The 69,528-nt window shown below is 36.7% G+C and overlaps 5 protein-coding genes across 7 annotated transcripts; all 5 read right to left on the bottom strand.

Moving 5' to 3' along the window:
* Positions 1 to 16,185: 16,185 nt before the first annotated feature.
* LOC133286383 (uncharacterized) lies at positions 16,186 to 17,180 on the bottom strand. Its single transcript, XM_061483788.1, has 2 exons — positions 16,934 to 17,180; positions 16,186 to 16,828 (listed from the first exon to the last, which is right to left on the bottom strand). The coding sequence occupies exons 1-2, from the start codon at positions 16,939 to 16,941 to the stop codon at positions 16,243 to 16,245; spliced, it is 594 nt and encodes a 197-aa protein (XP_061339772.1). The 5' UTR covers positions 16,942 to 17,180; the 3' UTR covers positions 16,186 to 16,242.
* Positions 17,181 to 22,279: 5,099 nt separating this feature from the next.
* LOC133286381 (uncharacterized) lies at positions 22,280 to 23,284 on the bottom strand. Its single transcript, XM_061483786.1, has one exon. The coding sequence runs from the start codon at positions 23,282 to 23,284 to the stop codon at positions 22,280 to 22,282; it is 1,005 nt and encodes a 334-aa protein (XP_061339770.1).
* Positions 23,285 to 29,175: 5,891 nt separating this feature from the next.
* LOC133286382 (uncharacterized) lies at positions 29,176 to 29,936 on the bottom strand. Its single transcript, XM_061483787.1, has one exon. It carries the CDS (start codon positions 29,866 to 29,868, stop codon positions 29,359 to 29,361), a length of 510 nt encoding a protein of 169 aa, XP_061339771.1. The 5' UTR covers positions 29,869 to 29,936; the 3' UTR covers positions 29,176 to 29,358.
* A 1,500-nt stretch (positions 29,937 to 31,436) lies between these two features.
* On the bottom strand, positions 31,437 to 48,491 carry LOC133286379 (uncharacterized). Of its 3 annotated transcripts, XM_061483784.1 has the most exons (10): positions 48,405 to 48,491; positions 42,958 to 43,084; positions 41,969 to 42,118; positions 40,801 to 41,015; positions 40,479 to 40,549; positions 40,215 to 40,377; positions 33,095 to 33,266; positions 32,433 to 32,591; positions 31,896 to 31,984; positions 31,437 to 31,711 (listed from the first exon to the last, which is right to left on the bottom strand). In XM_061483784.1, exons 1-10 carry the CDS (start codon positions 48,426 to 48,428, stop codon positions 31,616 to 31,618), a joined length of 1,266 nt encoding a protein of 421 aa, XP_061339768.1. In that variant the 5' UTR covers positions 48,429 to 48,491; the 3' UTR covers positions 31,437 to 31,615. The 3 variants fall into 3 exon arrangements, 2 of the variants coding, with proteins under 2 accessions (XP_061339768.1, XP_061339766.1); XM_061483782.1 differs by lacking the exon at positions 48,405 to 48,491 and having other exon boundaries at positions 42,958 to 43,409; XR_009748120.1 differs by lacking the exons at positions 31,437 to 31,711; positions 48,405 to 48,491 and having other exon boundaries at positions 31,906 to 31,984; positions 32,433 to 32,536; positions 42,958 to 43,409.
* Positions 46,410 to 47,274, bottom strand: LOC133286380 (poly(A)-specific ribonuclease PARN-like). Its single transcript, XM_061483785.1, has one exon. The coding sequence runs from the start codon at positions 47,113 to 47,115 to the stop codon at positions 46,420 to 46,422; it is 696 nt and encodes a 231-aa protein (XP_061339769.1). The 5' UTR covers positions 47,116 to 47,274; the 3' UTR covers positions 46,410 to 46,419.
* Positions 48,492 to 69,528: the final 21,037 nt, after the last annotated feature.

The following is a 69,528-nucleotide window of genomic DNA, read 5'->3' as shown; positions in this document are numbered from 1 at the left end:
CTCGAGCACTTGTCGACGCTCTGAGCTGAGCTTCCTCTTCTTCTGCGCTACCGGCTTTGAGCCGGGATATACAGCTAACCTGTGACAGCAGAACTTTGGATCCACCCCTGGAATATCTGAAGATTTCCAAGCAAAGATGTCATTATAACTCCTCAAACAAGAGGCCAGCTCAGCTTTCTCCTCATCCGTCAACCCCTTTCCTATCTTCGCTGTTTGTCTTGGCGCTCCCACAGTTACCTCCTCTAACTCGCCGTCAGGTTCCGGCCTTGGCATCTGTGTTTCATCTCTCATATCTAATTCCACCATATTAACCGAGCTCCGCTTCGAAGGTTGGTAACCACCTTGTTTAGCTGTAGCTACGTCTTTAGGATCTTGGTCCACCATCTGTACAGATCTGAAATAACAATCCCGAGACTCCTTTTGGTCCCCAGCAAGTACCGTCCCCTGTTTACCAATCATTTTCAACTTTTGATGCTTGGTTGAGACTAGCATGTCCCACGCATGAATTATAGGTCTTCCTAAAATCACGTTGTATTCGGATGGAAAGTCGGCTACAATGAACCTCACCCTCTCGGACTTGTATGCCTCCTTAGTCCCCAACGTTAATCGAAGATCGATATACCCCTTGGGAGTAGTGTTATGGCCATTAAACGCAATTAAAGTCGTGTTGCAAGCCTTCAAATCTTCTTCATCTAAGTTCATCTTCTTAAATGCGTGCCACAGAATTATATCGGCACAACTTCCATTGTCCAGGAAAATCTTCCTAACTCTGCAATTTACCAATGTTCCTGTAATCACCAACCCATCAACATGCCCTGGCACTACATCCTCGAGTTCCTTCTTCGTGAAGTATAGCAGCGGCTGTTCTGGTTCTTCTTCCTGCTTGAACTAGGGCGCTCTCGAATCGAAAGCAACTCACGCAAATATTTACGTCGTGCGTTCATGGTGTCGCCACCACCGCCAAAAGCTCCACTAATCACGTTGCATTCGAACTCCGGCTCTTGGAACTCGTCGTCTTCTTTAATCGGCTTCTTACCTCGTCCCTTTTCTTTAAACTTCCTTTCCTTGGGCGGGCTTCCTAGCCGTCCTCCTCTTCTCTTCCTATTCCTCCATCCCTACGTACGGATCAAATACTGCCGCAACTTCCCCTCTCTAATGTATTTCTCAATTGCATCTCTGAGATCCCAACATTCATCTGTTGTATGACCCGGACCGTCGTGAAATGCGCAGTACCGGGTTCGATCTAAACCAGCCTGGTTTTGTAATGGCCGAGGTCGCTCGACTTTCTTCATATCGGTGAACGCGACTTCGCGCCATATTTGCGACCGAGGAGAATTCAGGAGGGTATATTTATCAAACCTTCCCTTGGCTTGCTGCCTATCGTCCTGCCGTTTTCCTCGAAGGTCATTTATCCATCGGCCCCCGAGCTTTTCTCCCTGACCAGGCTGTTGCCTTTGGTCCACATTTTCCCACTCCATCTGCTCGAGCTCCAGGTATTTTTTGGAACGTGTATTGAACTCAACTAAGGTCCGAGGCGGATCCTTATATATTGATTTAGCTAACCGGGATGTTCCGTGTAGCCCGGCTATCACCAGGTGCAAATGAACGTTTTCTGGAAACCCGGGTACTTGGAGCGCGGCTAACTTGAACCGATCCAAGTACTTCTGTAATGTCTCCCCTGGCTGCTGCTTAATTTTTCCCAATGCGAATTCTGATTTCGGCTGCTTCTTACTGGTGGCAAAATTTAGTAAGAAGCGCCCACCAAACTCCTCAAAGGATTTGATAGATCCCGCCGGTAATGACGAGAACCACGCCTGGGCCGCACCAGTTAATGTAGTTGCAAAAAGCCTTGTGATCAAGGGTTCCTCTATCCATTTGATGTACATAGCTGTATCAAAGGCATCCAGGTGTACCTGCGGATCCTGTGTTCCGTCATACTTAATCAACTCGGATAAATTTAGATTTTCCGAGTTTGGGGCTTCCACGATCTCATCAGCGAAGGGACTGTCATTGTATTGCCCCCTGTTGTATTTTCTTCGGTACAAACCGGTTACATCATCTGGAGCCCGAGCGATTGGCCCCTGACGGTGGGTCTCGGCAAGTTGCTGTGGGTCTGGCGCGCGCCGGGGTTGCTGATTGTGTCCATCGTGTCCCGGGCCCATAGGGTTCCGTGGCTGTTGGCGTGAACCGGGGTGAACTAGGGTTTGCGGCATGCACCCGGGTCCAGCACTAGCCCTTGCAGGACGCTGGGAGCGTTCCTGAGTACCCTGCTAAAGGTTCGCAGTTTGCAGATCTGTCACCACCTGCGCGATGGCCCGCTCGGGATCTGGGTTTGTTGCGCGCCATAGCCGATCCTCTAAATCTTGGATTTGTCTTGCATCCGCTTGCCGTTGCAGCTCATTACGCTGTTCCAATTCCTCCATCCTTCGAAGTACGGCCTCTATAGCTAAATTTGTCACCTGTGGATCCGGGGCTTCTACCATTGCGTCCTCAATTGGTTGCAACCCTGAGAGGTACGGGGCATTTGGGTTGACCGCAGGAGTTGATGCTGAATCTGAATGCACGTCACTAACGTGCACCGCATCTGAATCTGGGATTTGCGGCATCTGCTGCCTTGACTCCGCGGGACCCTCCCTAACAGAAGGAGGAACCTGGAGGTTTGATACGGTGGGCTGACGGAGACCACTCCTCGTAGTTCTCACCATCGATTTTGCTGACTCTCACAACGTTTGCCGTGGAAAAGTTCCCACAGACGGCGCCAATGTTCTGCCTTAAGCAGATGTGTCCAATTGGGATTGGATGATTGATCTATGATCCAGGTGTCTTCTCTGGATATCTATGAGTTAAGTATCTTGAGGACAGCAGATCACACATTATCTAATGGTCTTAGCCTTGGAAGAGGTGTGTGTGTGTGCGTACTGTCTAGTTGTGCGTATTAGTCAAAAAGAGATTAGGTCTTACCTGTATCGTCCAACTCCTATTTATAATGCTTACTTGTGGGCCTGCGCTGATTGTGGGCCTTACTGATCATGGGCCTATTCCTGGTCCATAACAGTAACTTGAAAGAAAATAGACAACACTTATTAGGAATTTAGGTTGGTAACCAAAATTGTCTTATTATACAAGTCTTTAAAGGTTTTAACTTTCTTAACCTATCTTAATTTCTATTGGTCCTTTCTTATCAATTTTCCACAACATTCATCAATCATCTAATGAAAGAAAAGAACTTACGTAACCATGTAACAAAGAAGAGACAAAATCGTTTATGACTAAGCAATATCACTAAGTGTATTTTTTTACACTAATTTGACTTTTATAAAATCAAAACTCATCTTATTGGTTAGTAATTAACCAAGTTTGACTCTCTCCTTTTGTAATTAATTTAAGCCCCATTTAATTAAATTAAAGATACTTTGAACCCACTAATTTCTTTTTTTAAACTATTTAATTATACATTCTAATCCATATTTAGGCTTATTTTGTCTAATCACCGAAATAACCCTAACTTACACCTTAATGACATTCATATTTTTAATCATATCAAATAATTATATTTGAATCCTATTACACTTGTATGATTGTAACATCTTATTAATTATTATTTCAATCTAATAATTTATCTCGCATAATTTTCTTGAATAAGTGTTTAATTTAATTAAACACCTAATTAATTTCTTTTCTCTTAATTTACTGATGAGGGTTGTTATATACCCTATTCTTAGTGTATACATGAATTGTTATTTTACCCTCTGTCACGAACTAGAATTTCAATATTCCTATTGAAAACCCTAACTCTCGCAATCCCAAAAGAGTGATCAATTCCAGAAGAATTTTAAGATGAAGAACAGGATAAAATAAATGCAATTGAAATAATTAAATATAAAAATTAACCAAACTATAAGGGGTTCACATCAAGGGTTGTGACCCTTACCACAATAATAAAAATTAGCCAGCCATAGACATGGCTGACATAAAATTATAAAAGATAAAGATGAAGAGTGTAATTACAAAGAGAAGCTAAGAACGATCCTATGCTCTTCTCCTCCTTCTGGAATCCTTGTTTTCTTCTCTGTCGTCAAAAAGTGAATCCTTTTTCTGTCAGAAAACGTCATTTTTATATCTCTTCTTCATTCTTCCAAAATTTCCCTTCAGAAAACACGATGTAATTTTTTCCGTAAACCGGCGCAGGTTGGCGCCGGTGTGGCGCCAACTGGCGCCATGCTTCTGGAAATTTGTAAAAGACGGACTGGAAATGTGAAGGGTTATAAAAAAATGTGAAGGGTTATAAAAAAATCGGGTGGTTAAGGGAACTTTCCCTCTACATTTGTCACATGTTTCAATACTGCCCAAGAATAACCCATATTGAACCAAAAGGATTTGGGTACCAAAAGTTAATGGAATTAACTTGTTATGTAGGTATAAGTGTGCTTGAAAGCAAAAAGCGCAAATTATACCTTGATAGTGGATGCTTCGAGCATATGACCAATGATGTAACTAAATTATCTTCAATCATCATGAAGCAACATGGACATGTTATCTATGAAGACAATAACCAAGGAAAAATCCTTGGAATTGGCAAAATTGATAATTCTTCAACTACTTATATTGAAGATGTGCTACTAGATGAAGGTTTGAAACACAACTTACTTAGCATTAGTCAACTGTGTGATAACTATTTTAAAATCACTTTTGATTCTATGACATGCCACGTTACTAGCTTACTTAATGATTAAGTTAAGTTCATAGGTCATAGTCACCAGCATTTGTGGTCGATGTGGCAATTGTTGTAGAACAATTTCCTCGTTGTCCAGGTTCAAATGCCGGTAGAAGAACATTGAAAACAAACGAGTTCATATGTCATAGGATTGATAATATTTATACGTTTGACCTTTATTCATATTATTCTAAATACTTGTTGAGTAAGGATGATGAGTCATGGTAATGGCATATGAAAATTTCTTATATAGGAATGAATCATCTAAATAAACTAGTGAAAAAATAATTAGTAATTGACTTACCTAAACTTAAATTTCAAAAAGATTATATACAAAAAAAATTTGAAAAAGATAAGATGTGTGATGTTTGCTAAAAAGGGAAACAAGTTAAGATATCATTTAAAAGTAAAATATGTTTCCCCTTATAGGTCACTTGAGCTATTGTATATGTATTTGTTTGTTCATACAAGGACAATGAGTTTTTATGGCAATTACTATACATTTGTAATCATTGATGATTATTCTAGGTTCACATTGGCATAAGCTGTTATGTGTAGGGATGGCAAAGCGGGTTGCCCGCCCCGCCCCGCCCCGCCCCAGCCCGCCATAAGCCCGCCAAAAAATGGGTTGGCCCGTCCCGTCCTGCCTTTGAAGGTAGGTAAGAAAACTCATCCTACCCCGCCCCGCCCCGTTTGGGCGGGCAAGGCGAGCTGCCCGCCAAGCCCGTGACATTTTACACTAAAAAATTAAAAAAAAAATAAAAAATCCAGCTCGGGCGGGCTGACGGGCTTGGCAGGGCGGGCTTGGCGAGCGGCAGGTTTGACAAACTCGGCCCGCCCCGGCGAGCTTAGCCTGTTTTGCCATCTCTAGTTATGTGCATTGTGGGCACGCTTCCCCAAAAACCATAATTTCAATCAATTTTCATCCGAAATCACAATTCCTAGTCCTATGTACCATTTACAACTTATTTCCAAATCTATAGCTCAAAATCCATTCGGCACACTTTACGGTGTAACTGTACCGCTGTATTTTTACCCTGTAAAACACTATTCATCAAATTTCTAGAAACTTGCCTAATCACTCAGTTTTTCATTCTGAATCCATTTCCAAATTTAGTTTTCCTATTTGAGACCTTCTACTCACATTTCATTTCCTAGGGTTACGTGTTTGGCAAATTACCGTTTTATTCTTTTTACGTATTTTGACTCCGAAGTCAGGATTTTCACTAATTCTACCCTTTGAACCATATTTTAAATATAATTACATGATTTAGAATTACGAGGTGTTATAATGTGGATCCAAGCCCAACTTAAAGGAGGGAAGCTTCTTAGCGCACAGGCAAGTGATATGATCAGAATAATCACTCATAGATCTTCAACAAATCTTAATCAAGTCTTCAATAAATCGAATTCCACAAATCCAAATCAGATCTGAAGTATATTTGGAAAGATTTGGAGAAGATATGCAGCAGCGCCATGCTCTTTCTTAGGACCATATCTTCAGCAAAACAGAGTTGTATCTTCAACCATATCTTTAGCAAATAAGGAAAGAATCTTCAGCCAGATCACGATCAGAGCTATATCTTCGACAGATATGGGCAGAATCTTCAAGCAAGCTATATCTTCAGCAAAACAGAGTAGTATCTTCAGTCATACCTAGAACATATTTGAACATGATTTGTAATGGATTTGAAGAGCTAATTGGAGCCCAATTCATCAAAGTCTATAAAAAGAAGAAGCCTACACATACCAAACAGGCTGGGGAATCTCTGTTTTAGGCTGGTCAGCCTCTCTTTTAGAGAGAAGGTGGGCTTTTGGAGAAAATCCAAGCCGTGAAACACTTAGAGAGATTTTGAGGATTTGTTGAGAGAGATCCAACAGATCAAAGGGTGAGGCTAGGGTTTGATAGAAAGATCATTGAATCCGGTGGATCCCTACACTATTTCGGCTGCTGAGATATGGTGGAGCTCACGGTTGCTGCGAGAGCAGAGCTACAACAATGCGCCTGTTTGGTATATATTATTACAGACAAATCTGTATATGGCTATATTATTACCTACAAATTAGCGAAAGTGCCACCGTGAACCATGTAAAATTTAAAGTATTGTAAATTAAAATGTCACAGAACCATAATAGACAAGTATTTGTGAAGGATCGAGGAATAATGTGTACCACAAAAAGGAGATCATACCTATGATAAAAGTAAAATTATAAAGATACACACCTGAGGAGGCTACTTGGGAACGGGAGAATGAGATTCTCCGACTGTATTCTGAGTTAGCGGACAAGTATGAGTTAATTTTGCAGAAAAAATTCAAAAAGGTGGGGTGAATATAACACCTCGCAATTCTAAATTAAGTATTAAAATATTATGAGTAATTAAGTGAAGGATTAATGAAAATCCTGAAGATTAGGCCAAAATACAAAGAAAGGGCAAAACGGTAATTAGCCAACACGCAACCCTAGGAAGATAAAAATTGAGTATAAGGTCTCAGATGGTAAAAATAACCCTGGAAATGGATTCAGAACAAAAAATTGAGTGGTTAGGCGAGTTTCAAAAAATTCAGTGAATAGTGTTTTACCGGGTCAAAATATCGCGGTACGATTGCACCGTAAAACGTGCCGAGTGAGTTTCGAGCTCTAGGTTTTAAATATGAGTTATAAATGGTTTATAGAACTAGGAAATATGATTTCTGGTAAAAATTGACGGAAATAAGTTAGTTTGGGGAAGCGTGCCAACAGCGCGCGCAACAGCTTTAAACAGCGTTTTCTCCGAACAACCAGAAAACTCAGGATTCATCTGATCAAGTATAATTAAAGAAGAATGGTTAATGTTAAAAATTAAAGTTTCTAAATAGGTTTTAAATTTATGGACGTTTAGTGGAATCGGAGGGAAATTAAAATAAGTTTGAAACGCATGAGGTGGCGGTGGGCCCCACCCCACTCAAATCCACTTACATCACCTCCCCTCACTATTCATCATCTTCTCTTCCCTTCTCCCTCATGAAAACCGCACAAACAGCCCTCCACCACCATCTTTGTGCAAAATTTTCAATTCACCATAACTTGGTCATTTCTCCATCGAATCCATCGATTTTTGTGTTGAAACTTGATGGAAAACACCTCCTAAAGCCATTGGTAATACTCTTGGGCCTTGAAACCGTCTCATTGGTGAGATCCAAGCCAAAATCAGTTGCGAATTTGTTGAAGAAAAGTGATGTTCATGGAGTCATTTGGTCTTCCATTGCTTTGATAAGTCTTGGAGGAGTATCAAGCCTTGGTTGTGAGTATGTTTCCACCCCATTTCCATGGTTTATTTGTAGATCACATTTATGAACCCTAAACCTTGAATTGTTGATGTGTGATGTTAGAGAGCTCAAATGGAAAATGTGTATTAGATGATAATGTCTTAGAATGATGTGTTAGAGCTAGAAATGCCATGAAAATTTTAGGTGAAAAATATGATTTTGTAACTTAGAATATTTTGAGGTGTCATGACTTGAATTTTGAAAATGTGTTAGGATTTCATTGGTGAGTAGTTGGATGATTATATGTTGATATAATGATATTGTGTGAAGTGTGGAAGGGTTGAAAATTGAATGAAAATCCCTTGGGATTACATACGTAACAAATCGGCCATTTTGAGAGTTTTAGGAAATTGATGTTGTTTGTATTGATTGGATGATGTTTCAAGTGTTAAATGGTATTTAATTGGGTTGTGTGGTGGTTGGAAAGTGGAAGAATCAATGAAAAATGATAAATGGTGTTAAGGGTCATAAAGGATCCTAGTGTGAAATATTAAGTAAAACGGCGCTTAAAAGACGTAAAGTGGAAAAACGGCACTTGGTATAGCCTTGTAGCAACCTAAGAATGTATAATAAAATGAGAAAGAAAGTTTAGAAAAATAAATTGTCAAATAAGCCTAAGAAGGCCGAACCTACAAGGGTGTAGAGGGTGATTTTGACGTTTTTCGCGTTTTGATAGAATTGTCGTGTACTGACGATTCGTACATGGTTATTGTAGGTTGTCGTACGTTGATTTAGACCCCGAACCGTGAGTCGGTGGATTGCCCTTGGTCCTGGATCAAGTGGATTGAGGTAAGTGGTTAGATCAATGCATGTATAATTGTAAATTGGCATGTGTTGTATGATTTTTTGAGTAATTGAAAATGTCCTCTGTGTAGGCATTCTGTTGAGTAACAAGTTTGAAAAATAAGCTGTTGTGGAGCTAAGTGGAGGAACATATTGAGGTAACCTCTTGGTACTGGGGCTTGTTCCCCTTGTGTGTTCCACCATACCCGTTGAGGGTGATGGTAGGAAATGTATATGAGTAATGTAGAATAATATGAGCATGCATGTAGTATTTATGAGGGTACTTATGTACCGAGTCTATAGCCAGTAGACAGTGTAGCCTTCAGGCAGTTCCGGACTTCCACTGGATAGGTCTCCGAGAGGGAGTTCCAGTTGACCCAGGGTCGTGATGTGTGATCCGGATAGGAGCACACTAGGAAGTCTCGGGTGTAAGCGGATGGGAGGGGTACCTTGGTTGTGGTTCTAGGAACACACCTTGGATGAGACCCGTAGGCTTATACGCCGAGGACGTTGCGTGGTATTGGTAGCTACCATTCCGGCTTCGTCGTATTTTGTATTCCTATATTCCCCAGTTTCTCTAAATCCCTTGCTTTATCCCGTTTTGAAAAGTGGTTATTTTATATTATTTATATGCATCAAAGTGAGCCATTGGGCGGAGTTTTCTCCAAAACCTCTGGGTTACTGAGATATATTCGTGTATCTCACCACGTCTTGGGGGCTTTATTTCAGGAGGTAGCAGTGGCACTGGAGCGGCGGGTAAGAAGCCTGTAGGATGAGTCATTGGAGGATTAGCATCTTTTTGCATTTTGATGGCCATGTGGCCTAGGCTAGACTTAGGGCATAAACATTCCATATGTATGTAGGATGAGTTTCATAGTCATATTTGTTCATGTCATTTTGCCTAAGTCTAGTTGTTTATGTCTTTTAAGCTTTATGTATCAATTTGTAAATTAAAGTTATGAAGTTTCAAGTTGTAATACTTAAGTGGAATGTTGTAATTGTACAATGGTTATATGATGTAATATGATGGAAGGGCTTTAGGCCTATTTTAAATTTATGATTAATGGTATGTTGAGAAATTGCATGTAAATGGACTTTGGTGATTGAAACAAGTTAAGGATTTATAAAGTGAGCTATATAGTATGAATTGTGTAATAACTATAAATTGAGTTGGGTTGTAAGTGCCCCAAGGCATTGTTGGTCCTTGTGTGTGCCACCCATTGGTTATTAGGCACATTTGAGGTATTAGAAAGCAATTGCAAATTTGGGGATTTTAAGAAAAACAAAAGAAACTCTGGCGAAATTTCTGTAGAATTGGCAGAATTTAGGTGAACTTCGGGAGAGCATATCTCCCTCCACAGAGGTCCGATAGGAACGTGTCATACGTAATTTTAAAGCTTGAGATGTCCCCTACATTGTGTTAAAATCTGAGAAATTTCTGGGTTGCACAGAGCCCTGTAGAAACCTGTGAACACGGACTGTCCAGAACGCACCAGTACAGGGGCTGTTTCTGGCAGTTTTTGGAAATTTTATTCCCGCTTCGTTTCTTGGTAAAATTAAGTTTATGATATATAAAATTGAAGCTTGAGGTGTATAGTTTATGTTATAAAAATTTGAGAGCAATTGAGTGAGTGGTTTTTCTGCAGTAATTCGTGGAGTGAAGGATGTTTGGAGCTGTTTTGGGGTTGGTTGGCAGTTTTGCTTGTCCAACTTCAAACGGCGATATCCGGAGCAAACGAGATCGAAATGACTCGTGTGATGGCTCATTGGAAAGGTATTTACGTAATAAAAAAGGATAGTTAAATATGAAGAACTGGTTTTGTGAAGTGTGTCCGCAGAAAAATAATGACCGAACCATGTTCGGATAGGTAGAAAACATAAGATTGAGAAATTGACTAAGTGGGTTTATGGGAACCCCTTAGTGTCTTGTATTGAGTAGAATAAGATATAAAAATAGCTTAAACAAGTATTCCGCAAGAGTTTACAGTTATGGTCACAACTTTTATTTATTACGCTTTTTACGATTTTAAATGCTCGCGTAATAAACGGAAAAAGTTTACTCGCATTTTTATAAATGAATTGTTGTGATTGTAACTGCGTTTAATATCATAATTAATGTTAATAATACCGGTGTACAATGGGCTATTACACATACCTAGAACATATTTGAACATGATTTGTAATGGATTTGAAGAGCTAATTGGAGCTCAATTCATCAAAGTCTATAAAAAGAAGAAGCCTACACATACCAAACAGGCTGGGGAATCTCTGTTTTAGGCTGGTCAACCTCTCTTTTAGAGAGAAGGTGGGCTTTTGGAGGAGATCAAAGCCGTGAAACACTTAGAGAGATTTTGAGGATTAGTTGAGAGAGATCCAACAGATCAAAGGGTGAGGCTAGGGTTTGATAGAGAGATCATTGAATCCGGTGGATCCCTACACTATTTCGGCTGCTAAGATATGGTGGATGGTGGTGGAGCTCACGGTTGCTGCGAGAGCGGAGCTACAACAATGCGCCTGTTTATTTTATTTTAGCTTTATAGAATCTTTATCCCTCTTTGTTGTTTCTTTTTATTCAAGTATGACCTAAATTGTTAGGATCAGTTGATAGAGTACCCTTATTGTGATGTAATCAGCTTGCCTAAACTTTGCTATATTATTGTCCTTTTAGTTGTTAAATAAATTGCTTATTTTGTCTCTATTCTTGTTGACTTATCGAGAGAGAGTTGCAAGATACTTAGGGTTTGGGTTATAGATATATAGGTGAACTCAGAAATTTATTAAGCATTGTGATTTAACTAATTTAATTGGTTAATTATGGGTAGAGAGATCATTCTCACCACAAATTCATATGGAACTTAAACTTAATGGATTCATAACTATGTTGGTCATAGAGATATGGGAACTAGTATACATGTATTGTTGGTGAGAGCTCTTGCATGCATTAGTTTTCTGATTACTGATTAGATAATTGCTATAGCATTGCTACTGCATTCTGATGAAATTGCAATATTGGGAAAATTGATCACAATCTACTTTGTTACTTGACTTCTTTGTTCTTAAGTGCACTCTTAGTTTATTTTTACTTTGCTTTTAGTTATTAGTGAGTAGTTAGTATTACTTTAGTCCTTAGTTCTTAATTCATAAAACTTTCATAAATATTGTTACTTTTGTTGCTTCACATTGATCCCAACTTTATAGTTTTGTTTGTGGAAACAATATCTGGACTCACACATCCACTCTATTACTTATTGACACGTGCACTTGCGTTAATGTGTGATTGATAAAAGGGTTACACAATTGCACAACATAAACCATATACATAATAGATTTCGTTTTGTATTATATGCACTTTGAGAGTACATACATCTTTCTAAGAACCTTTCCAAATTGTATTTTCATATTGAAGGTAGTGAAACCCAAAGAAAGTGAGAGGTAGCTCATTACCTAGGAAATTTGGGAAGACCGCAAGGTGACTAAATACCAAAAACTTAGGGGTTTTAGTGGTTTGTTCAAGAACCCTATAAGTTTGACAAATAGTGGAGGATCTTGAGTGGTTTACCCAAAGAGTGGACATAGGTCACAAAGAGTGGTAGCCAAAAAGTTTTGTTTGCATTTTTTCTATCTGTTAACCTCTTTATTTAAGCAAGTTGATATTTTTGTAGCATTTTTGGTCACTGTTTTATATTGCTTTTTATTTGTTGCATTTAATTCATATTTAGCTAAATTGCAACTCTTCAATTAAAAATTAAAAAAAAATTGATTTTTACATAGAAAAAGAGGTCATTTATGAAAGTTTTTGAAAACTCAATTCATATCCATCTTGAGTTTGTGAGGTCACTTGTCCAATAAATAATTGATCATCACATTAATACTATATTGTTAGCAATCTCATTTTGAGACAGAAAAAAGTTTAGAGAGAAATGAAAACGATGAAAAAATCTTGAAGATTTAAGTTGAATGAAAAAGTGTTGGGAAGGGTATGAATAAATAAATAACTAAAAAAGTTTTAAGGTGAGTGGAGTTTACCTATTCTCATAGCACTTGGATAATACAAGATGACATAGTTTACAAGTGAGTAGGGTTGTAGATAAATAAAATATTATTTTAACTAACAAATATTGTTCATGTCATAAAAACCTTGCTTCCCCTCCTCTTCATTAGATGTTTTAATTTCGAGCGATAAGAATAGAGAAAATGAAGTGCCCCTATGTGGTCCAACACTTTGTGCCTAGTTAGTTGTTTTTTCTATCTTGGGCTTTTTCCACCATATTTAATCAATCAATCTATAATAATAATTATGATAATACATTTATCAGATTTAATTGGGAGAACCATCTTTTATAATGGTCCGACAATACTTGAATCCAACTAATTGGATAATTAATGAACCGGTAAATAAGAAACAAAAAAACTATTTCATTTAGTGAGACATTTTTGTTGATTGCCAGGGCTATAACGACCATTATGAACGTTGTCCATGATCTCAAGCACTACCAGCATCTAGAAGTTAAAATTGAAGTCGCAGACGTGTGAATTAAAGTTATAAGTTAACTAAATTACTTGGCTAAAGAAAGAAAAATCGCAAGTGAATTTGAATCCATTAAATTGTCCCAAAAAAAAATAGAAGCCATGATCCTCGTTTTAACTGCGTTATTATTCATTAAAAGAAATAATTTTTCATAAAAAATAAATTAAAGCCAAGGCTCTGCCCCCCAACAAATACAAAATCCTAGGAAATTTAGTAAGAAACTTCATTTCCTAAACCTCAGACAAGGCTCTGCCCACAGGTTGTATTGACGTACAAACAATTCTTTGCCTTCCTTCTCATTTTGTTACCAAAAGTTATCCACCTTGGACCCACTTAACCAGCCCTTATAAAGAATTGTTGTAATCTTGCATAATTATAGGACTGTATCTTCAAACACCAAGTTAGTTTAGTAGCATCTTGGAGAAATCATTCCTGAGATTATGATTTATTGCTTTGATTTTCAGCTTGCGCAGAGTAGCTTATTCGACCCTGAAATTCTCACAGCAGGCGCCAACCAAATGAAAAGCAACTTTTTCCAGCACTTCAAGCAAAATATTGTTGCTACTGGGATGTGCAGGTGACTTTTAAATACTAAAATTTTCATGACATAACAAATGATCAAGAAACTTGTTAGAAGTGTTATATAGAACCTGTTCCGGGTTTAACCAACTTCGGACTCTGCCCTTGAGTCCGGATCGTAGGTTTATACTCATGATCTCACTCTTTTCCATAACTACTATGATCCCACTAAAAGAACTGCTCCATATCCATGATTCTCTTCCTTAACCACTCTTTAGAACCACTAAGTCATTGGGAAAAACCACTCATTATGTGCACAACTTCTCCAACTGCTAAGGCACTTCATCTATATATAGCTCCCTATAGCAAAGAATCAGGGGAGGTTCTTCAGTCATCTCTACCATATGCTTTGTATATACAATTACTAGCAATCATACTAGACCTTGATGTTCACTTCCGAACAGAACCCATTTCAACATATGCCATAAATGCCTCATGGTACAAACTACTATACCCATTAGTTTAAAAAGCCTCTGTATAATAAAGCATTCAAAAAAAAGTGAAGTTTTTTGGTTGATTTTTTAGCTACTGTTGGATGCTGTAAGCCAAGCCATTATTTTTTAGCATAAACTGGATGGAATACAAGCAAATTAAGTTTATTTCACATAACAAACAACCCTTAAAATTAGCCAACCAGTCAAAAGCAAAAATAGATGTCCAGAAGGAACCAGGACCTAAGTTTGTTAATTCTAACCCCCAATCTCCTCAACTTCAAGAATTCATGTTGATTGAGCTTTAACTTCTCAGCCATCAAGCTACTTAAAAAGTATATTAATTAAAAACCAGAACCAGTGCTTTGAACACATGCAAAAGGACCGTTTCTCAATTGCAGATTCAGTAGCTTTCTTGAAGTCCTGCAACTGCAGTTTAGACTAGAAGCTCAATTCAGTCAAAGTAAGTCCCATTCAGGATTATCCATTTTTCCTCATGCGGCTTCCTAAAGAAAACCATTCTATCACTGCAGTACCAAGTCTAACTTCTCATGCCACCTTAACTAATACGAATTAAGATATTTAGGCACACTGGATGTAACGTAAGACAATGCTCTTACACTGAATGCGTATTATATTAGCTTAATCCAGAGAAAACAACTAACAAAACCACACCACAATAGACTAGGCTTGACCAATAAAAAGCAGCCAAATCAATAGCATAACACCCAAGGAATTGAGCATAACCCTAGCACTTAACCCAATCCACTTCCTACAAAATCATAATACAATCACATTGAGGTGGACTACAAGCAACACACTACTTACTAAATATTGAACCAAAAAAATTATGCCCATTCATTAAAAATGATCTACATACTTTGAACTTTAAATTCTCTGCCATCAAGCTACTTTAAAAGTTCACTAATAGCAAACCAGAACCATACATCTCTGATCATGCAAAGAACCATTACTCAATTGCTGACTCAGCATACTAAAGCAGCCTTCTAACTTACTAGAGAAAAACTTTCATGAAATACTGAAATGGCAGTTTAGACCAGAAGCTCAGTTCAGACAAATTAAGTACTATCCATATATAGGAGTACCAAATTTTCCCTCTTGCCGCTTCCACAAGAAAACCATATACCACCAACCACAGTACGCAGTCAAAACTTCTCACGCCACCTTAACTAATATGAATTAATCTAAGAAATCGAATCCAAACCACACCAAATTAGACTAGTCTTGACCAATAATATGCAGCCAAACCAAATAGCACATCATCAAAGCAATTGACCATAATCCAAACACTTGACCCAATCGACCTCATTCCAGTCACACTGAAGTGGATTCTGCCAAGCACCTCCACTCACCAAATACCAAAGCAAAACCAAACAAATTTCTGCCATTAAAAAATAAAATAAAATAGAAACAGAGCCTTGGCACAACTCTTGGTGTTGTCGCTATGTGACTTAAGAGGTCAGAAATCATATAATAAACTTCTAGAAACGCAAGCCATACAATGAGTATGGCCCTTCCTTAACACAAATACGCCCTTTAAGAAAAAATAGACAGAAATAAGCTAAATTATGCCTCTCTACTTACTTGCTACAAGACTTACATCAGAAACACTTGACTTAGTTAATTGTATTTACTCCAACTACTTCTCAATTTTTAATGGCAAGTAAGTCCATATCTTTCTAATTTGAGTAGAGAAGTATTTACTACAAGAGTGGTGAAAATTTTCTCAATATCCCATTTGGGCAAACACTTCTCTCCAAGCAGATAGAACAAAAGATCCATCACAATACCATAATAAAAAAGAACCGTTTCATACCTCATTGAAACACAAACTTGCAAAACTAAATAAAACATTCCTGGGTAATTTTTTTATTTATTTCAACGGGTAAAAGCATAGATCGCAGTAGAAATATAAACCAAAAGAGCAGAAGTAACCAACACAACCATGGCGGCAACAGCATGAGTAGCAGATTTACTACCACAAGACAACATCCCCAAGCGAATCTCAATAACATTAACCATAGAAAGCATCAAGAAAACGCAACCCATGACAGATCCAATTGCGGATCCCAACATTCCAAACCTAAGAGCCTTGATATTGATGTGTGCCCTGAAAGCCTCATCCACGTCCTTGCTGTTAAGCAAATTGAGCGCGAGCTTCAACCCTTGCGCCACCAACGAAGAGAAGAGGAAGAAGCTGAAGGAAACAACCTCGAATACGAGGAGCTTCTTCGCGATGTCCACGCCGGCGTCGCAGGATGTTCGGTTCTCGAGGCTGCGCTGACCCGGCGTCGTCAATGACAGCCCGACGAACACGGCGATGGTGAATAACGAGTTCACGTTCACGAGGCCGTCGAGAGCGGTGACGTGCACGCTCGTGGTTGTGGTGATGGAGGAAGAAGGTAACCTTCTTTGGCTATTGTTGTTGCTGTTGGGGTAATAATCCTTTGGGTATTCTTCTGATCTGTAACAACAAGAATGGGTTTAGTTTCATTTGAAGCAATATTGATGTGTAAAACATATGCAGAGAAAAGTTTTAAAGAGAAAATTAAAGAGAAAGAGAAGATACTCGTCCATGGGGAATGAATGCAGATGAAGCTGAAGTTGAAGGTTTTGGGTTTTTTTTTAGGGTTTGTTAAGAATTGCTTAGGGGAGAGGGAGATGCTTTGGTTTTTTGTTGTGTGTTGCTTCTTAGATGGTTTCTTTTGCTTTTCGGAGCGTTTTGAGTTCAAAAGGTTTAAGGCACATGCAAGGAAAGTAAATAGGGACAGGAACACGGACATCAGAACATAGGTAGGAAACTAGGAACAGATCAAATGTCTTCAACACGCTGCTAACAATTATTTTTTGTTTCTTATTTTTATTTTTATTTTATGGATTTTCTTCTCTTATTTTAAGCTGTTGCCGGCTGCAGCCAAACCCGTTTCGTACTCTCTCTACCTACTAACGTCACGAAGTACCTAACGCGTCCCCACCATTACTATTCTTGTTTTTAATTTTTTTTATCAATATAATAATTTTTTTTTTTTTATATAAATGGAGGGCCTAGTCCAGAAATATTGAAAAGAGAGCTGGTGCATGTTTAAAGACACATGCTTCACCAGCAACTTTGTACAAAAAGAATTCTAAAAAAACTCAATACTATCAGGGGGAGAAGAGAACATCCTCAACTCTCCACCCTTGAGGTTAAAACCTACCTTAGCTAAACTATCTCCACAAACATTAAATTCTCTAGGAACATACTCCAGATGAACATGATCAAAAGCCTCGGCTGATTTCTTGATTCTAGCAATTAAGGAAGAAACGCCACAAGGATTATCCTTAGCTTCTGTGCAATGAATGGCCTCTTTGCTGTCGCCGCCAATCCAGACAGAAGGGAGATTCAGCTCTCCAGCAAGCTTAAAACCTTGCAGAATACCCCAAAGTTCAGCTTCCAAAGGGGAGCAAGTCCCTATGTTATAGGAGAAGCCTCTAATCCAATCTGCATTTGGGGAGCAGACTAGACCTCCACAAGCTCCAATGTGTGAAGACATATTAACAGCCCCATCCACAAAAATTTTAATTTCTTTTTTGTCACAAATCTGATCTGGACTACCAGCTGGATTAGGATGGCTAGGAAACAGAGAAAAAGGATCAACACTGCCACTATTCTTCATGTCAGCAAGATAACTAAGAATCTTGTGTATTGGATCTTGAGACCTGGAAAAAGTAGCATCATGAATTGTGGAATTCCTCCAATGCCAAAGGAACTAGCATGTCACAAAAAAGATTTCTATCCATGAATGCCAGAGGTGCGAAGTGAAAGGCTTAAATAAATTAAGCCTGAACCAATTTTTTCCTTCTTCTGTTAGGAAATTACTAGGGATTTTGCCAGCAAACCATATCTCCCAAACTCCCCTAGCAACTTTGCAATCTTTCAAAGTGTGGATTAAAGTTTCTTGGTCTTTGGAGCAGGTGGGACAGTACACCTCCACTCCAGTGACAGGTTATGCTTCTAACAGGGAGCTTATTGAGGCAAGCCAGCCAAAGAAAAACAGCTATTCTGTAAGGACCTTTCCACTTCCAAATTGCTGCCTATATTCTGTCCTTTACATAGTTGGATTTCATCAGATGGCAGTAGGCATTCCTCACAATGGATTTACCTGGACTGCTTTCCTTCCAATTGAGCCAGTCATCAGAATTGCTGACATTAGGAGGAGGGATATTTCTCAACAAACTACAAGTAGAGGTATCAAGGAAATTTACCAGGTAATTCCAGTTCCAATCCTCTGTTTTATGGTATATTACACCACACACATTGAGACCCAGGTCAGATGTAGGAGGTTTGATTGGAGCAAGCTCAAGGAGAGTGCATTGCCATCCTCCCCAAAGATCTTTCCAGAAACAGGCTGTACTGCCATTCTCTATCACCCACTCAAGTTGATTAGACATCTTTTTTCTTGCTATGCAAATATTCTTCCACAGATTCGAGTCATGCATTTTGGCTAGTAAGCTACGGTTAGGATCCTGATTCCTACCATATTTTGCAAGTGGAACTTTAGCCCATAGACTATCCTGGTTACTAATAATCTGCCAAGCTAGCTTCTGCATAAAAGCTTCATTTTGGATCCTGAGATTAATGATGCCAAGTCCACCACAATCCTTGGGCTGACACATATGCTCCCAAGCTACATAATGAGCTTTCCTTTTGGACCCCAGATCTCCCCAAATGAAGTTTCTTTGCATCCTCTCAATATCATGACATACATGCACTGGGAGAGAGTTGTTCTGCATGTGGTAACAAGGTATGGCTGAGATTACACTTTTTGCTAGAGTTATTCTTCCAGCCAGAGAAAGGCATTTAGATTTCCATCCTTGTAGCCTATCCTGAACTCTGGAAATGACAGCAGCATAACGGTTCTTATTTATTCTTCCATGTCTCATCATAGTTCCCAAGTAGCAGCCAAGGTTATCAACCTTTTTGAAACCACTGATTTCAGTAATAGACTTCACAACCTCCTAAGAAGCATTCGTAGAGAAGTAGATGCAAGATTTTTCTATACTCACACTTTGACCTGACATCTTTGAGAACTTTTCCAGACAGAACTATACAATTAAGTTGGCTTAAAGAAGCTTCTGCAAAGATAATGATGTCATCAGCAAACATAAGATGAGAAATGGGTGGCCCAGATCTGCCAGCTCTTATTGGTTGCCAGTTTTTCACCTCCACTTCATCCATGATTAAGTGAGTTAACTTCTCCATACAGAGAACAAAAAGGTAAGGGGATAGAGGGTCCCCTTACCTAATTCCCCTCTGAGATTGAAAATTGGAGGTTCTAGCACCATTCCATAGAACCTCTAAAACAGGGCTAGACACACATCCCATTATTGCTTCAACCAAATCCTTAGGAAACATCAAATCATCCAACACTGATCTGATAAATTTCCAATTTAGCTTGTCATAAGCCTTTTCTAAATCAATCTTAATAGACAAGAATGACTTCTTACCTTTCATCCTATGCATTGAGTGGATGAGCTCTTGAACAATTATGATATTGTCTTGGATATGTCTCTTGGGAACAAAGCTAACCTGATTAGGAGATATAAGCTCCCCAAGGAGAGGTTTGATTCTATTAGCAATAATCTTGCTAAAGCCCTTATACACAGAATTGCAAAGGGCTATAGGCCTGAATTGCTTCATCAAGCAAGGTCTTTCAACTTTAGGAATTAGAACAATTAATGTGTGGTTCATCTCTCCAATCTGATTAGGATGCTGCATATAAGACTGCATACTATTGTAGATTTGAGTCTTAAGAATCTCCCAATTTCTGTGGTAAAACAAAGCTGGAAACCCATCTGATCCCGGGACTTTCAAAGGAGGCATTTGGAAAAAAGCCCTCTTTACTTCCTCCATAGAGATATCCAAAGACATATTCCCTAATTGGTCCTCACTGATAGCAGGCCAGGAGTTATTAGTTTGAAACCAAGCTGGTTCTTCAGAAACCTCCTTAAAAAGGTTTTGATAGAAACTCCTAGCTAGAGCAATTAGATCCTCTTCTTCAGTTACCCAATGCCCATTATCATCCTGAAGCTTTATTATTTTGTTATTTTTCCTTCGGATAACAGTACTAGTACGGTAGAACCTAGTATTTCTGTCACCCCCTCTTATCCAATCACCCCTAGACTTTTGATACCATATCTGCTCCTTTTGATCAAGGATCTCAGATAGCTCTTTTTTTAGCTTAGCTTCCAAATCTTCCAGCTGGGAACTGTTAGTGGAGCTGAGCTATCTTTGAATGCCTTCCATTCTAGCTATAACTCTATTTTTCCTTTGCAAAGTAAACCCAAAAACATTCTTATTCCAATCCTTTAGAAGAGGAACCAGAGCATTTAAACTGTCAAGGAAATCAGAAGAGGAATTCCAATTGTCTTTAAGGAAGGAACTGAACCTAGCATCATTCAGCCAAGTGGCCAAGAACCTGAAAGGCCTCTCCTTCCACACTTTATCTTCCTTTTCCATTCTAATCAGAATTGGGCAATGATCCGAGAAGAGCCTAGGCATTACTACCACATCAGCATCTTCAAAAGTGGCTCTCCAATCATCATTAGCAACAACTCTGTCTAATCTTTTATACACTCTATCTAGGTGGAGGAATTTTGGACCCTTCCATGTAAACCTATTACAACTTCCTCCCAAATCCATCACCCCACAAACACTCAGAGTATTGGCAAATTGATTGCATTTGTTCACATCCACAGGCCCACCTCCTCTTTTTTCTGAAGTCTGAGCAATTTCATTAAAATCCCCAGATAAAATTCAAGGATCATTCATGTTTCTTCCAATATGCTTTAACTCCTCCCAAAGCACTTTGCGTTTCTCCTCTTGAGGATTAGCATACACAGCTGTCCAAAAAAAACCTTTCATCCCAGGATATTCCACCCAGCAATGAATAAACTGATCATGTTTCACCAGAAGAGAGATATTGACATCTCTGTTATTCCAAACTACCCAGATGCCACCAGCAAATCCGTGCGCATATGCAATAATATGATTTGAAAAACCCAAACTACGAATTATTCTTATAACTTTACTACCACTAACCCTAGGCTCTAAAATAGCAGCCACTCCCACACTGTGCTTTCTACAGAATCTGTTGAAAGTACCCTTAAACTGTTTTTTAGCGGCACCTCTACAGTTCCATGTGAGAATATTCATAAAGAACTCTGAGTTGATTGCAAGATTGCCAAGTTCTTGCTACTTTGATCTTGAATCACTACAGCAGGTTCCCTTAATTCAGACATCTCATTATCACAGCTAGCTCCACACTCAACATTCATAGTGTTATTCGTTGCATTACACAAAGATAATTCAAACTCCATACCTGTTTGATCTTTTCCCCTACTTGAATCCTCTCTCCTGATTGGATCAGGTGGTTCAGGTTCTGCCACAGGTACATCACAAACCAAATCATCAGCTGTAAGCTTCTTGTTGAATTGATCAGAGTTACCTTCTACCCAGTTATTATCATCATCCATCACCAAGTCACTCCATAGCTTCCCTTTTATCTGCTCAGGAACTTGAGAAAAAGGTCAGGTTGACCTTTCGCAGATTAATGATGTTGCTAGTTACAATATCAGAAGGAGGATTATGAACAACACCCTTTGCTTTAGCATTAGGAGCCTTTAAGTAAGACTTTTTAGTGCCTGGTAAGTTGGCCTTACTTCCTGAAGGCTTCTTAGCCTGAGAGGAAGCTGCTGCAGAAAAATCCATCCCCATGCCAAGGGCCTGATTCTTATCCTTTGAACTCACTTTCAACCCACAACTGGGGCTTGGTTCTAACCCCATAGTGTTCTTCTTATTGGAAATATCCTCTCCAAATCTTCTATTAATGATAGTATCTTTCTTCTGGACGTACTGTTGAGTTTTCTTCCTACACTAGACTACCATCCAGGGCCCTACTCCTTGTGGGAAAGTCTTCTCCACTGGTTGATCAAGATCCTTTTCAGCTTTAGCCGAGGGAGCAGGCTTAGCAAGGTCAGGACATGAATCAGAGTTATGACCATACCTTCCACATTTGAGGCATATCAGGAAGAAGCCCTCATACTCAACCTTCTTTCTGCTACCATCAAGTATATATTCATCTCTCAACGGCATTGAGAGATCGATCTCTATACATACCCTAGCAAACCGAGTTCTGTCTCTTGTAGAAGTTGTTCTATCTTCTTTGAGCACTTTTCCAATCACGGTTCCCAGATGGTTGAGGAACGGGAATTCACAATAATCCTGAGGGATATCTATTAGACGGACCCAGGCAGCAACCTTATGAATATTTGCTTTGTCCGGGTCAAATCGAGGTTCCCATTTCCTCGTGGCAAGGTAATGCCCTAAGATGACCCAAGGTCCACCCGTGATGGCTAGATTTAGGTCTTCCAAATTGGTAAACCTTACTGAGAAGAATTCGTTTCCCAGATCTGCCACCGTGATGCTTCCAACCTTTGCCCAAAGAGATTCAAGCTTCTTCTTCATGAAACCCGCCCCGATCCTCTTTCCTAGGAGCTTGACAATCAGTGCATTCTTCCATCGCTGGCACATCCTAGCTCTGGCCTCACTATTGCTCCTAATCTCAACTGATCCATCTTCTTTGATTATCGTTTGAAATCCCCATTTTGTAATCACACCCAAGCTTGGGTCTACTGGTTCCAGATCTGGAGCTTCTTCCTCCGCTAAGCAGGGGAATGAGTCACCTGCTACCCTGTTCTCCACACCCGTAACTTCTGCAAAGGATCTTTGTTTAGCATTCACCAAAGATCCAGCTTGATATTCTTTCGCCGCTTCCCTCATCCGTATCTTTGTGGGAATTTCCTCCCCACTCTTTGTTCTCTTAGTGCTTTTCCTCGCAATAGACAGAGAATCATTGTTATTTTCAGCCGCTTCCTCCATTGGAGATTCAGAAAATTTTGTTGAAAAAACCCTAGCAGAGGGAAAAATTTCGCGGGCGTGCAGATACGCGTTAACCCATGTTTTTGCTACCGATTATATTTTATTTTATTATATTATATATCTATCCGTTCCTCTTTTAAATTATATTATAATTTATTTCTCTGTTTAAATTATATATTAATATATTTTTTTTGTCAAAGTTTGACTAATATTTTTTAGTAAATAATCGATATTTATTCGAGTAAATAACATTAATGATTATGATTTAGTTAAACTTTAGTCAATTATAGACAAATTAGAATATACTTTGAGAAAGGAGATATATTAATATATAATTTTGAAAGGAGGGCGGAATGAGAAAAAAAAAATTTAAATAGGTGTAAAATGATTAATAAATCCTTCTAAATAAATTAAAATTATAAAAAGGATTTTTTTTTTTTTTGATTTCTAAAACAAGATGTTTTGGAGTAACGCTCATTTATTTTTATTTTATTTTTATTTTTTTGTAAATAACGCTCATTTATTAGACGAAGTAATAAACTCTTCTTAAAATAAGGTTTGTTAAAAGTTTTTTGTTATGCTTGTTAATTAAAAAAAAATTGTAAGATAATTATAAAAACAAGTTGACAAATTTTTATCTTTAATATTACTTAGTCAAACAAAATTTAATATTAATTTTCAAAATCAAATGAACAAAACGAGTGCTTTGATGGTTTATTTTCTTAAAATCTAAACAATTAACCCACATTTCTTCTTTTTAAGAAAGGATTTAATGTTTCTGTTTTTATTGCAAAAAAAATTCTCTGTCATATTTATATAAAAGTGAGCAGGTCTAAATTCTCTTCTCTTTATAATGAATCATATTCACTTTTATATGATTGTGATAGAGAAATTTTTTTTACAGTAAAATCAAAAATATTGTTCCCTTTAAAAAAACACAGAATTTTGATTGTAATAGAGATAACATATTTATCTCTGTAGTTTTTAAAATACTCAACAATATTGGCATATCTGAGATCCCACATATGCCAATATTATAGATCATTTGTTTGGTGTAATACAGCAATATTGGCATATCTGAGATCCCAGACAAATCAAAAGAAAGTTGAAAATTACCTCCAAATATTTGATTAAAAAAGGATGCTACTTTACTAACGCTTATAAACGGGTCAAATATATTCTCTCAACAGAAATGAACCCAAACAAAACTTATATAGCGGAAGGAAATGTACGTTTCTACTCAAATAGATACAAATCAGCCTCAAAATTAGGCTTTGCTGAATTAAGCTTAGAATTTCTATTATTATTTTTTAATTAAGATACACCAGTTCACTTAATTCACATCCTATTAGTAAAATATTTATATAGAAAGTTTTATGATATTATTTCTGTACATATTGGCTTAAAGTTTATGGGTAGAAACTAGAAACTATATATCTTAAACTTCTTAATTTTCTTACTTACATAAATGTTTTTTTTATAGAGAAAATTAAAATATTTTTGAATGCGTTTTAAAATATTGTTTTTTTTTTCATGCCAGTCTCTATGCAGATGCATAAGGGTGTAAATAGGTTAGACTATGTTAGATTTTGATTTAAATATGTCAGGTCTGTGTAAATACTTTTATGATTGGCCTGGCTTTTAAGCCTGTGTAGGCCCAGATTATAAGTCTGGCTGGCCTAACCTGTATTTAAAAAATAAAAATTTTGGTCTAGACCTGTTAGTCTGTTTAAGCCAATTAAACATTTAATAATTAAAAAAAAACTAAAATAACATACTTTATTATTCGAAATTATTAAAATAATAATTTTATTTAATATAAATAATATAATATATGTCGGCCTGTAAGTTTATAGGCCCGACGTATACATAAAAAGTCTATGACCTGCTTTCTAACTAAATTTTTTTAAAAAGTCTAGACCTGTTCTATTTGATTACTTGTAATAGGTTAAGTCTGACTTAATATAGACTAAACTATAAGCCTTCGTAAGCCGATCTAGTCCATTTATACCGCTGCGCACATGGATTGTGCGGTCATTAATCTATTTAATTTTAGCAAAGTTTGGCAGAAAGATATGTAAGTGCGCTAGTCATTACATAATTCTTAGAGAGCTTTTCTTAAAGTACTGGTCGTCTAAAAAGTTATGGGGTGGGAGCATAATTGCCTATCCAAACACTTCTTTATCCGTACCCACATAATTGCCTCTGTTTTCTTAAAATAATTAAAAAATAATAATTGGATCGAAACACCATACATCCTCGAACGACCACTGAGAAGTGGAGAACTTTGCAACCTTTCAAGTTCTTTAGTTGTCAATAATGCGTGCATGACTACATTTACAAACAACCTGTACGATTAGCACTTTATGCAACTTGGCATTGAGTTACTAATGCGTGCATGACTATCGTGTGCAGTGCGCTCATGCCGTTGTATTTTTATTCAACCAAGGTTGCTTCCAGCTCTTCTAATGTTTAATTTATAGAAAAATATTTATTTTTGCTCTAGAAAAAACTTTTCTGTCACTAATATAAAAATGAATGAGTCACGTTGTAAAAAATAGGAGTTCAAAATGGATTGACACGATACAAATACATTAACACGAATACGACTCAAATTTTTATTCGTGTCAAAATTTTCGATACGAACACGATACGACACAAAATAGGAGTCAAAACGATAAGTGACAAAAATAAAATAAAAAAATAAGTCGAACTAAAAAAATTCAAATAAATAATAAGTATTTCAAAAAAATATGGATCAACACGAATATAAATACATCAATACGAACACGACACAAATTTTTTACATATCATTTTTTCCAACACAAACATGACATGTTTTTTTTTGCGGGTTAACCCAAACAAAAATTTTCATATCATATCGCAAGTCGACCCGCGTGTCATAACCTATATTGACATCCCTAATAAAAAGAAGAGAGAGAAAAAATTAATGAAACTCACTCATTTATATATATGAGAAAAAAAAATTACAGCACATTAAACTCTTAATTTATGAAGGATAGGGGTGTCAATATAGGTTTTGACATAAGGGTTGACCCGCGACACGACACGAAAATTCGTGTTCGGGTTGACCCGCAAAAAAATTCGCGTTGTGTTCGTGTTGGAAAAAATGACACGTAAAAAATTTGTATCATGTTCGTGTTGATGTATTCGTGTTCGTGTCGACCCGTATTTTTTTTAAATTATTTTATTTTTAATTTTTTATTATTATTTTTTAATTTCGATCCATTTTTTTAAATTTTTTGTCAATTACCGTTTTGACTCCTATTTTGCCTGTTATTCGTGTCGTGTCGTGTCAACTCGCAAAAAATTCGTGTCGTGTCAGTGTTGAAGATTTTGACACAAATAAAAATTCGTGTCATGTTAGTATTGATGTATTCGTGTCGTGTCGAATTCGTGTCGTGTTGACCCGTTTTAACACCCCTAATGAAAGGCATTTGGCCAACACAACTTCAGATGCTCACGTACACGAACGCCTAGTCGTAAAAATTCTTCGAGCGACTGTTTTGGTTTGAGAGATAGTGAGTGAGTTCTATATATACAGCTTATTATTAAAGATAATATAAGAAATTGTTAACGTGATTTACTTTGAGTGAAAGAGAGCTCAATTACTTAAAATTTAAATTTTGGCATCAGTTTCTTATATGACAAATCATTCAAGGAACCTACACAGATCTCCATATCCCTAAACAGGACCCCCACAAATTGGCTTGTGTAAGATCTTTGCTAAGCGAGCGGGATATAATACCTTTCGTTATCAAGGGCTAGTCATCAAGGAATATATATACTAAGGACAAGAATTTCAATATCTATTGTCGTCTATTACCTTAAGCAAGATAAGATCATAAGAAATGTCATTGGCAACTTATTCAGACATGAATCTTTAGGATATAATACCTAAACATAGACCACAAATCACAACTTGATGAAGCCTTAAAAGAAGGTTCACCGTCTAATCCGTCAAACCTGCTAACTATCAACGGTAATCTAATAGCTAGGTTAAGTCATTATTTTTCCTAGTGTAAGAGTTAAAAAAGCAAAAAGCATACAATGCCTACCCACGAAACGCACGAAGATAGCAACAATAATATTAGTAAACTATTAACCTCCATGGTCCAAAATCAATCTTCCTTAGGCACCCTAAATCATCAATCTCTCAAATATAGTTATTAGCTCTAGTATGTTGTTTTGCAAAAAGGATAAGAACAAGGGATTCTGTATATGAAAAAATAGTACCCTCCTGTCAAATGAAGTTTAAACTAGTCATTATCTATGTACAAAAATGACGGTAAGCTGATGCCAAATGTTTGAATAAATTCATAATTACCAGCTTTCATACAGATAGTGCCTTAACCTTTATCAAATCAACCGATTGCACCTGAAAAGCTGAGCAATCACCCTGTTAAATACACTCTTGTTCGATTATTAGCCTGTAGACGAGGAAGACTGGTAGAGGATCCTTTCTTATGACTAGGAAAACCTAGACATGTGGTCCTGAACTTGAAATCCATACAAATTATCAAGGAAGATTCAATTATTTGATCAAGATGGGGATCAAGAGGATAAATTCCTTTCACCGGTGAAGAGAAGGGAGGATCCAAATTAAGCATGGGAAGTGAATCAGCAGCAAACCCAGGCCCGAGCTCCAACAAATTATCAGTGTCTTTCTCTATCAAATCACTGTACAGTGACAAATTTTTTGGCACTTCACAGAATGATCTGCCATGTCACCCTCTTGTTCAAGCATCTATTTACTACTGTATTTCTTAAATAAGACGTTAAACATTATGAGGAAGCCACGGTGCCATATCCCCACACCCATACCATTATCTTACTCGTACCTGTATCCATGCAACACACAGACATTCTGGGATTCCTACACTTACAAGGGAACATGTAGTTTCAAAACAAACAACTGTTCCATTAAAATCCAAAATACTAAACTATTACTTCTTCCAAGTAGCCTAAAGCACACCAAGTAAATAAAAAATTTCTATTCATTTGGTTGAGATCCTCACATAGAACATGTCATAATATTCCCAGATTACAGATGCCTTATTGCTGGAAATAACAAAACTTCTTTAATTAATCATAGAAGCACTTGCACACCTCAATTTTCTTCATAAATATGTTCCTGCATCATAGCTCCATATTGTCCTGAATCTACTTAATCATTCAAACATCCAAAATAATGCCAACAGAAGGATTTTAAACAACACATTCATCAATCATTTCTTCCAATAACAAACCATCTAGCTAATTGACCAAAAAGGGGTAACTTAAATTTGTCTCCCTATGATTTTGAATCTGTAGTCAATTTATGTATATATTTTTTCAACTGCTTTTCTCTATCCATAATGTTAAAGCTAGGGATAACCTACATTGCCCACAAAACAGCATTGGGCTACCACCAACTTCAACTAATTTGGTATAAAGACATTGCTAATGTTGACGGCATTGGGCTACCTATGTGCCTTCTACTCATTTTCACAACAACAGGGAACCAAACATCGCAGCAAAAAACATAGAATTAGAATTTACTATCCACACGAAAACACATCAGATGATTAACCACACAAGCGGTTAACAAAATTCAAGAGTAGTTGATACATTTAATTGATTAACCACTCTTAAAATCAATCACGGCACATTAGAAATAGCCTTCATATCAAAACCCCAAACTGTAATTCTTACACGAAAGAAAAACACATGTCAATCTCTAACTACCCCTCAAGAAACAACCCCATGAGTTAAAATTCGCAACTTCCTCCACCAGCCAAAAAAAATCTACATTTTTTTTTTTTGGCATTAAAACATTTAGTAGAAGGAACAATCACATGACTCGAAAGTAACAGGTTTAATTCATGTAACAAAACACATTATAGCAAACAGTTATTCATAGAAGGCCAATAACTGGCAGGGGAGTCTAAAACACCATACATAATTTTCAGCATATCCAAAATACAATGAAAAGGTTCAAACAAGTTCCGCTCGTTCTCCAAATTGATGACATTATTCAATAAAATAAAATAAAAAATAAAAAGGGTCCGAACCTAGGAAGTGTCCCAGGGTTTAGGTTCGGGGAGAGCGACGACCATACCTTGAAGGTCATGGCTGAGGAGGACCTGGCAACCGAGCCTGGAGTGTTTGTTAAGGACCCTAGCTCTGGAGGTACGTTTGAGAATGACCTCCTCGTCGTGTGACATGGGTGGGAGCTTGTCGAGCCATTCTTGTGCGATGTTGACCTCGCATTCTGCTGAGCAGGCGTCGATGTCTTCGAGCCTGTGTGAGTCTGGGTCGATCAGGCCCGTGTTGATTAGGGCCTTCAGGAGTGTATGGCCCGTCAGGCCCAACACCTCGTGCTTCTTACCCTCGAAGTCGATGGCCGACAGCCTCACGATCCGGTCTGACACCTTCTTCGATGACGGTGATGATGATGATGATGATGATGATGATGAGGAAGATGAAGCGGTGGATCGGGAGATTAGGGATTTGGAGAAGAAGGAGAGAGATGAGAGGCGGTGGACTTGTGAAGACAGCCTCTGCAGATTCGCCACTGCCATTGTTGCTTGGGTTAGGAGGAGCTTGTCCCTGTCTAGAGAGAGATTGTGTTGTTTAGAAGGGAAAATGGAAGAAATGGCGATGTTGGTTGCGGGCTTTTTCCCCTGGGTTGGGCCTAAATTTCTTTTCAGGAAAAAAAATATTATTCTTATCCAATCTCAGCAGTTTGATTATTTTACTATGTAATCAGCTTCATTCTAAATTCACATTTAATCCAATTTATTCTAAAGAGGTTTGGATTGGATTATATTTATATATTTTATTTTAATTTTTTATTTTTTGCCCAATTTAACTATAAAAAAGTGTATAAATACATAAAGAAATAGTATGAATAGAGTTGACCTAAAAACATTATCGTTCATCAAAAGAGATTAATTCAAATGATACATGCTTAATTCTACTTAATCAAAATTTTGGGTTCACCAAATGGCTCCAACGAGGCAAAATCTTGGTCCTAGTTTGGTAGAAAATTAACCAAGCCTTTTGATATAGCTTGCAGCTTTATTTTAAATTCTTTTTTTTTTTTGTTGGTTTCCCAATGTATCCTCTAACCGACAGCTGAAGATTAATTCTTTCAAGACAGGAGATCATATTAGGTGAATAAACCTCTCCCAACAAAGAATTTTTCATACACACGTTTAGGAATTAAACTCCTGTCAACATGCTTAAAGAACTCAGTTATCTACCAACTGTTTAATTATTTTAATTTTTTTGTTACAGTAATAAGAGCTTCTTCTTCACTTTAAATTTGAGCTAAGCATTAGTTAAAATCTAATCATCATTTAAAGGTCACTGGATTTTGGTTTAAATTTTGCTATAAATGCATTATTTTTAACAGTCAATATTTATTTTTCCCTCTCATAAAAGGATATTACTCTTGCTCCAATTTTATTTTAATTTTTTAAACTCAAGTTCATCGAGTTAAATGAGCAAAGTGTAGCTTATATTAAGTTGGTGAGGGTTGACTCGTTGATTTGGACTCGCTGACATAGTAACATGTTTTAGCAGTTTTCCTGTCCTTTAACTCAAACCAAATCTTATGCTACAATGTACAATACACTGCATCCTAGTGGCACTGTGTTGCATTTCCTCTCAGTACATCTATGGATCTACATAAAAATATGGTTTCAAAATAGTTGAACAAAAAGGTAGAGGGAGGGGTGATACCTTGTGCCAGTAGAATGGATCTAATGTAAAAATGCAAAATAGTTGTACTAAAAAAAAAAAAAGTTAAAACTAATCTTATGTTGCATAAGACAGTGTATCTCATGTTGTGAAATAAAATCAAGATGAGATCCACTAAAAATTAAAAAGAAAAAAAATCAAGATGAGACCCACTAAAAAATAAAAAAGAAAAAAAATAAAGATGAAACCCACCTTGATTTTGTTTCACAACATGAGATATACATCTTATACAACATAGATTAGTTTTACCCAAAAAAAATGCAAAATAATATTCACATAAGAATGACAAAAGAATAGCACAGCAGATAATAAATCGTTACAAGTACCAAGAATAAGTCTTTTCTAGCAATTCTTTCATACGATTATTATTAAAAAGAGAGAGAGAGAGAGAGAGAGAGATTTAATGTCAGACAAAACAAAAAGGGAAGATGGCTACATGGTGAACAATTTTAATGAAAAAAGGAGTCACTAGAAATAGAAACTTCACCAGTGACATTACTCAATCAGAACTAAATTATTTTGTAATCCAAGTAGTGACTTATAATTCTCATGAGTGGCACGCATTTAATCAAGAACTCGATTCACAGCAAAAGGTTTGCTATCAACTTTTCCTGGACAGCCCAACACCATATCAACGACCATTTCAGCAGTCCCCAAAGCCTGGAAATTTCTCCAGAATCAGAAAATTCCTCAATTACCTTTAGTTCAAAAACAATTGCATTTCCTTGATACAATGTATATTCAGAGAGCATGCTAACTACAGTTTTAGTTTAAATAGGCAACGTTATTTAAATTATTTATTTATTTATTTTAAATCTAAAATTAGGAGTCTCTGATAACTCACCATTGAAAGCCCACCACCTTCATGTCCAGCTGCAAGGTACACATTTGACAAGCTAGGCACAGGCCCAATCATTGGCTTCCCATCAGGCACTGACAGAGTAAACATTATGCAAGTCAAATATAATACATTAGAGGGGTGTCATACTTATAACTTTTTACAATTGTTAGTTTAATATCAAATCAATGATTCTCACTTGATGTCAATGATAACAAAAATAGTTGTAAGGAAAAAAGGTGTGATAAGTATAACCTCCCATAACATATTATGTAGACAGATTTTGGAAATGTAAATAAAAGGGGAGGATTAACTTACACTGATGTAAGGATAACAAATGATACAACCTATATTAGCCATTGATCCTTCTTGCATTTGACGGCTCACATCATGACTAATAAATTATAGCCGTTGAATGCAAGTACGACCAACGGCTAATAACGGATATAAATTTGTTACTTTTACTGTGTTAGTTGATCCTTCGTGTAAATAAAATATAAACAGTTAAGCTGCATAAGATTGCAAAGAGATATTGTGACTCACTGTAAGGTCGTAATCCTATTCTGACTTTTCTTCTTGCACTTAAATCTGAAAGGGAAAGCATTTTCAATTTGGGAAAGAATTCTCCAACCCGCTTCCATATATAACTGACAACAAACTCGTCCAAATCAGTGCTGAACCCAACAAATTCACGGCTACTCCCTTTGATAGTTGATAAGATTTTGGTTATTTTACCACAAAAATAAACAAAAAGAATGTCAAAATTCAAGACCAGTATTAGAAGCATATGCATCCACATTAATCTATTTTAATTTATCAATTGATGAAGGATATGAAAATAGAGTCAAGTTGAGGCAAAAAGATAACAATTCAACCCAATTGCACGTCTGAACAATTTAATAAGGACAATATATTATTCCCCCACAACCCTCACCCCCCAATAAATATATATATATATATATATATATATATATATATATAATAGAAATATAACAATAAATAAACGCCATTTTATATAAACAAATGAAACCATGAGCATCTAATAAAGAGGAAAACAAGTGATTGGATGACTGCCACTTACACTTGTTTGTTAGGAAATCCTTTAAAAACTTAAAAAAGTAACATATGCAATCACCGACATACAGATTGACAAAATAAGCTTCTCCATTGGAGATATTTATATAGACCATAGAAAAGAAGCTGACCAAAAAGAAGATTCCCAGCTGCATCTACAGTTGCTGTCATTGAAACAGATAAGTTTCGTCCATGATCGGAGGATTCTAAACCAGAAACTGTTGGATGGTCAATATAACCTGCCTCCATCAGGCCATGGTTCAGCTGAAGGAAATTGATATTCTGAAGCTCTAGTAGGTGACCCTTCACACCAAACAGAAAAAGAAGTATAAAAGGAATATAGGGCTCAATCAAACAACAAAAAAACTTGATCAGCTTAAATCATTCTATGCATTTTAAAGGAATTTTACTCGAGATATGACAGTACCATGCATGATCAACCAGAAGAACATTTGTTTGCACAGGCTACTATTCCATGAGAGACTAGGGTGCTCTTGCTTTTTGTCACAATGCCTAAGAGTCAAAAGTCATTTACTCAATATCCCAAATATGCTATGACATACTAACACTCAAAATATGAAAATAAATAAACCTAAGGCTCAAAATTTAAATCCATCACTGCATTAAATATTTAATTCTAGTACAATCTTAAAGAGAAACTTCATCGTTATATGACATGACACATAATTCTACTCCATCCTTCATGTTGTCTTGTGCCAAATATAGCACTAAATTTTTTTTGAAGTCATAATCGGTCAATGGCTGATGAAGACAACTGTTACTATCAAGAATCAATTCAACATGACAACGTAAGCTTTTGGGTTGAAATGATTCTTGATATGGTATTTGAGCCTCTAATCAAGTGGTCACGAGTTCGAAACTCACTATCCCTCATTTATTAATAAATAATTAAATATTGTAGAGTTTTTTAGCACAGGTAGATGGACTTATACATTGTCCACCATTCAAGCGCAATAACCTCTAGTGTGAGGGAGTGTATTAGAGAAATATAATATAAAATCATTAATGTGACCTTCATTTCATAACTCAACCTTTTGGGTTGAAATGATTCTTTACAACAACTATTAAAAGCAAATTATGGAAGGGATGGGCAATACTTCTTCTATGGAATAAGGAAAACAGAATTTACAAGCTTAAAAAAGTAGGCGTGCATTCGAGTAATTGGACCATCCAATCTTATCAGCATGTGCAAAAGATACAGGTGCTTTTCTCATGGGCATGTAACATCAACGCTACTCACTTCACCACTAGTTTGAGTTGTGGGATATTCTAAAACGAATTCTTCCATTTGAAAATCAAAAACAGCAGAAAGAAGTCAAGCCTACACAGTAAAGTTTTTTAATATGATCAGCAATATAATAAAGCATCAACCTGAGTCAAATTTGTTCAAACAAAAGTAGGGCTAATTACAATCCAGAAATCAATCGACCATGATAATTATCAATAATTTCCTTTTTCCATTTCTTATTTTGTATTTCACTTTTATTTTTCCTACTTTATAGATTTTAATACCTTTCTAAACATTCAAAAATTGAGGTGTTTTACAATTCATCAATCATACAAAACATGGCCAAAACACTATACTCACTCATGTTGGCATGAGAAAATGATATGCTTCCACATGGCTCTTTCACCTACTCCCACTATAACCCCCCCAACTCATTTCTTGCCCAGGCATAGCTTGGCACATTTATGGAATCACAGAAACAAGAAGCCATAAAAAACTGGCATCATAATCAACAAAAATGCTCAAGGTAAGCAGGTTTCTTGTCTGCATTTGAGAGAAAAAGTTAACAAAAGTGTGGCATCATTAATTTGATGATAGATTACAAATGCCGACATCGAGGGACTGCACCAAATTTATTTTAAAATTTATAAGGACAAAAATGGAAGCAGCACACCCAAAAATTCAGGTACTAAATTGAAACCTGAAGTTAAGAATAGGGGCTTGAAATGAAAGGAAATATCAGACAATGATGCAAAACAAATATGCCAGAATTTATTACATTTTCAAGCAAGAAACTGAATGGATTGTTTAGAGAGGAAATTTTGGGTCCTTTAGGAAAAATACTACAATGTCGCTAAGCATACACTGAATAGATTTTAAAAATCTTCGTTCTTGTTAGAACTTTTTTTAAGAAGAGACACTATGAGACTGAGACAGAAGGCTTCTGTATTTTATTGCCCTCATTTGGCACAACCCATAAATCAAAGTGTACAGCTAAGAAAATTCCATAACTGTCACAACTTCATTTCCATTTACGCGGTAAAATGTACCATAGTGCATGGTAAATGACAATATTTGGTAAAACTATGAAGCAATTCTAAGACATGCAAGATTAGGTCATTTCTGTTGGGTATGGCTCATACTTCACATGATGATGTTGGCCCTAATTGTCGGGGTCAGCAGAAAGGCCCGTAGAGGCTAGGTAATGTTTAGGCCTCTGTTTCTATTGTAATTTTCTTAGCAGTTTGGGCTTGGGCCCATGAATAGCTGCTGTTAGGGTTTCTTGTAATCCTATTTATATTTGCCTTGTAAACCGAGAGACTTGTAACGAGTGGCGGTGAGGTGAATATAGTACAGACAAGCTGGACGTAGCCTATATTGGGTGAACCAGGGTAAATCATCTTGTCAATCTCTCTACTCTTATCTCCTTTTTTGTTTTCTCGATTCTGTGTGATTGTCGATTTCCAACAATTGGTATCAAGAGCTTTGGTTCTGCGACCAGGGTTCCTGTGACAGATTGGGGTTTCGCGATTTAGGGTTTTTTCTTGGCATAGATAAAACTGCGAAATTGATCTGGAGAGGATGTCGACTGGCCAATCACGGGTCGAGGTTGAAAAGTTCGGAGGAAAAGGGTTCGAGTTATGGAAGCTGAAGACGGAGGCTCTGCTCGTTGACAGGGACGTGTGGTACGTGATCGAAGATGATAAGCCGTCCGTACCAACAAAACCCGTCGGTGAAGAAACGTCAGGTGATGGCGAGTCGAAGGAGTTGAAGGCGTGGACCAGAGACGATCGAAAGGCGCGAAACCTGATCTGGTTATGCCTGGCTGATAACGTTCTGGTGAACGTAACTTCTGAGAAGACCGCGAAGGATCTCTGGACGAAGCTGGGAAGTCTCTATCAGAGCAAGTCACTCGTGAACAAGCTGTTCCTGCGAAGGAGGCTGTATAATCTGCGGATGAGCGAAGGTGATTCTTTCTCTGCTCATTTAAATGAATTTAATACTATTTGTGCACAACTTTCGTCTATAGACATTAACCTGGACGAGGAAGACAAAGCTTGCACCTTATTGAGTTCACTGCCCAACTCTTGGGAGCACATCATTGTGTCAATTGGTACTAGTGTTAATAAACTGTCGTTTGAGACGGTTGTTGCTGCCTTATTGTCTGAGGAGATGAGAAAGGTAGGTTCTGAAGGTACCAACAATGAGGCTCTGGTTGCTAGAGGGAGGAGTGATGACAAATCAAAGTCTGGTCACAGAGGAAGATCGAGGGGACGATCAAAGTCCCGTGATAAATCTGATAAATCTGAAATGAGGTGCTGGAGGTGCAAAAAGGTTGGACATCTGAGAAGGAATTGCAGAAGTAAAAGTGTAGGTCCTGAGAAGCGGGATGATTCACAACCGTCTGCTTCGGGTACAAAGAAGGATGATGATGATAGTACAGGGGACCTGTACATGGCGTTTGACAGTCATAATGACTGTAATGATTGGATTATTGACACTGGAGCATCGTTTCATATGACACCTCATAGGGAGTGGTTCTGCACCTATGAATCGTATTCTGGCGGTACAGTTAGAATGGGAGATGACACGACTCATGCAATTGTGGGGCGTGGCAAGGTAAAGCTGAAGATGAGTGACGGGACAGTCAAGAATCTGCCGGGTGCGATGCATATTCCGGGGCTTACCAGAAATCTGATCTCCGTTGGTAGTATGGCAGATGCTGGTATTAATTTTAGCAGTGACAAGTATTCTTGCAAGCTGACTCGAGGAGCTTTGGTTATTGCAAGAGGAGAGCGTCATGGTAAATTGTGGAAACTGCTGGGTAGCACAGTATTCAGTGGTGAAAGCTATGTTTCAGAACAGGCGGAGGAGGACACTGCTATGTTATGGCATAGGAGGTTGGGGCATATTGGAGGAAAAGGTCTGGAGACTCTAACATCAAAGAAGTTGGTGGATGGAATTCCGAGCTGCTCTATGGGGTTTGGATTTTGCGAGCATTGCCTGCAAGGGAAGCAAAATCGGGTATCTTTTGATTCCATAGGAGGAAGAGCTGAGGGGGTTCTGGACTTGATACACAGCGACGTGTTTGGCCCCACACCTGTAGCATCACATGGAAAATCAAGGTATTATGTTTCTTTTACTGATGATTTTTCAAGATATGTGTGGTTATATTTCTTGCGCAGCAAGGATGAAGTGTTCGATAAATTCTGCGAGTTCAAGGCTTTGGTGGAAAATCAATTTGATCAAAAAATCAAGGTGCTGAGAACTGACAATGGAGGGGAGTTCTGTTCAACAAAATTTGACCAGTTTTGTGCGAGCAATGGGATTGTAAGACAGAAGACTACGCCCTACTCACCTCAACAGAATGGGGTGGCAGGGAGGTTGAATCGATCTCTAATGGAGAAAGCACGGAGTATGCTGAGCGGTGCAGGCTTGGCAACTGAGTTTTGGGCAGAGGCAGTGGCTACTGCTTGTTATCTGAAGAACAGATCTCCTACATCAGCTTTGAAGGAGAAGACTCCGTATGAAGCACTGTTTAAAAAAAGGCCAGACGTATCTCATATCAGAGTGTTTGGCTGTGAAGCTTATATGCACGTACCCAAGGAGAAAAGAAACAAGCTTGACAGTAAATCTGAAAAGTGTATCTTTATTGGGTACAAGAATGGCGTCAAAGGTTATAAGTTGTGGAATCCGGATACTAGAAGTGTAACTTACAGCAGAGACGTTGTATTCAGAGAATCTAAGTTGAATCAGATTTTTCCTGAAGCTCCTGAAAAGTCACAGACAGTGCAGTTGGATGTGGGTTTGAAAGAGGATACAATAAACTCACAGGTTGAATTGGAAAATTTGAATTCTAAAGCTGCTGAATATAATGAGGTAGAGGATGAATTTTCTGAAACTGAGGCTGAGGTTGAAGCACCAGTGCTGAGGAGATCCACGAGGGAAAGAAGACCATCTGAGAGGTATACACCTGAAAATTATATCATGTGTGCTAGTGATGATGTTTGTGCATTTAGTATTACAGGTGATGATCCGAGCACTGTAAAACATGCGAGGAGCTCGGAGGATGCCAAACAGTGGGAGGAAGCTATGAAAGAAGAGATGAAGTCTCTGATGAAAAACCAAACTTGGAGTTTGGTGAATCTACCTGCAGACCAAAAAGCAATTGGTTGCAAGTGGGTGTTCAAGAAGAAGGTTGGTGCCAATGGGGAGATTGAACGCTACAAGGCTCGATTGGTTGCAAAGGGATATTCACAGACATAAGGGGTTGATTATGGTGAGGTATTTTCACCTGTTGCAAAGTTAAATTCCATAAGACTGGTTTTGTCTGTAGCAGCTGCATATGACCTAGAGGTGGAGCAGCTGGATGTGAAGACAGCTTTTCTTCATGGTGATTTGGAGGAGGTTATTTTCATGAAGCAACCAGAGGGGTTCATTGCAAGAGGCAAAGAGGAGCTAGTCTGCAAGCTGAATAAATCTCTGTATGGCCTGAAGCAGTCCCCAAGGATGTGGTACATGAAGTTCGACACTTATGTGCTGAAGCTTGGCTTTGACCGTTGTGATGCTGATCACTGTGTTTATGTGAAAAGGTTAGAAGGTGACTTTGTTATTCTAACTTTGTATGTTGACGACATGTTACTCGTTGGAAACAGTTTGAAAATGATCAGCACTGTTAAAGGACTGCTAGCAAAGCAGTTTGAAATGAAAGATCTAGGCGCTGCAAATGTGATCTTGGGTATGCAGATTAAGAGGGAGCGTGACAAACGAAGATTATGGTTAAGTCAGCAGAAGTACATAGAAGATGTTCTGAAGAAATTCAAGATGACTGACTGCAAGCCTGTGTTGACTCCCATGTCTACTGGTTCTAAGTTATCGGCTGACCGGTGTCCCAAGACTGAAGAAGAAAAAGAAGAGATGGCGTCAGTTCCTTATGCTAGCGCAGTAGGGAGTCTGATGTATGCCATGATTTGTACTCGACCTGATATTGCTCAAGCAGTGGGAGTATTGAGCAGGTATATGTCCAAGCCAGGAAATGAGCATTGGACGGCTGTGAAGCGTGTGTTCCGCTATCTTCGTGGTACGTCTGACCTTGGGTTATGCTATGAAGGCGTGAAGGGCTCAAGGGGACAGACATTGTTAGAGCTGAGATGCTTTGTGGATGCTGATTGGGGAGGTGACATTGATAGTAGAAGATCTACAAGTGGATATGTTGTTTCTTCATTTGGCGGAGCTATCAGTTGGATGAGTAAGAGGCAGAGCACTGTTGCTTTATCTTCTACAGAGGCTGAGTACATGGCCTTGACACATGCTGTTAAGGAAGCTATTTGGTTACGGAGGTTGTGCAAAGAGCTTGGCTTTGCACAAGGAGAGATGATCGTTGGGTGTGACAGTCAGAGCGCCATTTTCTTGGCTAAGAACCCAGGTTTCCATGCGAGGACCAAGCATATCGGCATACAGTACCACTTCATCAGAGAGAAGATTGAAGACAAGGTTGTATTGCTGGAGAAGGTTGACACAAAGGTCAACAATGCTGATTTTCTGACCAAGGCAGTGACTTCGGAGAAGTTTGAATGGTGTACAGATGCTTTGGGATTGAAGAAACATGTGAAGCATTCACCAAGTGGGAGAATGTTGGGTATGGCTCATACTTCACATGATGATGTTGGCCCTAATTGTCGGGGTCAGCAGAAAGGCCCGTAGAGGCTAGGTAATGTTTAGGCCTCTGTTTCTATTGTAATTTTCTTAGCAGTTTGGGTTTGGGCCCATGAATAGCTGCTGTTAGGGTTTCTTGTAATCCTATTTATATTTGCCTTGTAAACCGAGAGACTTGTAACGAGTGGCGGTGAGGTGAATATAGTACAGACAAGCTGGACGTAGCCTATATTGGGTGAACCAGGGTAAATCATCGTGTCAATCTCTCTACTCTTATCTCCTTTTTTGTTTTCTCGATTCTGTGTGATTGTCGATTTCCAACAATTTCAAGCTGCATATAGACTCACCTTTCTGGGCCTTACAGGAACATGTAACTCCATCCCCCAATTTCTAAACAAATCCTGCATCAAACAACCAGTCCAACAACCAGCTGCAACTATTATTGCCTTCTTGCTGTATAATGTATTCTTGAAAGTCTGAACAGCTTTAACCTCTCCATTGCTATCCGACCTGAGCACAAAATGAAAGCATTTACTCAACAATATTTGCTTAACTACCATCTTGCCTTCAGTGCCGCCGATAGTGCAACAGAAAGAGAAAGAAAATTAAACCTGATGAAACATTTCACTGGGTCATCATAAAATTCTGCGTATCTGCCTTTTGATGCAAAATTCATGTTAGCCTACAAATCACAGTGGCAAGTTTTTAGTTGAAAGAAAAATGTAAATATTGATAATTACTTACAGCAAGTAAAAGACATGCAAAGAAAAATTGAGCAAGCCCTGGGAAGGGAAAAAATGGTCTACAGAGAGTTGCCCTCAATATGGGTCCGACAGTGCTCGAATCGGATTAGTTGGGTAATTGATAAACCGGTTGCGAAACCAAAAAAAATAATAATAATAAAATAAAATAAAATAACCAAGAATACAGAACCTTTTCAATATATGCAACAGTACGATGAGCATCCAATTGGCAGTCATCCGGTAGAAATGCAGCTGCACTGTCTTTGTCCACCAACAGATCAGGTTCTTGTTTAAACAAATCACTGCTACATAGGTACTCGGCATTCAACCCAGCCTCACTAAGCTGTCTCACCCTCCCCTTTAGCATGTCTGACTTTGCATGAGTTCTACCAACTAATAGGCTTCCTGAAGATCAGAAGACATTTCATATCATGATTTTAATCATTGGAGAGAAGAAGCCTAAAACTTTCATGATCATAAATACAATCCCACTTGCAAATTGTGCACATAACACCTTATGGAAGACTGAAAAGGTCAGACACACCTTAACTGCTTCAGGATAACCCATAGCAACCAATTAGCATCTAAAATTCACAATATGATAGATATAATAACTTCAATATGCTACTACTTATATTTATTATATTTCAATTTTTCCCTTCAACCAAATAAATACACAGGCAGATCTACATTTCAAATTTAGAAAGCAGCATGATGTAACTTATCAGTTGTTTTATTCTATATTAAAAAATATATATATATAAAAACTTCAAGTCAACTCTCTTCTTAAAGAACTCAGTCTTTATCTTTCTATCTATTGTTCTCAGACGTAAAAAAAAAAAGTGCTTGCAGAAACTTTTTTAAGACTTATAGCATCATGGCACCAAAGGATAGATGCTAAAGGCACACCCCAGGTGCAAGGCACACCATTTAGTTCCTCCTCATAGCCAGAGGATCTTCTGGTTTGGAGAGGGAATAGCATTGAACATGTCCCCAGCATAAATTTCTTGGCACCAAAGTGCCATGCGTACTGTAAAAAAAAAGAGAAGAAGACATATAAACACTTCCTAAAAAAACTAAATATATTTTTGTGTTTTTTGTTTGTAGAGCGGGGTTCTATATAACGTGATTAAGCAATTTCATATAACAATTGAAGTTTTAAACTATAACGCAACCAGAAACTTCATTTTGCTGACCCCACTCCTAGAGCTGCCCTTGCACCTTGCATCTGCTTTGATGGCTCACAATTAAAAGATGAAACTTTTATATGCAGCATGCAAGACACTTTATTGATTTGCCTCCCTTCGAAATTGCAGTACAAACAATGAGAAATTTGTAGAAAGCTATAGCAATTATACCAGTTTTTTTCCAACCCAACTCCACCAAAGGATTCAAGCCTTGCTCTTTTAGGCTTTCTGCCAGCATCTTCCAAAGTTGATGACTTCTCCATGTAAGATCCCATGTTCCACTTCCAGGTGTTTTGTGCGCCATCCACAGATATCCCTGCCCTGGAACCAGCTCAAATTCCAAAACAAAGGAGAAGAGATCCTACAGTTAATCAAAATTCAGCATAAAAATATTTTTTCATTCTACAATAATATAAAGGAGAAAAATTGGAAATCTCACACCTTACCTTGAGTAGCCATAAAAATAAAAATATGATAAAAAACCATAACATACAATCTAAAGAGACATGAATGAAAATAACTCACAGTATCTTCCCAGTGATAAACAGAAGCTAACAATGTCAACCCACATTCCATGCTATGAAAAAGCAAAGTAGGCCAATATTCTACTACCTGAGTATTTGATAAGAAAAACTGTCTATGCTAGGTGTTGAACAAATTATTATTATAAAAAATAATTGAAACACACATTTTCAAAGAAATAAAAAATGATCATTTCATTGCCTTATTCAAAGAAGAAAATATTACAAAACACATTTGTTACGGAAATATAAAACCATTAATGTAGCTCTACCATATTAACTTAAACTTTTAGATTGAATTGGTGTTTTATATGATATCAGAGCTGGTGTGACAAAGCGGTCATATGTTCGATACTCACCGCCCCTTCCTATTAATAAAAAATAATTAAGTATTGTGGAGTTTCTTAGCACAGGTAATTGAATCCTTATATTGTCCTCCTTAAAGTCTTGTGGGCTCTAGTTTGAAGAGTCGTGTTAGAGAAATATAAAACCACAAAGTAAAACACACCCATCAATTCAAGTAACACACTAAAACTAGAGCTGCAGCAATTCAAAAAATTTACTGAAGAAAACAGAACATACATATAAGAAGAGACAAATAAAAGGGGTATGATTGAAATCTTAGAAAAAATGGGTTACCTGCACCAGTGGCACCAGAACAAGGGACACCCTTATCAACTATGGCGACTGATAGGTCCGAACCCATCAGAAACTGGCGAGCGATGGTTAACCCGATGATGCCAGCCCCGACTATCACAACATCAAACTCTTGAGAAGAAGAAGAAGAAGAAGAAGAAGATGTGGGACTAAACCCAGAGAGCTGACCCAGTTGGTTCCTACTGGCGGGGATTTTCCAGGAAAGTGATTTCCGGGAAAATGAAGAGCCAATAAAGGTGTAATGAGAGGAAAAAGCATGAGGGTGAGTGATGTTGTGGCTGTGAAGGGTGGGGTTGCGGAAGAATGTAGAGTGTGAAGCCATCACAGTGTGTTCCTTACTACTAGTGCTTTTCAATCAAACTTGTTTTGATTTTTTCGGTTCCTTCCTACAGAGACGAGGAAGAGCAAGTTGGTCAATGGATTCTTTTTAGGAATCCTCGAAAATAGTTTCGGTTTTGTTATTGAAAATAAATCATGTTCGTGACAGTCCGCCATAACACATGGCGATGGCATCTCTTTTTGGAGTCTAATTAAATAATGTTGCATTATTATTATTATTATTATTTAAACAAAAGAATATTAAAAGGTGAGGTAGTTGATGAGTCCGATCCAAAATAAGATGAGCTATATTACACACGGTTGAAAGTTGCGGGCCTCAAGGCTTCTTGCAAGATAATCTACGTGATGGTGGAAATGAATTTTCCTTGAAGTGTTTATGTTGTAACTCTAGCACAATGAAAGTGACTGGGGTGATTGGGGTGGTGATTTCGATGTTTAAGTCAGTATCAATGCAAGGTGTATAATGTTTGAAATGAAGAGATGTATATACCTGGGCTTGTACCTTCTATATTTATAGTATGCTATGTGTTGTTCTTTGTGGGCATTTGTTTTAAAATTCGGACCGATCATTGACTCGGTTGAGGTATTGGGTCAGTGGTTCAACCGGATTTAACCAGGTTCAACCGGATTTTAAAATAATATATAATAAATTTATATAAATATATTATTCATATTAACAACTCATGGTGCTTTTCACATTTCCTCAAACAAGTCGTGTACAAAAAATTTGAATAGTGATTAATTTTAAATTAAACAAATATAAAATGAAGTATATCAATTGAAGATGGATAAATATTAATGTTTATTCCACGAAACAGTTACCCGTTCTTCATTATCTTCCCAAAATGGTTAAAACATCATGCATTGATCATCCAAAGTAAACATTTCTGACGTCATTTGCATCCACATCTTAGGTGAGTCCAAAGGTCAGCATTGTTGCTCCAATGAACGCCACTTTCTTTGTCTTCTATGTTACTACTTAACGCGATAAGACCCAAATAAAAACTATCTCATTATTTTTCTTTTTCTGCTGCACTCTCCAAAAACATGTTCGTCGCCTTTGCTTCCCGGTGAGTTCTTTATCCACTTCTTCTTCTTCTCCTCTCATTCTTCTCACTACTAAATAGTGTCAAATCTGAGGAGCGTCAAATTCTACTGAACCTGAAATCCTCACTTAAGAATTCAAATTCAAGAGTGTTTGACTCATGGAATGCAATTAATTTCATGGAATGAGACATCATATGCAGCTGTGTCTTGAACCAGATTCTGGTTTTGGTGCGTGGCTCACAAATTTTCGACACCCATTTTCTCTTTAATGAAGATTTGACAGTGCGAGCTTGGTTTGAAGGTTGAGGAGGTTCCACATCGACCAGTACATAAGAAAGATATCAGTTTATAAACCATTTTGGATGAACACAGTACAACTTGCGTTACTTAATTGTCATCAGGTGATGGGTAAAAACAACCCGGCGGGTTTCGTACCGTTATGACCGTCACGCCTTTGGGCCCTTCCTGGATCTCTAATTATTGGACCTGTACTTTATTCGGATCGATAATGGATCTCATATATAGCAAAATGGGTTAGGTTGTATATTTCAACTCGCCTATATGCATAACACATTAAAACAAGACCAGGGGGCGGGGCAACTCGCATGTAATTTTTTTAAAATATATATTAAATATTAGATTATGACTTGATTGATCTATATGAATGATTATTATGTGAGACAAAATATTTTATTTTAGGGCCATAACATTATTGTTTTACCGCAAAGGTTATTTTTTATTCACTTTTGATTCGATAGAAAAAGAGATTAACACAAAAAATGAAAGAAACTTAAACTTGTTTTTCAATTTAAATGCTAGTATCTATACAAATTAAACTAATGCTTATGAAATTAGAGTTACATGATGCAATGATGTGTTCATTTGCAAATATTTACATATTTGATGTTATTATTTACATAGTTACCGGATGATGGCAATAACAAAGCAGAAATTTTGAAATGAGCACAGCACTCTATTAAACTAAACTCTATTGGGCTTTCCTCTTGCAATTATACACTGATCTGCTCTCGTCTTTTCTCTTGCAAATTATTAATTAATCTTAAGATATAATTTGTATAATAATGTTTAATTTTTGTCTTTAAATTATTGGTTTAAATTACTCTTTTGTCTTTAACTTGATGCTTTTAAAACTTGAGAAATATTTAGATATTATATATTAGAAATAAAATATTAATATATTTAAATATATTTTTTAATATTTTATTTTTTAAGCGAATTAACCGCCCAACCTGTCTCGAAACATGATGAGTTGATATTTTCAACTCAGCCCTCTTTTTAGCAGGTTGGAACGAATTTACCAATTTTACTATATCTAAATGTCATCACCACATGGAACTCAGTTGACCTAGGTCAGATGATTGTCTTTAAATATGACACAAGAACAAGAAATATTATAGTAAAATCTGATTTTATCCGAAGATTCGTGGGACTCTAACTTTACCTTTGAAAGATTATTACATTAATTGGATTATTGAATGATACATTTTGACATAAAAGATTGTCCAATTTTTTATATTTATTGGAGTGAAATTAGTATTATGAAATGACCAAAAATATTTATTTGATGGTTAGTTTGATATCACTAATATTATGAAAATTTCATTTAGGATTTAATTTAATTTTTTTTTTGTTTGAACTGACAGCTGTTGCATATAGATTGGCACAAAACAAGCACCATTGTTTTTATTTTAAAAAAGAAAAGGTAACGTCAATGATATAAGTTTAACTCAAATTCATCAACTTAAGCGAGTTATACAAATAGAAATGGTTTTCATGACTAACCTTTTTTTTTTAGTACACTCATGACTCACTTTATACCTACTCTTTTCGACAAAATAGCATTTTCTCCTCTCCTCATGATACCGCATTACATTATACAGCCAATACATTTTCTCTGTAACGAGATTGTAACTGCGAGTTTGATCAATGATTAAGTATCTCGTCCAAAGACAAGTTCAGCACCACATCAAAAAATGCCTTGTTCCTTGCAATCAGTGAATGAGAGCACTAACTTTCAATAATGGGTTAACGACAACATTAAAGATCATCTAAGTTAATTACATTGTCATTATACCAATGAGTCTCAGAAGATTTTCTTCCACAGTTAATCTCAATATCACATGGAGAACTCTCCATAACTCTTTCTAAGGACTCTGCAAGATCCATCTCCCACAAACCTAGCCTACACATTGTCTTGTAGGTCTCATAACAGGTTACCCTCAGGCCTTCTGATACTAACTCCTTTAAGCCTCCGCTAATTTCTTCACTGTTCATTACATCTAGAAAATCTTTTGATAACCCGGGTTGCCAGAAAACAACAATGGCACAACTCTTATCCACCAATTTAACATCAAACTCTCCTGAAAATATGTCATGGGATGCGCGAAGTACGCTCTTCAGCATGCCAGCTGTCATCCCAAGTTTGAATCCCCATAAGAAAACCAAATGTTCACAACTGACTTTTCTTGCATTATTGGTCCACACACTGACATCCCCATTAAATGACTCTTGAATATTAGCCGAGCATGGATGGAATACATTGGTGAAGTATTGAAGCTCAGGGGCCATATGCTTATTGCCAGATTCAGTAACATTCGGGGAAATTTTCAATATAGAGCAGAGCTTCATAAATAAATAGCATAGCCTTAATGCATTAAGTCCATGAATCTTGCCTTCATTTACTGTAGCTGTATGAACCCAAAAATGAAAAGAAAAGACTGAGCTGTCAGTCATGAAATTAAAACTAAAACTAACCTTTTCTATTTTATTTTATTTTTTGTTTAAAGTGATTCTTAAAGGAATAAAACCAAAATTCGGCATGCCTCTACATACTGACAAACTAAGCATGTAAGTTGTAAAGGACTCTCTGATCATGAAACTTTCCACAAATTTAACAAGGTAAAATGCATGAAACATCTAATAAGCATGCTTTTGTATTTTGCATGTGAGACTTAAAGGTTGCGGACATCAAGAAGTGGAGTGACTTACCTCGGTCAGGAATTTCCATGTCAACAGGTGCAAAGAAATGATGATTCAAGTAGGATATAGCACTAGGTAAGTTGGTCACTTTTCTCATGGTTCTAATTTCCTTCATCAAATAATTCACGTCAAGTACCTTGGGAAAAACCATGCACAAGGAGCTCACAAATTCATCTACTTCAGGTGGAAGCGGTCCAATGAATTTTGAATGAATAAATGTACAATCTGCACAAACCGATAAAAGGTTAATAAAAAGAAGAAAGTGGACCAGGTCAGTATACTAGAACTAAGTTGAGAAATATCCATTTAAGAGATACACCATTAAGGTAATTGTGGGAGATAACAGGTTTCTGTGAAGCAGAAATCAAATCGATCACCTCTCGAAATCCACGAATTTTCTTGTTCTCCTCGTCTTCAAAACTTTGAAGCTCTTTCTGCAGTGTAAAACCATAATTATTTCCAAAGAAAAACCTTACGAGGAACAAGCAAAGAGCAGAAGTTTCTCATTACCTCCATCAAATCCTTATCTTCTTTTGAATTTGCCAAAACAATTCGCACAGCCTGAGTGGCCCCACCCTTTGCAGGGATTAGCAAAGGAAGAAGGTCATCCCAGAAGTCTACCAACATCTACATACAGACACACCAAAGTACAAAATAAAAAGGAAAATGATTCATTCAGTTATACCAATAGTGAAGTGATCAAGCTTGTATCATTCAAATTAGAACAATCAAGACTTCATTAGTTCATTATACCTCCAGAATTAGCTGCACTTGATGTTCACTACAAACATCTATAGTCAAACAAGGTCTTGATCTAAACTGTTCACTTCCCAGGACAATATTCCTAAGGGAGTTGATAAGTTCTTCTGCACAAAATGAGAGTTAAAGAACAAAAGACGGACCCAAGAAAAACCTTATTGTACAAAGAATCTGCTAAAGATTTTCTTACCATCTTTGCTAGTGCTTGTGCCAGAGTTTTTACATGTTTTTCTCCAATGTTTAATCCGTGATCTAATCCTCTCAACAAAAACTGTATCAGCAACAGTAGAGGGTGAAGAAGATTTCATCACACGAAGAGAAGGGGAAGCAGTCCCGAGACGAATTTTAGCTACCGACTCTTGTGCTCTGGACAGATATGATATGCCTGTCACACAAATTGAAATGGGCCACAGGTTGTTAGGACTTCGGATATCAAAATAAGTAACAGAACCATAGATCCTAAATTCATATCAAACAGAATAGCATAATTTTTCTATATTTACAAATTCAACAGATTTTGTATACATTCTGGTATGCAGTTGAAGACACTATCTGTTTGGGTGAATTAACAATAACTAAAACCCGGGGAAGAAAGGATAATAAATTAATATAATGTTAACACAATTTTTTTGAATCATTTCAACAGAATTTCCAACTTCCAATTAGTACTCATTCACCTTGCCTTACATATACCTGAAAAGACAGAAGAAAATTCCAATTTATTTTTTACAACTCATATAAGCAACTTAAGAAGCACGGATATTGACATGGTAAAAAATGCAGCACAGACACAGTCCACAAACAAACACAATACCTTTCTCCAAAGTATCCATACTAGACACAAGCAACAAAAGAAAACACATGGACAAAGTTTTTTCTTTTTTCGTTTTTCGGCTTGGTAAATTAAAATGTAAACTTAAACAAATACAAGGATCTAAGAAACAGGAAGAGAATATATGTAGAATTTTCTCAACAATTCAACAGTTCAAGCACGGTGCAAAAGAAAGCATTGCATTTGCAGAAACCAAACTACCCACAAACAACAAAACACAATCTAAACTAAACCTAAAAATGTAAAAAAAAAAAAAAAACCCACCCCATATCCAAATTCCTAGCGATAATTATTTTACACTGCACAAAAAACAAAACCGTTACCAAATCCTAAAACCATTAAAGCTAAATGTCATTAAAATTACCCTCAAATGAGAAAAACATTTTGCAGGCCCATTAAATACCCAAAATAAGAGAACAAAAACATAATGAATTGCAACAAAACCTCACCATCATATATGCAAGAATTGAAATCAAAACCTTGGCGAGCCATGGACGCCAAATACGAAGTCTGGCACGAAAAACTGTAAGAAGGCATCCCCATCTTCAGCTCATCCCTTGGAAACAATAGGAAATTATACCTGCACCGTACCCAAATACTTCATCTTTTTCCCCTTTTCTTCAAAACACACACACACACACTTCATCTTTTGCCCCTTTTCTTCAAAACACACACACACACACACACACACACATCTTTTGCCCCTTTTTCTTCAAAACACACACACACACACATCTTTTGCCCCTTTTCTTCAAAACACACACACACACACACTTTTCTTCAAAAAAAAAAAAAACACACACACACACACTGGTACTATAAAGTACTATAAAGTTCTTGCTATCCGAGGAAGGGTTTTAATTAACCTATTGTATGGGTCTATAGTATCCAATCTTATCTTCCATCTGCAAGAGGCGACAATAATAACCACTCATTTCCTTCTAATAAGAATAGCGACAGGTACTTACGGGTGAGCAACGAGGTTGTTAGAGTCCGTAACGGAAAACGGGCAGACTGCGAACTGGAGGAGCTGGAAGCGTTCGGCGGAGCGCCTGGCCTTGAAGTAAGCGGTTTCCGCCGTGTCGAAGGGAAGGACGCGGTGCCACGACTGCGCGGAGGAAGAGCCTGTCTTCTCCATGGATATGGCGACGAAGTCGGAGGTGGAGATGTGAGTCTTTATGTCGCCCAAGGATTCATGGAAGTTGGAGTTTGTGACCTGCTTCACCCTCCATTTCGAAGAGGACACTTTGGTGCAGAAGGAACGCCTCTGCTTCAGCAAAAGTAACCGAAACAGTGAAGCCATGGCAACGGCGTTTCTGCTTCTGGTTTTCTTCTTTCAAAATCACTGATAAACCTCGAGGACTTGGCGGGTCGGATCTTACCCATGTGACCCTTTTTTTTTTAAATAAATTAATTATAATAAGAAGAATATAAAATATGGAAAAAGTTATGCTTACAAGTTACAACCTATTTTTTGTTTATAATCTTTTTACAACTATATATTAACCGTTGATTTTTTTCAATCAATGATTATTATTTTCACAAATCAAACTCATTAATTAATATTTAATTTGCAATGAATGATAATCGTTGATTGACGAAAATCAACAGTTAAGATATGATTGTAAAATGTTATAAACAAAAATAGGTTGTAAGTATAACTTTCCCCCATAAAATATATACCTAACTAAATTTGTTTACGGGAAAAGTAAGAATAATGTTGCTGAAAAAAATTGAGTCATGTTGACCCTTTGATAACAGTGTAACAATTTTTTTTTTTTTTTTTAATAGACCTACAACTATATGTTTGTGAGAGGACCCTTCTTCCATCATGACAAACAAAAAGCTCTTTGTTTATGAAAAAATATGTGTCATTTTAAATGATATAAAGTTGTGTCATTTTAAGTGAGAGAAAGAGATAAATCATGGAGGATGAGAGTGGACAAAAATAAATAAAAGTGTGAGTCCCACCTCTTTGTGAGAGTAAAATGACACAAGTTGTGTCATTCAAAAAGACAAACACGTCTCCCTTTATTTATATATTATTATCATATAAAATTCTTTTACTATTACTATTGGTAGGGGTATAAATGGGTCAGTCGGCCTAACAGTGGTCATCGACTTGGCCTACATCAGGTCAAACTCAGCCTATTATATATAGTCAAATATAATTGTCTCATGCTTCAAAAAAAGGCTATTTAGAAAACATGTCATAGGCTGTAATACTGGTTCGCGACCGATTAGTTAACATGCATATGATAAAGAAACGCAGCATAAGTAAATGCTTAAGTGGAAGACTTAAACCTATAAAAGTATCATCGTTATCCGCATAACTAAGTAACTTAACTTTTTCTTTTAACTTATCCTTATGTATTGCATCGTATAATTCCTTTTCTAATTATTATGATCTGTACAATCTTATACCTGCGCAGACCTCTTATGTATTCAATTGGTAACTGTATTTAATAGTCAAAATCTATCCAAATAATTTACAAAAAAAAAAAAAAAATCTATCCAAATACAATCACTAGAACCACTTCGAACAGAATCTTATAGACAATATAACGGTTGTAATCTGGGCAATCTGAGGAAATAATCCCATGTCTTTTTAATCTCGGAAATTCAAAAAAGTCAAAACCAACAATATAACTATATTATCAAACTTAAAATTCATCCATGAATTCATACAGAATTTGGCTTAGTGCCAGTTCTCGTTGATGTGCCTCTGGCGAGTGTGATTTTCCAAGCTGGAAATTATAAGAATTGAGTAATAACAGAGCAATTTAAATATATATTTGCTTATTATATTGATTCTTCTATTTTAATGATACTTCTCACCTATTGGTTGTGCTTTTACAGGAAAAAGAAGTGAAAATTATAAAAAGCCTGTTGACGCGACTCCACATGGTGTACCACAGTACAATTTCCAGCAACATGGCACCAACTGGGGCCACTATGATGCCAACCCGCGCCAGTTTCCGGATTTCATAGCGGTACTTTGCAAGTGGCGCTAACTGGCGCCACTATGGCGCCAACCGGCGCCGGATTCTGGAAAAGCAAAAATGTCACAGAACCATGGCGCCTAGTGGCGCCAAATTGGCGCCAAATCCATGGCCAATTCATGGCGCCAACAGGCGCCCAAAGTGAAGAAAATTGTCACGCCAAGTGGCACCCAAAAAGAAGAAAAGTGGCGCCAACTTTGTGAAGAAAATGGCGCCAAGTTACGAGGAAGCTTTACCGGTTTTTATAAATTGGACAGTAGCACCGCACGGGATGACGCCAAACCGGCGCCAACTGGCGCCGGGTTGCGGGAAAATAATACCGTATTGTCCTATGGGTATTTTTGGAAAAGAGAAAAGAGGCTTATAAATAGGATCCTTATGACAGAATTAGGGATCCAGACCTATTCTACTAAGAGAGACGACGGTGGTGCTCCGAGAGGAATCTGAAGATCAAGTTTCTTTTCTTCTCCTTCTCTTTAATTTTATGCTTTTATTGAATATTGAATTTTTAGCCATGATTATGTTTGGCTAAGTACTTTTTATTGTAGTTAGGGTCACAAACCCTATGTGAACCCTTGTTACGCGGATTGATTTATAATTGCTCGTTTATATAATTATCTTTATCTCTACCCTGTTCATATTTTATATTTTCTTTATTAGAATTGATCACTCTAATAGTTTATAATAGTATGAGGGTTAGAACCCTATATAGGAATATTGGGGTTTTCATCCTGAAATGGGGTAGGATAACGGTTCGTATGCATGCTAGGAATATATGTGTATTGAATTGCGGATGCGTAAATTATTGAGTTCATCGCTTAATTTTCGTGAGGGGTTGCTAAGGGATTAGGATTCCAATTGAGATTAAAGGGTTAAATTGCCAAGGGATTGAGATTTAACTAATTATTTTAGATAATAATTTATCCGAGTAATTTTATAAATGAATATTGTAAATCAATCCAAAGTAAGAAGTGGGGATCATAAGGTGAGTGCGCTCTAGCTACAATGTTTTTCTCATATTTTCACAAACCAATTCTTATTTTTATTGTCTATTTCTCATAAGCAAAAATTACAAAAACAAGTCTTTATTTTCAATTCTCAATTTCACACAATTCGACAATATTTGTCACAACCTTTGAACTCTTCCATTCTTAAAAGGAACAATTAATTGATATTCGACTCAATCCCTGTGGAGACGATACTCTACTTACTTTCTATATTACTTGTGCGATCGGTATCCTTGCCGGGAAGCATCACTCGTCAAACTCAAACTTAATAACTTTTAACTGACAAAACATAAAACAGATATCTAAATACCTTATATACTGAACTATGACTTCATGCCAGTACACACACATATAAACTTAAATTCATACTCAATATATGCTAATATACATAATGTTACACATGCCTCTCAAATTAGATACAATTATAAACATGCATGATTACTATTCATGCCTCAAAACACACATTTATAATAATCCAAAACTACTAAGTCTCTACTCCAATTGATTGTCTAGACACCCTGCACAGGCCTCTTGCTCTGAGAGAGTTCTCCTGTTGCTACTTGAGCACCTGAAATGTAAGTTCCCAAACGAGGTGAGATCAATCATCTCAATAAACTCAGGGTTTTTGGAATAGTCTCCACCCATGCCACATCTTGCTTAACCATTCATTTTTGACAATTCATGTTCATACCACAAATCAAACGTAACAACCCATAACTTGAGAATTATTCACATACAGTTAAACTTATATCAAAATACCACCAACTATAGATTTAATATAACACCTCACATATTTAAAAATGCATTATTAATGATTAAATTGTGGATTAGAGGATTTAATTGGTAAAAATCCTGAATTTCGGGTGAAAATACACTAAAGGGGCAAAATGGTAATTTGACGATTACTGAACCCTAAAATTGAGAAATGGTATAAGTAGACATTATTTGGTAAAAATAATGTTGGATCTGGATTCAGAACAAAATTTGAAAGTGGATAGGCACTTTTCTGGAAAATTGATGAATAATGATTTTTAGCCGATGAAATACCGTAGTATAATTTTACCGAAAAACTCAGAAATGAAAATTAATATTCTGGGAATGGATATGTGTTGAAAGAAGTGTTCAGAATGAAGAGAAATAATTATTTGAATTATTTTAGGAATTTTGATGTTTTTGAAAAAATACAGTTAGTTTGAGTGTATGGGCAAAAATGGATCTTTTAAATAATGTACTGTGACTTTATTAATATATAGTTGTGCATCTTGAACTTTGAAAAATACCTAAATCTTGAAATTAATTAAAATTTCAAGAAGAATAATTAAGTAAATTGAATTTAGATATTTTAAAAACTTTACTAAAAAGTTAAAACAGGTGGCTAATTCTTATTGGTCTTGAAATTGGCCATTCAAGCTCATCTTCTTCCTCCTACTTAGTGTCTTGGCTGAACCACCGTGGAAGGAATAGCTTAGGTTTGCAACTTATTATTTTGACACTGAATCAAAAAAAGTTACAACATGAAAAGTACCTGAAATTGCTTGGTGATCAAAAACCCTAAAATAATTCCTTGAGAAAGTGAGTGTGTGAAGAGATCTGTGAGCTTGAAGGTGGTGGTTTTGTGAGGTGAGAGTAGCCATTGTCGATAGTTTTTGTTGCTTGGAAGCTTGTATATTAATCTCTTGAAGCCTAGGAACTCATTGGTGGTTGCCTTCCTCGGATCCGATTATAGAGGATTGAGCTGGTGGAACTTTTTACAGGTAAACTTTTATGTGTCCTAGGGTTAGTCTCTTTGTGTGCTCCACCATGTCCTTTGGGAATGGTTAGAATTTGTGACCTGTGATAATGTTTAATAAAGTATGTTCATGCATATAATATGTTGTGTTAAATATACATGTTGTTTGTGAAGCCTGATTGCTTGTGAGGCTTGATTGCCCGTGAGGCCTAATTTCCTGTGAAACCTTATTGCTTATTGAGATTGATTTCTCGTGTGACCTGATTACCTGTTCTCTGATTAGTAGAAATTGAGGGGACTTTCGCCTGATAAGACTCTCTGTAGGGGTTCCAGTTGGCGTTGTGCCTTAGAGTTGTTAACACTCTAGGAATGTCTCGGGAGTTATACGATGGGGTCCTTGAATAATATCCCTTATGAATGTTCTTGGATTTTTTCCCAGTTTCTTGTTGATTGATTGAATGATTGTTTGATGATATGATATACTATATGGATATTATCTCTGTTTGCATATTTGAGTGAGCCATTTGGTGAAGTGACCCTCCAAGACCCGTGGTTTACTGAGATTGTCAAATCTCACCCCGCGTTATGGGGCATTCTTTTCAGGTACCACTAGTGTTGTTGGAGGAACAATGGGAAAAAAGCCTACTTAGTGTGGACATGAACATATGGAGTATTTTGACATGTACATAGGAGTACATGAGGATTTACTTGACATTTTGAGATATTATTTTGATGCACATGATAGTTGCTTATTTTGTATCATTGACTTAGTTCATGAACATTGGTCTTGTATGAGACGTTGTGGACATGCTTAGAGTTGTTCATGCTTTTGTTTCTAAGTCATTTGATATTATGTTGATTATGTAATAGTTAAATTTGATAGTTGATATAAATGTAATTGTATTATTGGAGAACCTTGTGTATGTAAATATTGATGTATGTGATGGAAGGGTTTTAAGACTGTTATAGTAAATATTGATGTATGTAAATATTGATGTATGTAAATATTGAAGCCTAAGATGTCCCCTATATTGTCATAAAAGTTCGTGTCATTTGAAGTTGTAGAAACTACCAGTTTGCGTTTGAATGAGAGCAGTTCAGTTCGCGCTGAAGTTGACATCTTGGATATACATTTTTGAAAAATTCATATCTCTCTCAATTCTTTCCCAAATTAGGCTTATAATTTATCAAATTGAAGCTTGAGGTGTCTACTAAAACATATTAAAATTAGGTGGAAAATAGATGAGTGAAACAACTGTAGTTTCAAAATCAGTGTAGGATGTTTGTATACTTAAAAGTGCAATGTTGACAATTTTAATGAAGTAACTTACGGCGAGCGTATCCGGAGTTGTAGAACTCCAAATGGGGTGTGTGATACCTTGTTAGAAAGCTAAAAGAGTGTAGAATAATATATTAAAAGATGAGAATTGATGGACAAATAGTCCAATCACATTTTTGGAAAAACTGATTGTACCTTAAGTAGGTAAAACGTCAAATTGTGTAATTGTGCTATATTGGTTTATGGGAATCACTTAGCAACTTTAAACAGACGTTTTATGATGTTAAGTAATAGTATTTATGATTCCGCAATAGTGTGAGTTATAATCATAGTTTTGAAAAATGTTGAATATGGACGTTTTATAAACATAAGGATTTTGTAAACAGTATTAAAAAGAAAAAAGTTTTATCATAATTTTTAATGAACTTGCTGCGAGGGTAACTACGCATAATATCATAATTGATGATAACATTACTGATGCATACGGGGTGTTACATTTAACCCCTTAGACTTACTGGACACATATTCAATAGGTTGCTAGGTTCCATTATCAATTCATTAGGTTAACAACCCATTTAACCATGACATGGCCGAACCTATACCTAATCAAAACATACAATTTCCAAACTTTTCATTTACAATTCTATATTCAATTTGACACCACACCATACATAGAACATATCACTTCATCAAAGTCATCACAAACATACTCTTAACCTAGTCTTTCATATACTTAGTTATTTGACTATTTAAGTGTCTATTTTACTTCAAAAGCTTTAAACACATAATTTAATCATTCCTTTACACTTAGTTACATCACTTAACATAATTTAATATGAATTAAATCCATTTGCTACCCTATTCTATCAATGATGGCCGATTAAGTAAATTTTAGGGGTTGTGAACTTATTCACATATAAACTTTAATCCAATTGGTTTAATCAACTTAATATCCATTAAATCCTTGTTTCAGTTACTTATTTTACGAAGCACAACATAAACCCTAATTTGACTAGTAATGGTCGAAACATGCACTAGAAAATAGGTCATTTATCTTTGCATTTTCTTAACTTTTTATTACTTAATTCAACTTCAAATTAATAGCAAATAATATACAACATCAAACACATCAAGACATGGTCATATTTCATCCATAGAATTTCATGAAAACCTAAAGAAAACCTAGGTTTCCAAATCATTTTCCAACTGATAAAAATAACATGTAATACCTCAAATAGCTTCCTTTTGATGATCTAAGGCTTCTCCAACATATAAACCAAGAAAAAGCACATCCAACACTCCTTAGACATCAGCTATATCAAAGGCTTTAAGAGAAGCTATCTCACTCAAAATAAACTCTCAAGGTGTATGGTTTAAGGGGTTTTGATCACAAGCTCACTAGCTATCTTTTTCATGTTGAAAGTTTCTTGAAATAATGATTAAATCACAAGCTCTCTCAAGCTCTTCCTTTCACCATAGCTCTCGACCTTTTAAGAAGAAAAGAGGAGAAGGTTGCGTGAAAGATGAAGAAGAAAAGAGAAGTGAACAACCTACACACTTCAAATGGCTTAATGTACAAGTTTTCTTAACTTGTTTTGACTTTAACAACTTAAAATGATTATCATTGGTCCACAAATTCTAGTGTTCACTATCAATTAAAGACACTAACAAGTAAAACAAGTGAGAATGTCTTGGAGATATGGAAAGAAGTCAAAGTTTCAAGTTTGAAAAGAACACTCAAATTGGCAAAGTCAAATTTTCAAGTTCAAAAGAAGTACTAGAAGACTCACACAATGAAGACAAAGAAGACTTATAAACTTACTATTTTTTATGTTTATTTAGAGTCTTAGAACTTATAAGAATGATTTTATTGTATACAAGATCACACACATCAAGAGTTGTTATATAAGTGTGAGACATGATCATACATATGTTAGATGTCACTAGAAATTATTTAGAAGTCATTGGAAATTATTTAGATGGTTTTAATTTTGAAAAACCAGAAATGTGTTGTCATCTGCATAAAAGTAATTGAATATTTTTTACAAAGTAATCGAATACTTTATGCCTTGAAAAAGTAATCGAATACTTGATGAGCAATAATCGAATACTTTCTAGGCTTGAAGAAGTATTTGAATACTCCACAAAAAGTAATCGAATACTTTCACTTATAAGTGACTTAAACTCTAAGTAATTCGAAATTTTAGTTGTCCAACAGCTATAAACGAATATTAACTCATTGGGCACCTATAGATACATATTATTAGGATTCTGAACACAATAATTAACACTAGAAAATGAAAAATAAAAGAGAACTTAGAATTGAACCCATATTGGCTTAACTTTGCACATCATTGCGAAAAAAGCTCAATTACTCTCTCGTTTCTTAATCTTTTTCTGATCTTTCTGTTTGTATTGGACATGGAGAGACTACTCTACATCTGTTTGGAAAGAGTGAATTGTTGTAATTGATTTTGTTGAATTAGAGAGACCCTTAGGTGATAGGTTAAGTGTGATCAAAGGTTTGGTCATAGACTTGTAAAACACTCCTTTGTAAACGATTTTTTTGGCACCAGTTGGAAGCTAGAAGATAGTGAACTGATCGACCTCAGTCTGGATGTAGTTCTCAAGTGGTTAGAGAGTGAACAAATATATATCTCGGTATGATTCTTCCTAAACCCTTTTCTCTTTTGATTTTGATCAATTAATTTCATTTTGATTCTTTGTATATGTTATATTGAATCTGTATAAGTGTTGAGAATAATAAGTTTTTTGTTTAAATTCGTTCTTCCATGATTTCTTGAAAAAAGGTTGTTGTAAAGATTGATTTTCTCTATTTTCCCATTCAATTTCAATTCTGCTGTATTGCCTTTGAATTTGTGTTATTAGAATTATTTTAATTCTGTTTTTATTGGAAAAAAGGTTTATATTTTGTTTGAATTCGTTTTGGTTGAAATTCTTGTTAAAATGTTGTGTTTTTAATTGTTTCTTGCATTATAAATAACACACAATTCATCACCCTTCTTGTGTAATTGTTTGGCCATCTTTTCTTTTCAGCCCTAAAGGTGGTTAAATAATTAGGGAGTTCATAATAAATTAAAAATAAATATTCATGCTAAAATATTCTTTGCAAAGCATGACACATGATAAAAAACAAAAGTAATCTTAAATAAACATTTCGGATGTAACGCTAACCCTCTTAGATTGGGTACAACAAACTATAATATAGTAGGGATGCCCTACCCTTATTTCTGACGTAACACCAAGTACATGTCTCTTATAGTTAGAGCTCTCAAAAGTTGGGCATGGTTAAATTTTGTTTATATTATCCAAGTAACTAATTGTATTTGTTTCTTATGAAAATAAATTATTTTAGTATATTAAATTATTTTGCATGAGAAGGTATTTTCCACGTAAATGTGGCTGGAAATGTTATAGTTTGAAAACTCTTAAGTTACTGAGAATATTTCTAACATGTGTGATTTGTTTATTGTCTAACACTTCTAGACTAACAGACATGAACTGGATCTATTTATGTGGACTAGGGTGGGAGATGTTGATTCTGATTTACGAGGACCACAACACATGTATGCCTCTATATATTTACTTAGATATGCAGTTGTAAATGACTTTTGAAGGATTTCTACTCCTATCATCCTTTTGGGTGTAAAATATTGATGTAGAAGTAAGAAAATCCCTCACTATATCTAGGGATTTTTTTATCCTTGTACCCCTTATTAATTAAATAATAACTATTTTGTCCATATTCCAAAATTATACACCAATCAGCCCTTGTTTAATCGATTACATGATCAATTAATCGATTAAATCTTCAAATAAAAAAATACATTGATCATTTACCCGCAATTTAATCGATTAAAATTTATATTTTTTTGTCATCTTTGGTTAACGAGTTCATACCGTACCTTTCTTTTGTCTTCTTCTAGATTGCTTTTGTAGTGGGAGCACAATTGTTACTGTTGCCTTGCTAACAGTTGTGCAAGTAATGCGCGCAAGTATACGCGACAACAAGTAATATAGGGCTGTTATAAGTCCCAGTTATCGTTCCCACAAGGATCGTTGGCGTTTTGAAATGACTAAAATTTGTAATTGCTTAAAATTGAGTTACTATTTGAAAATAAAAGATATAAAATTGTAAAGTAAAAATAATTTAGAATGGACCTAAAACACTACTGTTCACTTTTCTTTTAAAATTTTTTGAATTACTTTCTTAAGTTATAAAATAAGAATGAAGAATGGAGCAACTTAAATGAAAGATGTGACAAAAATTTTGAAAACGGAATAGAGATTGAAATATGAAATAACAAAGGAAATTGGAAAATCTTAATTGATAAAGATATTTAAAAAGGTGGGTTGAGTTTTTGGCTCTCCTTCCCCACAATGCTTGAAAAATAATTTGATTAACAAAAGGCTCATCCTAAGATTCTCTGTTAACAGGACTGTATTGTTAATTTTTAATCTCTTAAAAATTATTTTATCCCAAAGTTGCCCACTTCCATATCTCTATGCCAAGTGGGATTAGGACTCTTAAGATTCAGGTCCACTATTACATGAGGACTCATTCATTTCTGAATTGAGATCCCTTAGATGATTTCTCATCTAAGTTCATGTGTCTAATGCAGAATCCAGAATTAATTGTTTCTCAACAACTAAATCCTAACCAAACATCTGACATTTGGCCAAAATGCAGATAATTTTAAACATTAGAAACAACATTAAACAACTGAGATATAAACATTAAAACCAGGAAATCAAATATTTGACAAGCACTGAGGTTTGGGTATCACCTAAACCCAACCTCTAAAAAGTTAGCCACTATCCATAGGGGTGAGGCTTACAAACAGTAACAGAACTACAGAATTCACAAAATAAAAATTCTAAAAACTACAATTACAGCACTGGCCTAACAACCGGCAATCTCAGTGCTGTAAAGACATGCATCAAGTTCATCAAAATGAACCAGAATCTCATTACAAAACAGAAATTAAAAGAAACTCAAAATTGTTCAGAAAACAAAAACTAAGAAAAACCATAAATCAGAAAACAGAAGAGAGCTCTCCGATGACTCACTCCTATATCCCTTTTATAGGGCTCTTTGCACACTATCCTCTTTTTCTCCAGCTCAGCAATATGACGCGCTGCTGCAAATGAGTGGTCCCCACAGTGCTCCACTCCTCTGCTCTTACAAATCGGATGGAATTGTCGTTCCTTCAAACCGTACACTGACGTGTGCTCACAATCGCTCCAGCATCCACTAAGTAACGGATCTTTGTTTGGCTTTTTCTGAATCCAAAATAGTGGCTAGGTTTTGGTTTGTTTGCGATATTGTGTGGTTTGGTGCGTCAATCAGGTAGAAAGGGTGCAAACGATGGAAATGGGTTGTATGAGGGTTAGGGTTCGGTTCGAGAGACAAGGTGTTAGGGTTTGTGTAAGTTGGTCCGATTCAAAAACTGAACCGTGGTGGAAAGTGATGGTTCTATATCTAGGTTGAAAATCAGAGGATGTTTTTGGTTTACTTGCTCGATTCAGAGAGGGAACCGTGATGGAGAGCTTGAGATGGAGTAGGCTCACTTAGACGGTCTATGCTAGGGTTTTTTTCTTTCTCTTTCAGAAGACGCACGATTCTGACTTCTTTCTCTCTTCTTCTTTTCTTTTCTTTTGGGCCACTGATTTGCTTTCTCATTTCTCTATTATTTCCTTTCTCTTTCCTTTCTTTCCTTGGGCTGTATCACAATTGGGCCTGAAGAATGCAAATAAGAAAAAAAACCCATTAGCATTTAAATCAGAATCATCCACCTTAATTCAATTTGGGGTATCTATTAACACAAAGTGTATTCTTTTTTTACATTTTCATATTAAAAACCATACATTGTAAGTATTATTTCATGGACTTATCACACCCCCAAGCTTACACTGTTGCTTGTCCTCAAGTGACACAAGAAATTAGCTCCAAATTTATCAAATTAACCACTCTTTCAACTAACAATCATTCAAATCACATCATTCAAAGCTACTCAGAATCAATCAACAATCTCAAACATTTTCATCAGCATTTCAATGTTCAGCTTTTAAAACCAACTTCAGTGCATCATATTATCACAAAGATCAGGGAACAGAGGTGGGTACATAGTTCAGCAATCCATCAATCACAAACCAGGCAGCTAAATGATCCTTTTATTCCATAAAACTACTCAGCAAATAGTGTGTGAAATTCAAATGCATAAGTGCCTCACTGACTGTTGAATAATGACAAAAGAGATTCTGAAAATTCAATTCTTAACACAGCATGCAATATTTTTCAAAAGGCAATAAAGATGGCAACTTTTCACAGCCTCACTGACTTACAGAATTATTCACTCAATGCTCAAGGGTTCTGTTTCTCTCAATCCAACACTAGGAATAGCTTTGACATAGGCTTGATAAGATGCTCTTGTCTTCTAAGTGACACACAGACCTGAACTTAATCAAAGGGACTTGAATAGGTTGTAACTTGGCTAAGGTGAAGGTGGAAAATTTGTGGGGGATTGGCTAACTTAGCTATGATGGAAAGGAAACACAATTATGAAGCATAATCAACTAATTCAGTGGCAGCTACTTTGACCGCTATTTTTCTCTTATTGAAAATCTCTTTTTTTTTTTTTATTTTTTTTTTATTTTTTTTTTTTTTTTTTTAACAACCAACAAAATAAAAATAACAAAAAATCTTGCTTCTTTTTCTGTTTCCATCATAACTAAGAGGTGTAATAGATTGTGGGATAAGATAAAATGTGGGTATGTGAAAAGAAAAGGTCAAAGGCTCAAAATGGGTTTTCAATGGATGATGATCTATGGATGGCTTTTTGGTTTTAAAATGGTTAAGCAAAACAACAAATTGCCCTCATCATTTTAAACTCAAGCCAACGCTACACTTCTTCAACTAAGCACCAAAGCAAGTTCTGCCTCACTACCCCAGTGTGAACCCCTCATGGAAAAAATTTGCTGTGTAGGCTCAATATCTCACAGTGTTGGTAAAGTCACCATCTCGCATGCTTATTGTTAAAATTCACAAGATGCATTAATCAACTAAATTTCTCAACCTCTCACTGCCTTTTACCCATCAATCATTTAAAACACTCATTTCACTCTTCATCCACAAAACTACCCTGAGTTCTTTTCCTTTATTCAAATTCTCAGCTGCTTAGTTGTGATACTGACCACTCATTGCTAAACATCACACTCCTCAAATCCATTCTCATATCCAAAATTCCCTTTCACCAAAACAGCACAAAATCTCTTCCTAACTCAAAACAACCACACCAACAGAAAACTTCATACAACTCTAAAAACAACAAATCCAATCAAAACAGCAACTGAAACATAAGAAATTAATTCAAACTAAAAAAAATTCTAAAGAGCAATCATGGTTTATGGTGCACCAACAGAATACTCTCCCCCAAACTTAATTTCAACAGTGTCCTCACTGTTGTGCCTCAAACAAGTTACACAAATGAAAATTTTACAAATAGGATCAGTGTAACCTGAGGCCAGAAGAAGTTCTGGCCTATTTCTCCTGATAATCTGAGTCCCCTGACTCAGATTTATCCACATCTTCAGATTCTGATTCAGAAGACTGCATTTCTTCTTCTTCATTGTCACTCACTTCCTCCATGGCAGCTTTTGTTCTTGGCCTTCCCCTCTTCCTTGAGCTAAATGGATGGCCATGTTCCTTTGTAGGTAGAGGAGTTGTCTCTTGCCTTGTAGGTTGGGGAGAAGGAGGATTGCCAGCAGCTTTTGCCATGGCTTCTTTTACCTGTGGATCAACAAATACTGAAGAAGGTGGCCATGTTAAATCATCAGGAAGTGAAGGTAAACCAGGAAAATTTGCAAAGGTATTTTTCAAAAAATCATTCAAGACTCTGTCCCTCCCTACAATGTAATCATGAAATCTGGCTCTATTATACATAAAAGTGTAAAATTGATCATATGTTTTCTCAAACAGCAAGTCCATTTTTTTGTTATGATCTTGCATTTGCATGAGCACTTTATGTATGTGAACCAGATTATTCTGTAACCCGCCTGGGAAAGGCTGGTCTTCAGTGGGAGGGACCATAGTCTCCAAGTGATTTGCAATATTTTCAGCCTCCTGTTGCTGAGAACTAGCAACATCAGGGACAAATTTCCCTTTCTTTTCTGGGGGAGAAGACTGAGTCTTCTCCTCTTCAACTACCCCCTTCAACTTTTCTTTTCCTTCTATTTCTAACTTTTCTTTCTCAACAGAGGGTGCAGCAATGCCCTTTTTTAATTTAATAATGATTCGCAGAGTTATAGCCTCACTAACTTTAAAGAACACATCAGCTTGGTTTGCTGTGACACCCTTTTTCTTGCATAATTGTGATATGAAGCTAGGGAACCGTAGCTTGCCTTTCCTACCCCCAGCACAAGCTCCAATTCCTCTAAAAACTAATTTGGCAGCATCTACTGGTTTCCCAACCAATAAACACCACAACAACACAGCTCTATCCTTAGTCACTATATTTACATGAGTGGTAGGGAGCAATCTAGCTCTAATGAAGTGGTACCACGTTTGAGCTTTTTCATTTAGAAAGTGTTTTTGCAGAGTATAGTTCTTTTCCTTTATCTCCCATTCAGCCCCAGGGACTGCTATGACCTCTAATATTGCTGCCATGAAAGCAGGGTCATGCTTCTTGACATGCTTGGAAAACTCATCTTTAGAGGCCTTCGGTAGGGAAAAGAATTCCCTAATAACCTTGGGTTCAAAGGAAACTTTAATGCCCCTGACACTAACCTCAGTTTGACTGTCATTTAAAATTTCTGCATAAAATTCTCTTACCACATTGACATTAGCCGCATCCTTAGGAGGGGTAGGGTCCCTAGCAAGCATAGTCTTTTCAAACCTCTCTATTGCTTTTTCACATGTGAAGGAGGAGAGGGAAAAACTCTCAGGATCAGGTGTGTGAGGTGTAAGTTTTGGACTGTGAGGTCCTCCACTACGCAAGATATGTTTTCTAACCATGATGCCTAAAAATATTAAAACAGCAAATTGAAATTACCAAAAACAGAAAAATAGCAAAAATAAAACTGAGTTGATACTCAGACCACTCCCCCAAACTTTATACTGAATTTGCTTCCAGAAATCAGCAAACAGAATTCGCTTAACACCTGTAAACAAACAGAATGAGAGTGTCAGGACTCAGATATTCTATCTACAAAAGTTTTTTTTTTTTTTTGCTGATTTCTGGAAGCAAATTCAGTATAAAGTTTGGGGGAGTGGTCTGAGTATCAACTCAGTTTTATTTTTGCTATTTTTCTGTTTTTGGTAATTTCAATTTGCTGTTTTAATATTTTTAGGCATCATGGTTAGAAAACATATCTTGCGTAGTGGAGGACCTCACAGTCCAAAACTTACACCTCACACACCTGATCCTGAGAGTTTTTCCCTCTCCTCCTTCACATGTGAAAAAGCAATAGAGAGGTTTGAAAAGACTATGCTTGCTAGGGACCCTACCCCTGACAAGGGATTTGAGGAAAATGCCTCTTATCCTGAATATGTGCATGAAGTAGTAAAAATTCAACATTGGGAACAGTTTTACCTGCATCCTAAGGATGCGGCTAATGTCAATGTGGTAAGAGAATTTTATGCAGAAATTTTAAATGACAGTCAAACTGAGGTTAGTGTCAGGGGCATTAAAGTTTCCTTTGAACCCAAGGTTATTAGGGAATTCTTTTCCCTACCGAAGGCCTCTAAAGATGAGTTTTCCAAGCATGTCAAGAAGCATGACCCTGCTTTCATGGCAGCAATATTAGAGGTCATAGCAGTCCCTGGGGCTGAATGGGAGATAAAGGAAAAGAACTATACTCTGCAAAAACACTTTCTAAATGAAAAAGCTCAAACGTGGTACCACTTCATTAGAGCTAGATTGCTCCCTACCACTCATGTAAATATAGTGACTAAGGATAGAGCTGTGTTGTTGTGGTGTTTATTGGTTGGGAAACCAGTAGATGCTGCCAAATTAGTTTTTAGAGGAATTGGAGCTTGTGCTGGGGGTAGGAAAGGCAAGCTACGGTTCCCTAGCTTCATATCACAATTATGCAAGAAAAAGGGTGTCACAGCAAACCAAGCTGATGTGTTCTTTAAAGTTAGTGAGGCTATAACTCTGCGAATCATTACTAAATTAAAAAAGGGCATTGCTGCACCCTCTGTTGAGAAAGAAAAGTTGGAAATAGAAGGAAAAGAAAAGTTGAAGGGGGTAGTTGAAGAGGAGAAGACTCAGTCTTCTCCCCCAGAAAAGAAAGGGAAATTTGTCCCTGATGTTGCTAGTTCTCAGCAACAGGAGGCTGAAAATATTGCAAATCACTTGGAGACTATGGTCCCTCCCACTGAAGACCAGCCTTTCCCAGGCGGGTTACATAATAATCTGGTTCATATACATAAAATGCTCATGCAAATGCAAGATCATAACAAAAAAATGGACTTGCTGTTTGAGAAAACATATGATCAATTTTACACTTTTATGTATAATAGAGCCAGATTTCATGATTACATTGTAGGGAGGGACAGAGTCTTGAATGATTTTTTGAAAAATACCTTTGCAAATTTTCCTGGTTTACCTTCACTTCCTGATGATTTAACATGGCCACCTTCTTCAGTATTTGTTGATCCTCAGGTAAAAGAAGTCATGGCAAAAGCTGCTGGCAATCCTCCTTCTCCCCAACCTACAAGGCAAGAGACAACTCCTCTACCTACAAAGGAACATGGCCACCCATTTAGCTCAAGGAAGAGGAGAAGGCCAAGAACAAAAGCTGCCATAGAGGAAGTGAGTGACAATGAAGAAGAAGAAATGCAGTCTTCTGAATCAGAATCTGAAGATGTGGATAAATCTGAGTCAGGGGACTCAGATTATCAGGAGAAATAGGCCAGAACTTCTTCTGGCCTCAGGTTACACTGATCCTACTTGTAAAATTTTCATTTGTGTAACTTGTTTGAGGCACAACAGTGAGGACACTGTTGAAATTAAGTTTGGGGGAGAGTATTTTGTTGATGCACCACAAACCATGTTTGTTCTTTAGAAATTTTTTTTTAGTTTGAATTAATTTCCTATGTTTCAGTTGCTGTTTTGATTGGATTTGTTGTTTTTAGAGTTGTATGAAGTTTTCTGTTGGTTTGGTTGTTTTGAGTTAGGAAGAGATTTTGTGCTGTTTTGGTGAAAGGGAATTTTGGATATGAGAATGGATTTGAGGAGTGTGATGTTTAGCAATGAGTGGTCAGTATCACAACTAAGCAGCTGAGAATTTGAATAAAGGAAAAGAACTCAGGGTAGTTTTGTGGATGAAGAGTGACATGAGTGTTTTAAATGATTGATGGGTAAAAGGCAGTGAGAGGTTGAGAAATTTAGTTGATTAATGCATCTTGTGAATTTTAACAATAAGCATGCGAGATGGTGACTTTACCAACACTGTGAGATATTGAGCCTACACAGCAAATTTTTTCTCCATGAGGGGTTCACACTGGGGTAGTGAGGCAGAACTTGCTTTGGTGCTTAGTTGAAGAAGTGTAGCGTTGGCTTGAGTTTAAAATGATGAGGGCAATTTGTTGTTTTGTTTAACCATTTTCAAACCAAAAAGCCATCCATAGATCATCATCCATTGAAAACCCATTTTGAGCCTTTGACCTTTTCTTTTCACATACCCACATTTTATCTTATCCCACAATCTATTACACCTCTTAGTTATGATGGAAACAGAAAAAGAAGCAAGATTTTTTGTTATTTTTATTTTTATTTTTATTTTTTTGGTTGTTAAAAAAAAAAAAAAAAAAAAAAAAAAAAGAAAAAGTAAAGAAAAGAGATTTTCAATAAGAGAAAAATAGCAGTCAAAGTAGCAGCCACTGAATTAGTTGATTATGCTTCATAATTGTGTTTCCTTTCCATCATAGCTAAGTTAGCCAATCCCCCACAAATTTTCCACCTTCACCTTAGCCAAGTTACAACCTATTCAAGTCCCTTTGATTAAGTTCAGGTCTGTGTGTCACTTAGAAGACAAGAGCATCTTATCAAGCCTATGTCAAAGCTATTCCTAGTGTTGGATTGAGAGAAACAGAACCCTTGAGCATTGAGTGAATAATTCTGTAAGTCAGTGAGGCTGTGAAAAGTTGCCATCTTTATTGCCTTTTGAAAAATATTGCATGCTGTGTTAAGAATTGAATTTTCAGAATCTCTTTTGTCATTATTCAACAGTCAGTGAAGCACTTATGCATTTGAATTTCACACACTATTTGCTGAGTAGTTTTATGGAATAAAAGGATCATTTAGCTGCCTGGTTTGTGATTGATGGATTGCTGAACTATGTACCCACCTCTGTTCCCTGATCTTTGTGATAATATGATGCACTGAAGTTGGTTTTAAAAGCTGAACATTGAAATGCTGCTGAGAAGTGTTTTGGATTGTTGATTGATTTTGAGTAAGCTTTAAATGATGTAATGCAATTTCTCGGGTTGTGAAGAGTTGTTAAGTTGATAAATTCTGGAACTAATTTCTTGTGTTACTTGAGGACAAGCAACAAGTTAAGTTTGGGGGTGTGATAAGTCTCTGAAATGAGACTTGAAACATATGGTTTTAATGTGCAAATAGAAATAAAAGAATACTTTTTATGTTAGTAAAAGCCCCAAATTTACACTGAGTTGAATTTATTGATTAAAGTGCTAATGGGCTGTAACATTCCATTTTTCAGGCCCATTTTCCTTTTTCATCAGAAATACCCATTAGAGGAAAGTAAAAGAAGTCAGCATGAAGAAAAAAAAAGATACAGGGAAGTGATGGGCCGGACCTAAAAAGCCCAAAAGGAAAGGAAGAAAGAAAGCAACAAAAGGAAAAGAAAAAAGGGAAGGAAAGAGAAGTCTGCGGCAGAAACGTGAAGAAAAGAAAAGAAAACGCAAACCCTAGCGAACCCACGTCGTGCAATCAGAACCCACTTCAGCCATCCCTAATCCCTGCCCCAAATCGATTCAGAAGGTCAGAATATCCCTTGTCCACGGTTCATCTTGACCCATACCCACAGTCCATGAAGAAAAAGAAATCACGAAAACCCTAGCCACTATTTTTGGATTCAGAAAAAGCCAAACAAAGATCCGTTACTTAGTGGATGCTGGAGCGATTGTGAGCACACGTCATTGTACGGGTTGAAGGAACGACAATTCCATCCGATTTGTAAGAGCAGAGGAGTGGAGCACTGTGGGGACCACTCATTTGCAGCAGCGCGTCATATTGCTGAGCTGGAGAAAAAGAGGATAGTGTGCAAAGAGCCCTATAAAAGGGATATAGGAGTGAGTCATCGAGGCGGCTCTCTTCTGGTTTTTATGATTTATGGTTTTTCTTAGTTTTTGTTTTCTGAATAATTTTGATTTTCTTTTAATTTCTGTTTTGTAATGAGATTCTGGTTCATTTGATGAACTGGATGCATGTCTTTACAGCACTGAGATTGCCGGTTGTTAGGCCAGTGCTGTAATTTTAGTTTTTAGAATTTGTATTTTGTGATTTCTGTAG

Source organism: Gastrolobium bilobum, unplaced genomic scaffold (genome assembly GCF_033153095.1).
Source record: "Gastrolobium bilobum isolate Gb01-03AN ecotype WA unplaced genomic scaffold, APGP_CSIRO_Gbil_v1 utg44499, whole genome shotgun sequence".
NCBI classification, from domain to species: domain Eukaryota; kingdom Viridiplantae; phylum Streptophyta; class Magnoliopsida; order Fabales; family Fabaceae; genus Gastrolobium; species Gastrolobium bilobum.
This window is presented reverse-complemented; position numbering and strand designations above follow the sequence as displayed.

Excerpts from the sequence above, each read along its gene's own strand:
- LOC133286381 (XM_061483786.1), bottom strand. The coding sequence starts at position 23,284 with ATGGAGGAAGCGGCTGAAAATAACAATGATTCTCTGTCTATTGCGAGG.
- LOC133286382 (XM_061483787.1), bottom strand. The coding sequence starts at position 29,868 with ATGGCAGTGGCGAATCTGCAGAGGCTGTCTTCACAAGTCCACCGCCTC.
- LOC133286379 (XM_061483782.1), bottom strand. The coding sequence starts at position 43,297 with ATGGCTTCACACTCTACATTCTTCCGCAACCCCACCCTTCACAGCCAC. Across the intron at positions 41,016-41,968 it reads GTTGGGTTGGAAAAAAACTG|GAAGCCTATTAGTTGGTAGA; the intron begins GTATAATTGCTA and ends TCTGATCTTCAG. Across the intron at positions 31,985-32,432 it reads AATAGGATTACGACCTTACA|TGCCTGATGGGAAGCCAATG; the intron begins GTGAGTCACAAT and ends TTACTCTGTCAG.
- LOC133286380 (XM_061483785.1), bottom strand. The coding sequence starts at position 47,115 with ATGACTGACAGCTCAGTCTTTTCTTTTCATTTTTGGGTTCATACAGCT.